The following is a 70,227-nucleotide window of genomic DNA, read 5'->3' as shown; positions in this document are numbered from 1 at the left end:
TGGGCTCCGATTACTCTTCCCATAGCCGTGCAGCCATGTCAGAACACAGATTTATGACGAGGGAATTGTATCTGTGCTCGGCATCCATTTTACATTTTCATGTCCTCTCTTATTTTACACCAGCCATAAAGCACAAAGCAGTAGAGTTTTACCAGCCCAATGCTCAATACTGTTTGTCCCTTCCACAACGAGGACAGATAGCAGCAGCGGTTAAATGAACGTACATCTGTTCATGGGTGGATTATGTGAAATAGAGAACAGGGAAATTAGCAGGGGCTCGTTGGCCAAATGCCATCCTTGCCGCGTAAAATAGATAAACTTGTGCAAAACCGTAGTCGAAATTGGCCAGACAGCAACTGCTGACCGTTCCTCCTATGCCCACCCATGACAGCTACACTATCTGATTATTGTGATCACAGAATATTTAGTAGTTTGTATGTAAAATACCCAGACTTGAACAAAATGAAGTGAAAACAGGCCCAGGTGATACTGTCAGCGCCTCTCACTCTCCCTCCATGATTGAAAAAGCTGTCAAAGACATCTTGGGTGGAAGATGGACTGGCAGTCCCCTGATAGAAGAAGATATTTCCCAACATGAGATAAAATGCCCTGGAAATTACCCCCAAATGCTCCTGAGACGTTGCTCCTGAGATGTTTCATATTTCTGTTCAATATCCTACCCAGCGACATCATCACAACTCTTCTGCTGTCACATGGCTTTTTTATAAATTGAAATTGTGACAGTAAAGATCAGAGGGCAATGCACATCTAGACCAAATTCCGTAAACATATAGTCAGTCGTGATGTAGATATCGTGTTCATGTGATCAAGAACCAGGTTTGCCTTGAGGCCTTCAGTGCAGCAGTCAGTGAGAGATGTATCTGCTCTGTGTGCTGTTTGCATGTCGTCTCTGGCCGATGAACCTCAACTGAGCATGTGTCTTGAGTCCTGTAGCAATAGTAGTAGTACTGAGCGTCTCTTCTTGTGTGTTGCTCTTTCTGCTGTCTCCCTGCTGCAGAAAAGGCCGGTGGGAGGAGTCAAACCCTGCCCAAGCCACCCCCCCAGAGTCAAGCTCCACACCCTCTGCCTCAACCCCCTTTTCCTCCTCAGCTGAGAATATCACCTCCTCTCTCATCACCACTCTTACCTCCCCCTCTGTCCCACATACTGACACACCCTTTACATCCACTGATGTTCCACCCCTCTCTACATCCTCCACTCCCCCCGCCCCTCCATCCTCCGCCACCCCCATCACCACCACAATTCCCACCAAAAACATCAAGAAAAAGTTTGGCGACTTCTTTGCCTTCAAGAGGGCCCGAGCTGGCCGAGCCACCAAGGCAGGAGGGGGAGAGGGAGGAGGAGGAGAGGGGGTGAAGGTCAAAAGGACCTCCATTGCAGACCTTATTCGACCCCTCCGTGAGGCCAAAGAAAGGGAGAGAGAGAGGGAGAGGGACAAGGAGAAAGAGAAGGAGAGAGGGGCAAGGTCAGTGGAGGATGCTAACCTTTCTAATGATGCCGCTACCACAGAAGGAACCATTGCCGCCAACCACCGTCTTGCAGGCGATGCTAGGGAAGTGATGGCTCCCGCCAATACATTAACCACGACAACACCTCCCAGTGAGATCGCCCCTTCATACCCCGCCACGGCCTCAAACCCTGACAGCGTCACCGCCGCGCTCCCCCACCCGGACGATGAGGTGGTTCCAGTGTTGCCAGGTCGCACCCCAAGTCCAGTGGTCACTTCCCCTCAGGCTGAGATGAAGCTAGGAGGGACTCCGTACGGAGAGAGGAGACTGAAGGCGACCAAGAGGTCACTGAGAGAAGGCAAGAGCCAGAGTCTCATTCTGCTGACCGGACTGGAGCCTGAGGACAAGGATAGCACTCACAGTAAGGTCAGTCTGTTGCCACACACACACACACACACACACACACACATAGAGAGAGATCACCTGATAGGGTTATCAGGTTTTTCTGAAGTGTGGTTTTATGAGGTACTGACACTTATACCTCATTCCCACTTATATGAGTGACAATGTGTTAACTTGGCAATCACTCCTGGTTCACATGACAGCTTTGGCTCCCGATTGGCATTAGTAAGAACACAAGATTACCAGGGCGATCGCGCCAAAACCTTCTTAATCCGCTTAATTTTCGACCGTGATGTGTCATTTCTTGCACAACCTGGTGTTGTTTTTGTTTCCAGTGTGTCCGTGAATTGATGTGAGTGGTTTACAAAGCGACACAAACTTCACCGTCCAGTCAGAAAAGGCTGTTTAACAGCAAGAAATAGCTGCAAACACAACCCCATTTCAAAAACCTGAACCATGACTTAGAAAATGAAGGCTCATGTAACGCACACATAACCAAATCTCTACTTCCCACAGCACTCTGTGACTTTGGGTTAATTTAAGGCCATTCGTTCGCTTGACTTCCATTAAAATCTATTGAATTTTTCAAATATATATAAATATTCATGTAGTAATAAAAACTGAAAAGATTGTCCTGTCTTTCAGAAACATGCGTCTGAGAGCACGTCGAGCTTTGAACAGAGGCTCCAGGTGATGCTGCACAGAATGGGCGTGGCCAAGACTCCTCCTACTGACACTAAGACGAGTGTGAGTGAACGTGTGTGAGAGCACACGCAAAAACCCACACATATCCCACTCACTTCACAGGATGAATCACAGGATTTTGGAGCACGTCAGATGACTCTTCTAAATATAGATCATACAAAAGGTTTTCGCAAAACGATATGTATTATTGCACTTGAGCAGGTTTAACGTTGTCCAATGTTTCTGCTGCAGAGTAAAGATGAAGAGCTGAGAAAAGCCAACTCTGAAGGTAAGTGTAGTTTTATGTCCTCACTTGAACATTTTTTTTTCTGTCTCATACAGTAATTAAGTGTTGGATTGGATTGGAAAATCTTTAATGTCCCTGAGGGGCAATTTTGTTTGCAACAGGAGTCTCACCACACACGTGCACAAATACAGAGTACACATTGCATAGAATATTAATACAATATGAATGTCATCATGATGATTATGTGCAATGAGCCGTGTGTTGTCGGGCACTGGTCAAATGACTTTAAATATCTATTTGATTAGGCCTTCCTGACATTGGCAAACCTCCTGCTTGCTGGCAGAAGTCTAAAAGTCAGGATGCTGAGAGTCTCCCAAGGACGACCTTAGCCTTCTGAGTGGCTCTCAGTTGGAAAATATGGCCCAAGGTCAATGCCAACAATCTTCCTACAAAGATTAACAATATGTCGCAGTCTGTTGGGAGATGTTCCAAACCAACATATCATTGCGGAAGTTAAAACCGACTCAATAAAAGATGAATCCAAACCTTATACAACATTAAATCCCCTCAGCTTCCTAAAAAAGAACAGCCTCTGGTTTGACGTTTTTTGCAATTGTTGTCAGTGTTTGCATCGAAGGTCAATTTGTCATCTAGAATGACACCTAAGTACTTGTAACGATTCACTGTCTCCGCCGCTGCAACTCTGATGATTGTTGACACATTAGTAGGTGGATTTCTTCAAAAATCAATAAGCATCTCCTGGGTTTTAGAGACGTTAAGATACAAGAAGGAGACCTCACAATCCTTGGTGGTAGTGAATGGGTTTGAAAAGTCATGTTAGCATCTTTGATTACAGGCCCGTACACTCGAGAACGACTTAAGCAAAAGAGTGAAAAAATATCAACACCACTCAAAAAAATTATGATGTCATAGCCCCTCCTCTCTAACCCATAAAGGAATATGTCACAGATTTGCATTTAGCTTTGTGTTACTAGAATAGGGGTAGTACTTTTGAAAAAAATGTGTTTCCCAATCTCAGTTTTCCCTGAGTCGAGAAATATCTTCTTCTAGAATACTACCCCTATGCTAGTAATACAAAGCTAAATACTAATTGGTGAAGTATTCCTTTAACCCCGTTAGCATCTTTTATTGTCCTCATCTTCCTCTTCTTCTTGTGTTTGGAGTTTGTTCACAGAGAGCCAGCTTCATGTTACATATCACAGCGCCACCTACAGGCCTGGCATATCTACTATAATGTTTAGAATTGTCTTGGGGGGTTTGTAACGCTGTCCTCATAACACTATAAAATCCATTAAAACAAATTCCATCATCATACTCAATACTCGAGTATGATGTCATGTTATGTCAAATCAGAACTGTTAACATAACATGTATCAAAACCATTTGCCATAGTGTAACAAACATTTTTATTCTGTTGGTGGAGTTGGCGTCACATGAGCGAAGGCCTCCTGTAGCTACCCGTGTTGAATTACACCTTGTGGTCATTTGCTGCATTGTCCTATCCAATAAAGGCAATAAACGTCCCCAAAACATATATAACAGGGCTCCCATGGGTCCTTGTTATCATTGGAAGTTTATGAATTGGAAAAAATGTTAATTTGAGGCAATTGGCCCTGGAAATGTCCTTCAATTTGATGTCAGCTGTGCTAGTTTAAAGTCAAAGTGTGAATGCTGATTTTTCTGCGCTGAATGAATGGTTGTAAATGCAGCTGTGTGACTTCATAAGCCCAGTGTCCACCTAACATTTTCAGCTTGGAGGAAAACTGCCCCACAGCTTTGCTCTTCTCTCTGTCCCTCAGGTGCTATCCTGGACAAACCTGTACCTCCGCCCACATTTATGAAGCCCAGGACCATGTCCACATCATCAGGTATCAGATTTATGTTGTGCTTCCCTTAATATGTACTGAATGTGTTTTGGTGTGAGGCTGCATGTGTGTGCAAAACCCATGAAGCTCAAGTGCAGTTTCCTGTTTGGGGTTAGAACACATAAGGCATCCCAAACCCAAATTGGGCCAGAGGAAGAACTTCTGTTGGCTGTTCTACTTCCTGTTTCTGTCCCTTCAGTGGAAAGACCACTGTTACAGCATTGGCTGACAATAACAATACAACAAACAAATAAAATATAGGTTCAAATGGATGGAGAGACTACCTTAGGTCATCTGTTGTGTTTGAAAATAGTGTTTTATCTGATGGAAGGAGTTCAGAACAGAGGGTTTTCTTGCTGCAAAGGCATCATTATGTTTTATGTTTGTATCATATATGTTTTATAACAGTTTCAATTACTATAATTCACACTAAATTGTGGTTCTAGAAGAATGACATCCTCAGCATTCCTGAAGTCATGGGCCTGTGACACCATGAGACCATGATTTCTTAGTCAGCCTCACAACCTCTCGTTCACTTTCTCTCTCTCCATCTTTCTCCAGCAGACCCTCGGCATCCTATCAGAGTGCTGGAATACATCCGACCGGACCCTCCTCTTCACCCGAAGCCCGCCGTTCCCGATCGCCCCGTTGGCCCCCTGCCGCCTAAACCTGCCATCGCTGCCAAACCTCCCCTCCCTACCCCGGCTGCTCCTGCGGGGGGAGGAGCTTGTCCGCCTTTTGCACATCCTCCCAGCAGCTCAGCAGAAAGAGTGCAGCTCAGAGCGCACACACATGACGGCAGACCGGGGGAGAGTACAACACAGGTGACAGAGCGCTCAGTCTGGACGTTCACTCAGTGATGCAGGGAAACATAATCCACATTTAAGTCCTTACAGCCAAGGCTATCTAGTTTCTTTTTCATATTTCAAAATGTCCTTGAGTTGTTGTCACCAGTGTCCTTCACTGTTATATAACCTAACATTTTCTATGTATTATTTACTGTACATGGGGATGACAAATGTCATGAATTGTTACATGTACAGTTTTGTCTCGACTTTTATTTGTTCTTTACTCTTGCATACTTGGCCTTGTTTGGACTGAAGCCCAAATCGGATATTTAATCAAGTCCAGATTGTATTTAGTGTCATTTTTTGGCAGTCTGGACAGCTAAAAAAAAACTACATAAGGAGGTGGTTTTCGACTGCAATTCAGATTTGATTTTTACAGTTCTGTCACGTGTCAATCTGAATGTCTCGGTCGCTCAGATAGGATTTCAAAGTGTCTTCTGCATCGCTGGTAGTAACATGGATCCAGAGACAGAAGTTAACTGAAAGTGCGATAAACGATTGACACAGATGCCAGATGCCAAAAGAAATCAGAACGAATCACCATTTGGACAGAAACAGAAACGATTTCTGTCGTCCATTTTGTTTATTTTGCTTAGACTACTTGTTTTTAACTATAGAAATCCACTAAGGTGGAAGACGAGACTAGACAATGTCAACATGGACACATGCAGATCGGATCTGACCACTTGCGGTATATAATGTGAACAGTTGGTAGTGAAGATCAGATTCTGATTGGATATGCTTACAAATCCAGTTTGGGCTGCTGTCGAAACAAGGCCTGTGTTGTGTTGTGTTTTACTTTTCCCTCCTTTGTGATTGTCCACCCTGCCCTGATGGGATTCACCTGTGTCTAATGAGTTTCACCTGTGCCCCCTCCAGTATTTAATCTCCCTGCTTCTTTGCTCATTGCACATGTGCCTCAGGCCTCGTCCACATGGAGGTCGGACTTTTTGGAAACTGAGGTTCTTCTTCCTCTGGTTTTTCAGAAGAATAATAGTAGTAGATAGTAGACTAACAACAAAGATTTAAAAAAATCTTTGTTGGCTACGTCTGATGCCATCACACAACTTGTAAACTAACATGACATCACATGACAATGATGCCAAACACAACAGACACCAGCACATAGTTACCAGCCAAAAATCTCAATTTTCCATGTCTACATACAGTGTAAACACTGTGAATGAAGATATAGAATATTTCACCATTTATCCAAATGTTGCTGCTTTTTTTTTTACACACACAAGCCAGTGCAAAAATTCAATACAAGGGTGCTCAAAAATGCTCATTAGGTTGACATGTTTAATGAGTGTGTTAAATATCAGCATTCAGTGAAGGAAGGGCTGTTGCCTTCTGCTTCTTCTTATTAGGCTGCATTTGTTTCAACTAATTGGAGCTAATTAATCCGTCCATGATTATCACCACCAAACACAGCCTGTTTTTCCACATCGGTGTTATTGTTCTCTGCCTCCGTATGTTCACGTCAGTCACGACAAAAGCGCCGCCGTTGTTTGTCACAGCCCACTGAGCAGCCTTCTTAACTTCTTCTCTCAGAATGGCAGCCAGGAGGGTCCTCAGGGTGCAGCCGCAGCTCCGTCCCCCAGGAAAGAGCTGCTTCCTCCGTTCTCATCTCCATGGAGGGGTCCCAGTGCACAGGATCGCTCTGAGAAAGCACAGTCAGTGACAGACGGTACGGCATGTTCTAAAATTGGGGTTTTGTCTTTTGAATCATTCAAAGGCGAGGAGTTTTCATGTGATCCAGTCAGGTTTGTGTGTTTATAGCGGGGAGGATGTGAGTTCAACCTCTTGAGGAAGCGACTGTGGACCCGTGGTAGTTTGTAGTTCCATCCATTTAACGGCTTTGGGCGTTTCCACGTGAAATCATCAAATTCACGCTATTATAGTCTTATGAGTCACACAAGTCAAGGTGGAAAACACAGTGAAACAACACAGGAAGATGCAATAAAGTCATAATAACATTATAAAGTGAGCAGAATGTACAATATCAGGGTTCTGTCTCTTTTACCCACGTCTTTACAGCCCTTAGTTGATACAATAGGTTGATTAGTGATTTATTACATTGATATGATCACACATTTAGCCTTAAAGTCGTTTTTAAGTGTGGATGAATGAAGTATTGAAGACTCACTTATTAAAATCTGTGCTTAAACCTATGATATCTTTAATATCTTTAACTTGTCTGTTCAAATCAGCATACTCTTTGTCATTGCACTGTTCTATTTTACTTTGTCCTGTTTGGTCTTTTCTCTATTATATTTTTTGTATTATTTTCTGTAATGTGTCCTTGGGTTACTATTATTATTATAATATGTTTGCCATTTCAGCTTGATGTAAGATTATCTTTTGTGACTGGAAACTGAAGTTAACCCACACCAAAGTCCATAAAGATAATAAGGATTAAAAAGTCAATCCTCTGTCAGCACGTTCAAATGTTTTATGTTGTCGCTAAAGCTGCTGTCGGTTAATCCAAACCAAGTGAAGTAGCTGGAGACCCACACGACACAGTGTTGCTTTAAAGTTCCCTGTGTGTGTGTGTGTGTGTGTACTTGCAGAGAGTCTTCCCAAACCGAGGCAGCACCTGAAACCCCTCCCACAACGCAGAGCAGTGTCCGTCCATGAGGACACTCTGGCCATAACACAAGGTGATCGGTCCATCGTTACAGGAGGCGTGTTCTTCTCGTTTATGTGTACGATCTGCTCATGTACACAGTCAGGGTAGTTAAGTATAAAAATGTGTGTATTTCATCCCTCTCAGAGCTGAAGGCAGTTTTACAGAGGTCGCCCATCCGTTTCCGGGGCAACAGAGGGGACCTGCCTACCTGCACTGAAGATTCATCTAGTGTGGAGGAAGTGCAACAAGCTCTGAAGGGTGAGAGAGGTGTTTCACTGTAGTGTAATAACTTCTTTTTTTTTAATGCCTTTATCTAAACATTCTCCTTGTTTTGTCTGTTTTTCTTTCATCCATCCAGCCAGTGACAAAAGGACAGCTGAAGAAAAGAAGGGCACTGTCCAGAAGGGAGAGATGAAGACAAAGAAAGGTGGAGGGATGCTAGCTGAAACCAAGCACCTGCCTCCGGGAGATGAAGACGCCCCGGGCTCAGGGTGTCCCTCCTCTACAGCTCACGCTGAACAAAGAGCATCAGCGCCCCGACTCTTCAGTCCGACAGCAGCCGCTGACAGAGCTCTGTCCACTCTGGAGAGTCCTCCGGCACAAGCCCAAACCCTGGAAAAGCCTCTCGTGACATCCCGGACGAAGAGCCCCAGCACCACCCCAGGATCGGCTCGAACTCTTGAAAAAAAATCGCCGGTGTCCCCGCCGCTGCCGGACAAGAGCACAATCCCAGCTGGATCTGAATTCCTGGAAAGCCCACAGGAGAGTTCTGTGTCCCACAAGAAGAAGAGCCCCGGCACAGCGATGGCGACAATGGCCTTCGGAAACAGCACACAGGAAAGAGGAGAGGCGGTTTCTAAACAGCACACGGCGAGGAAGGCAGAGCCAGCAGACCAAAGAACTGAGCCCGCTCTGTCTGAATAACACACACACACTGACTTACACACCTGGGAGAGAGGGAGAGGGAGGAGGATGTGGTCCATGACATCACTGAGATCAGAAACTGGGAGGCTTCACATGGTTTGAGAGTGGAAAACAGCAGCTGTGGTGATCTCTGAACAGGTCTGACACAGATATGATTTAGTGTGGGTGCTGTTTGTTTTACTGCAGGCCACCAGCCATAGACGGCATATAAAAGTGGATGAAGCCTTCCATTTTGAAAAAGGGAACACAAGTAGTTCATTAGCCACCAGGAGGCAGCTCTGCCGTTGCAAAAAGAACTCTGTTTTCAACAGTTTATAGGAATTTATAACATCAGTCAACATTTTCCTGAGGAGTTCATGGTTTCAGTTGCCAATTTCTGGTGTTCTTTAATAGAGCATGATGTCACTTTTGTAAATTGTGTTCCCATTTACAGGAAAGCAGACGATAAAGCACGGCACACTGACTGCTGGTATCGCCCTACGGGTGCCTGGTTGCAGGTGACGTCTGTGAATTTCCCGCTTTTAAAAACTGACGTGGTGCAAATCAAATCACTTGAGTCGAGGTTTGTTTGGCAACCGGAAGACTACGTCCACTTTTTTTTTATATACAGTCTATGCCTGTATACAGCCAACGTCTTTGTGTGAAGCTTCCAGGTTATGGTGCTTATTTGCCCCCAAACAACAGATGAGTACAGCTGCAGAAACACACACAGTAACTGTGCATCTCCAGAGTGTGTCTGCTCTGTTACTTTTCACGTGTCAGTACACTAATGAAATGACGTGATTTGAAGCTGTTGTGTGAGCAAAGATGACTGAACAAGGCCTCTTCTCACCCATAGAAAGAAAGTTTCCTGATATCCCACCAGGCAGAATGTTGCATATTGGACCCTTTTTAAAAGAAAATCCCCTGAGTGCAGTATGTCCCTTTTTAGAGCTGTTATTTCAGTCAAGGCAGCATTCAATCATCACAGTAAAACGTCTGAAAATGTCATGTTTTTTTTGTTTTTTTTAAGTGATACCTTTCAAAGAATATTTACAAGTCGAGGCATTTGCTCAGTTTTCTCTTTGTTTTGAACGTGTTACACTAAAAATATTTCAGATTCCATTCCCTCTATCACATCCCATCACAAAAGCCCTACATGTCAGTATATTATTTAGCCTATAACAAGAGGACCAATTGAAATCCTACATTTAAACACCTCCAGGCACATGTTGTGTGAGTTCAGAAGATTTTATTGAGTCTATCCAGCTCTCAGGGTGAGCGTGGAGATGACGGACATCAGTTCAGCTCCCGATGTTGTCGCTGACCTGAGGCTTTTTTTCTCTTCCTGGGCTAGAGTTTATTTTCTACTGTCTACATGTTTATCTTTGCCTTGCACGCACAGACAGGATATGTACAAAACTACATAAAGCAAAACAAAAAGTTATGAAACAGAGTGTAAATCCATACCTATACTTGTTAATAAGGATTAAAGAGCTAATCGAGTTGTGTCATAATCTCTCTCTCTCTCTGTCTTGTTTTTATTCGGATTGTTGCGGAGGAGGAGCTTTGAAATGCCTTATTATCATTATTATTATTATTGGAGGCCTTGAATTGGTGTGAGAATGATGTTATGTTTTATTTTACTTTAATAGCAGCAGCCAACCTATTTAGACGTCATAGATTTCATTAAGTGAGCTTTTTGTTACTATGGGAAGCCTATGATGCAGGCGTATGCATATACTGGGAGGCCAGGTGAAGATACCCCGCAGAGGAAAATAGCATGAAGACGACACCGTGCGACTTGTGATGAATTCTGCTCCATGTTTTGAGCTTGGTCAGCAGCCGCTGCAGAAGAGCAGCTCTGAGGAAGGAAATACGAGCTGCATTATCTGCTCAGACTGCAACAAAAGGGTTGAAAGTTCTTTTATGAAACTTTCTGTGTGTGGAGAGTATGCTGTACGTGCTCGCTCTGCACGTGTGTGGGTTTTCTGCGTGCTCTCGCGCTTCCTGTCACTTGTCAAAAACACATGCAAGGTGGAGACTTTACATTGACTGTAGTCCTTCAAAGGATGAGAGGGTAGAGGATGGACGGATGGGTTTCAATAAAACGGGGTGAAGCTGTGGAATCATTTTGACGATGACTTGAAAAGTACAATTCAGTCTATTTAAAAATAGAGAATTGACATAAGAAGTGATCAACGGTACTTTAATATATGAAACCTGGTGATACTGGAGATACTGAAATGATGTGGAATCACCATTTATTAGGATGATTATACGCCACATATTGCCTTATTTGCAAAAAAAACAAGAACATATAACCACTATTAGGGGGAAATTATTATCTGCCAGTGCAGCAAGAAAATGGCGCTTGTTAAGACAAATTATCTTAAGTATCTTCAGCCTTAATAAGTAAATAAGTCCAAAAAAATCATGTGATTACATAAATACACTGAGTTCAAGTCAATTACACTAGTACATATTTTCGTTATTTGCAGTTTACTTTACTTTCTTACTTAATTTAATTCATTGTTCTTTTGATGTGGGTGTACATGTACTTCTAATCTAATCTAATCTAATCTAATTTGGCATACCTACAGAACCGGCACAACGACACTCTAGTCCTGTTAAATGTTTTCATTTGGCTTTTTCATGCAGTTGCACAGTCAAGACAAGACCACGATGTCATTTAAACACATTTAATATATTATTTTACAGCCCATGATAGCTGGCAGCTATACAACAACAATATACATGAGAAGGAATCTGTTGTGTGGGGCATTTCAGGTTACAGACTCTTTCTCTGCGTCATAATATGTCATTTCCGGTCCCAAATTAAAAACGTAGCCTATCTGTCAGCGGTTTCACATTTCACGTCTGAAAAATAAAACATCTGAGAGGCCTTATGGAACAAAAGCAACTAAAAATCTTTCATTTTATTTTTGTCTGTCTATCAAAAATACAGCTGACTCCGTCATCACCAACTGAGCAGCATCTCTTTGGCTCACACGCTTACACACGTTCACTTCTGTTGTTTTTCCCGTTTTCTACTCTTAAGTCATTCCTGTGGTGAAGTGAGTGGATTATTACCCTGAGTAACAGTAACTGGGGGGGAGGTGTGTGGATATATTAAATGGACAGCATCTTTGGAAGGATCTTAATCAGCAATAAAACACCGGGGATTTGCAGTAGATAGAATTGCACACAGAAAGCCAAGCTGTACTCCATTATTATGGGTTTTGTTTTTTTTACCGTCTACACTTCACCGCCTAAAAGTAAAGAAAGGGCAAAAGGTCGGACTGCAAATGTTACAAACGATGAGACAGTTCTGCTGGGATTGTCACGAGGGTCACAAGAGTTTCTGCCTCGACGCCTCAGTCCTCCGTAACTAAGCCTCCTCATCACTGCTTGGCTCCTCTGGTGGGAACGTGGGGTTGTGGTTGAGTTTTTGCATATCCTCTGCAGTCAGCTCTCTCATCCTGCCGTCCATACTGAGCTGCATGGGCTTAATCACATTGATCCTGTCGAGAGAGATCATTTAATACAGCACACCGTCAGCACATCCTCACGAGTGTCGATACAGGGAACCGGAGTTGGGATTTCTAGTTGCCTGAGGATTTAAATGTGAAAATACAGTCTGCAGTACCTGAGACCTGGTGGTGGGGGGGGGGAACAAAATGCACTTATAATGCATATTAAAATACAGGCTCAATCTCCCTCCTTTTATAATTTATTTTTAATGTCACACAGTCCAAGAAAAACACATTAATTAGATGTACACACACACACATCAGGGGATTACAGGGGGGACAAAAAGAAAAAATCACATCTGGTTTGCAAAAGCCTTGAGGGTTGGGGAGATGGTTATGGTGCTGGGATTCCTAAAATGTGGGCTGTGGCCCACTGGTGGACCTTGAAAGTATTGCAGATGGGCCTCAGTGTGGGAAAAACGCTGTGCCAGGGGATACATCAAAAATTAAATATCCAGTTTTAATTTTGTTATTCACATTTAATGGCATACTAATGTTGTGTTTATTTGTAAGCAAAACATAAGACAATGTACTGTCATTTCAGTGTTATCTGTTGACTTTAATGTGTTGTGTGCTTGCTCATGTGCAAATCAACGTGGACGTGGATTTTAATGAGCCTCTGACTTAATCAGCAGTTAATCTGTTAATACTTTAGGTTTAGGTTTGGGTTTAAGACCGACTCTGTAGCGTGTGTTCTTTCACTGACCTTGACAGTTTGTCAAACATGTTGAGCAGCTTCATAGCTTCATACTCTTTCTGCTCCTCTGTCATTCCCTCCATGGGATTGGGCTGCTCTTCTTCTACTACTCCTGTTATCGGGTTTATCCTGACGAGACATTGTCATAGTTAATTCTCCAACGTGATCAAAACAGTCTCATCTCAATATCCAGTCTGTTTAGCTTTGAAAGACTTTTTTTTTTTGTTCCTGGAGAAGATCATGTGGTAGGCAGCTACTGACTGACTGGATGCTGAAGTGTTATGTGTTTGGGTCTTTCTGCATGGAGTTTCCTCCCACAGTCCAAAAACCTGTCCTGGTTGTGACCCCACCTTCCGCCCTATGTCAGCTGGGATCAGCTCCAGTGACCCTCATGTGGAGGATATAGTGGTAGACAATAGTAATGCCTCTCTGGCGCCTCTCGGTGGTGGTATTTCAAGCATATTTAACTAGGAAGAAGACATAATGGTGGCTGTGCTGTAAAGTCTATGTGGTCTAGAGTATGCTGACACAGAAAACTGGAATTAAAAAAAAAGAAAGAGCAGACCTTTTAATTAACTCCACCACTACATTTGAATAATTAGTGGTTAAACATAAAGGGCTTTAGTTCTACGATGTGACGAAGCTCATGTGAAGATCATATAGCAAGTGCGATTGTTGCTCCAGGCTCGTGGTTCAAAGGGTTTGTAGTGTACCCCATAATTATGAGTGCGTTTGGAACAGGTGTCACTGTTCTACATCAGGTGCCAGTGTGGTGGACTGAGGTGTTACTGACTGAGCCTTGGCCTCTTTGTACTCCTCCGTCTCCGAGTCTTCGTCTCCTGAGTAGATCCCAGCGTCTCTGCCGCCACTCAGCAGCCCTCTGGCAACCAGCAGACCGGCGGCATTACCATACCCGGTGTACTTAATGAACCTTGAGACTGAAGGGAAAAACACGGAACTGTAAGTAAGTATTTGTCTGTTCAAACCAGTTTTTGTTTTTTTACTTCCAAACCCTAGTGTAATTCAGTTCCTGTAAGCTGTGCTGAGTATGTTTTAATCTGTCCATCACCATGTCCATAAAAGGGAAATAAATTATATAAAGAAAATTGGGGATATCTACCCTTAGATATTTTTAAAAGAAGACTTAAAAGCTTTCCCTTAAAATCTTTTTACTCTAGCCTTCAACTAGCTCCTTTCTATTCCACCCTGTGTTGTGTTTTATTATTGTATTTGCATCTCTTTTCTTTTTTAAATTTTCTTTTCCTTTTATTGTGAAGCACTTTGAGCTGCAGTCCTTGTATGCAAGGTGCCGTACAAATAAAGTCTATTATTATTATTGTTGTTCTGTATGTCTCTGCCAAGACTGGACCAATTACAAATATAAAATCAGAGCCAAAACCACATCCACTTCAGATATGTACATCACACCCATGGCTGATTTACAGATCCCATTTACAAGCCAATAGCTGATTAACAGTCAGGAGTATATGTAGTATATATGCCAGGCCTGTATGTGGCGCTATAACACTGCCACAAACATACAACATAAATAGAGAAGAAGACGGGCAGCATGCTCTTAAAGCTTACATTCTGTGTAGGAAGTCCAAATACATGAAGAACAAGATGGTGGCAGCAAATACAAGCGTGAGAGGTAGGTCTATAATTAGTTTTCACTATAATTTCATACATGAAATGCAAAGGTGCAATTTTGAGGTTTTTGACTGTGGGTTCCCAAACGTTTGTCCCTGTGTGGATAAAAAGCTGATAAGATTCAAAACCTTTGTGAGTTCTAAACTCATTCTTGTGAGTATGGGCCCTCACAGTGTGTCACATAAAATCATGTGAAAAGCAACTTCACTTATCAAAATAAAGCAAGTGTGGCTCACCGCTTTCTTTGCAGAGGACAAAGAGGAATTCAGCAGCGCAGTTCTTCACGTCGGTGTCAATATGTGTCATGAGACGCACTAGTTTGTTCCTCATAGCACTGCCCACCTCAGGTCTGTTCTTCACGTCACGCAGCGGGGGCAGCACCTGCACACACATTACAGGGGCCATCAAATCACCAACTGTCCTCATTCGTCTCGTCTTCATGATAGGCTTTCCTCTGACCTTTGACCTCAGGAACTTCCGGGTCTCTCTGTGGATGCGGCTGCTCTCCGTCAGCAGGTTCAGTGACGGAAGAAGGGTCTCCTTCAGTTTATGGCCCTAGTCAAAAATGACAAAGACACAACCAATCAGTTGGATGATTGACTATTTACACCATTTACTGTATCTTTTAAAGGTCCAGTGTGTAAGAATTTGTGATATTTAATGATAAAATTGCAGATTGTAACAAATAAAAGGTATTTAAAAGCCGTTTAGGAAACTAAAACGGCCTTTAAATACCAGAAAGAAACACAGCTGCACAAGATGCACAAAACCTCCTTAATATCATGTCATACCATATCATATCTATAATGTTACTGCTTATATAAATAGTTTTTTTTATTACTCATATTACAATCCAGTTTGCATGTTCTCCCCGTGTGTGCGTGGGTTTTCTTCGGTTTCCTCCCACAGTCCGAAAACACTCTAAATTGACCATAGGTGTGAGTGTGAGAGTGGATGGTTGTTTGTCTCTGTGTTCCTGTGATAGACTGGCGATGGTGTACTCCACCTTTCGCCCTATGTCAGCTGGCATTGGTACCAACAACCCTCATGTGGAGGATAAAGCGGTAGAAAACAGATGGATGGATGGACAAAGAATCTAGTCTTACCCGGTCGAGTTTTTTCTCCATGAACCCCAGCAGCGTGTTGACGGCGTCCATGTTGACCCCCATGTACTCGATGGAGCCTTGTTGCACTTTGGGCAGCAACAGCACATCCAGACAGGGCAGGGGCAGGTTACCAAGCAAGTTAACAGTATGGCTGCGGGGGAAATAAAGAGGGGCGAGGTGTCAGGAGAAGAGTGATGACCGCATGATGCTGCTGATGAATGTGTGCTGTCCTAACCCGTGGAACTCCTCCGTCCGCTCCTCTCCATCTGCTCGGCTCATTAAACAGTGTCTCAGTATGGCTCCCAAATGGCGGCACTCTGCTGCCTCCTCCTAAACACACACACACACATATCAACCTGTTAGTTAACACTAACCTTAACCAAACAACAGTTCAAATCTTAGCACTCAACTTAACAAGTAATGAGGTTCTGGCTGATTAGGACCAGGTTTTGGTCTCCATGAGGACTACTGGTGCTATTAGCGTATATGTGTATTTCTAGTTTTTTTGTTTTACTTGATTTCCTCACTATGATTGACTTGCGACATATTAATTATCACAGAATTGTTGTATCGCGATATTATTGGTATCGTGGAGCACGTATCGCGCATCATATCATGATTCCCACCCATGCTAAATGAATACATTATCATTATTATTAACTCCTGGTTAAAGACAAGACAATGACGTTCTCTGATTAGTTGAAGATGTTCTAAAAATGATAATTCTGTTTTAAGTTACATTAAATCACCTATTACACTTGACTGTATAATTTATAAATATTACTATGGAGAAGTGACAAAAAACATTTTCATTTTCCTCTGTACCTCATCGACCTTACGCCTAGTTGTGTCAAAGGTGATATTGAACAGTATTTTCAGTATTTCCATGGCCAGTTCTGTCTGGTCCCGGCTGAATGGGGGAAGCTCCTCAGGCGGGACACCCTCGAATCCTGGCCTGGCCGTCTCCAATGTGTTTGGCCAACACAGACCCAGTGTGGCGTCCATCTGGTTGCCTGGATTAGAACACACAGGACAGGAGGTTGGTATTGGTGTATCGTCTACGCTCAGATTAGCAATTAAGTATATGCAGGGTTTTTTAACATGAATAAAGCAGAAATGTTATGGTTCAGTATATCGCGATGAGTAAAGTCAGCTACAGACTTTTCACAGGAGGCAGATTTATTTATTCCCAATCAATCATTTGCTCTCTCATCATCCTCCTCTTCCCACACTGGTATAGTGAAAGTAGATTAAGATGGAGCGAGAGATGAGGTGACTCTAATTATTATTATTTCATTCATTCATTCATTTGTTGACATTTGATTTTTAATTTTCTCATAATTCCTCAGCTCTACTCCGATTACATACCCTGGTATATACAGAAGAACAGTATTTCTGATTTTGCTCCACCAGAGGAAGCTTGCGTACCACTGATGGTACACGTACCACCCTTTGAGAACCCTACATGTATACCAGCCTAATTCAAACTACAAGCCCAATAATCCATTTGCCGATGAGTTAACCTCCCATGTCTGGGACAGTATGCTCGGACCTAACGGTGGGACAAGAGAGTGGATGTGGGATCGTGTAGACATGAGTCACATGAAGCCAAACCATTGCCGATCCTCATTTTGATATAAATGTGTGGCTGGAACATGGACGCAACTATCTGCAGCCGTGAAACGTGAAAAATATAGAGAGGACTTAACCTAGATGTGATAATGTAAGTGAGCAAGTGTAGTTACAGATAGAAAAGGGGTCATTGTTACAGTAATTTACCGAGCAGACTGATGCCGTGAAGTTCCTGAGCGAGCTGAGCCCTGACGTCCACTCTGAGGGCAGTCAGCAGGAAGGTGAGGCGTAAGTCAAAGAAACGCACCTGGACAGAGGAAGCAGACATAAGGACACTTGTTCTCAGTTGGTCAGAGTCTGAAAATGCATTCAGGATCCTGTAATACATGTAGCTGACATCCATACCTCCTGGTTCCAGGGGGAATCATGACACTGCTTCAGCCTTTCGGAAACACCCTTTATCAGCTGCAGATCTGCTGCGACCACCTGCCAATCGCACACCCCACCCGTTCATGATAAATCATGTTGATCAGCACCGACGCACTCAAGAGGATTCGTGGGAATGTCAATCAACAACTGCAACAACTGACCTGTGCAGTCTCGTTGTGGAGCAGGATGTTACATAAGGACTTGAGAGCCTCGACAATCGCCTCCTGGTCGGAGTTTTCTGACGGACGCGAGGCTTCCTTCGCCGACTCACCGGATTCTCCTTCTGTCGCTCCCCCCTCACCCTCCGCTGCGGAGAAACAAAGTCAGACATTCCCCTGTATTTAGACTGCTTTTAGGTTTAAAGGGATAATTTGGGTTGTGTTGAGACGTGGTGATGTGATGTGATGTGAGGCACATGGAGACTTGCTCTCACGAAAAGCAGAATTGATCTTTTTAACAATTTAAAATGTAGTCACAGAGTTAAATCTATGCGTCTACATTATTATGAGAACATGATATGTTGTCATTCATGAGTAGATAGTTGGTTCTCCTCTTGCAGCAGTTATTTCTGCCACTGCACATAAATTGGTTTCAATGTTGGCGTTAGTTCACGTTTCATCTCCAAGGTTTTCCTCGTGTATCTTAAGTTCCTGTTTTATTTTGCAGCTTCTTACATCATCTTTTTATTCCCCGCATCTGACCTTTTTCCTTCCCGTGTAATTAACTGTCTGCCCAGATGTGATTCACCTGTTTTTTTTACTGTCACCTGTGTCTTGTTAGATTCCTCCCCTGTGTGCTCCCCCAGTGTCGGTTGGACTGTCTTGCGCTCTTACTTTGTGTTTTGTTTCTACCTAAGGTTTCAGTTCCCTGTAGTAATCCGAGTGGCTCCTGTTTTGTTTTTCATCTTTGGATGACCTTGTTTCAACTTCCTGCCACGATGCTCTAAGTTTGGACCTGATTACACTATAATTTACTGCATTTGCAAAGCTCGTCTGATAAATCTTAAGGCTAAGGATGATGTTTTATCTCGCCGTGACACATCCTTTTCTGACTGGAGAGTGAAGTTTGTAATCTGCCCATGTTACTGCACTGAAATCCACAGAGAATAGAAGCTTTTTTAGTGGATGGGGACACGGGAGCAGCTGGTGTTGCCATGTTTGGTAAGTTTTTGTTTCTTAAGTCAATCTGAATGAATGAACTTCACTTTCCAGTTAGAACAGGCCGTCTAAGGGTGACATAGAGTGGCAAACATACTCTCAATGTATCATATACTTAAACGGGCATAGATTTTTATCAGGTGAGCCTTTTCTGAATTGGATAAAATCCTTTTTATCCCATTTTTTTAATCCAAGTTTTTCCTTGTATCCCACCTAGAAGCAGCAATGTCTAATCCACACTTTGAAAACCCTGATGAGAAATAATGATTTAAAATTTTGTCCAGTTTCGGGAAATAATTGCGATGGTTGACAGGGATTATTACCTTCACCTTGCATGGGTTTGCTGTGGTCCGGAGCAGCAGCAGCGCTGGCCACGGAGATGCCAGCGTAGCGGGCAAGAGTGGACATGGCTGAGCGGCTGATGAACGGTTTCAGGCAGAGTTTGTCTCTCGTCAGCGTGCGAACTGTTTCTAGACATGCCAGCTGACATGAGGGCTGCAACTCCCCGTTGAGGAAACCGAGCACCAACTCCCCGAGATGCTGTGTCACAGAACAAATCGAAATATCAAGTCAGATTTATGGAAGCAAACTGATGAGGGGACCAGATACAGGCAGCTAAAAGTGGCTCCATTGGTAGTCTATCCAGCTATCGATTGATCTATTTCTTCTTTTAATCCCATTCTCAATTCTGCTTTTTCATATTCTAATAGTATTTTTTAAGTCCTGCCCCCTGGTGTGATGTGCACCTTCCTCAGCCAATGGGATTCTAGCATCCAAAACGCAAGTAGATGTGTGTGTTTACCTCTCTGTCCTGCTTTTCTTCACTGCTGAATGTGAAGCACTGGTTCATCTGAAGAACAGAGAAGCAGAAGAGACACAAAGGAAAGTTTCAAACCTGTTTAAATGTATATTATTTGCAGATGATATCACTTCAGGGACAAATCCAAGCCAAGTATTAGTTGTTAAGTATTAATTCAAGGCTGAAAAGGAACTGAAAAAACGGGTTTGATATTTAAACAAATTCATGATATTTAGTTACCAAAAGAAAAGCGTAGATATAGAAAAAACCAGATCCAGATATTAAAAGAGTATAGTAGATCCAAGTTCTCAGGTGTCATAATAGACGAAACCTTGAAGTGGAAATCACACAAAAACAGCACAAAAATGAAAATATCCACATAAAGTAAAACATTTATTAAACGACAAAGCATTATATATGTTATACAATACAGTGATCCGCCCATATATGGAATACTGTATTGAAATCGGGGGAAATACTTGTAAAACATTCACAAATTCAGTCTTCATTTTTCAAAAAAACAGAGCAATAACAATCATGAGAAGACGCAGATGCATCAAGGCCAGTTAGAAAATAGTATTTGTGTTTTATAGTGTTTATGCTCAATGATTTTATTTTTCTATGAATAAAATAAACAAAAAAAAACTAAAGGTGTCAGGTAAAGAGGATAATCTAAAGAAGAGGTGGTTAAACAGAAGAGGAAGAGAGGAAAAAGAAAAGCTAAACCTTCCTAAACCTAGGAAAAACATGTCTTTAACTAAAAAAATAAACATAGCAAATCAATCAGTTGTTTCTGACAATCTGAGCCGAGCAGTAAAGAGTGAAATAATTTCATTACAGAAGTTCAACAAACACAAGAATTATTGCAAGTATATCTATGACTACTACAGGTGAACTGTAATCAATACATATTATATAAAAAGTAAACTAGTTCTACATTCTAGAAAGGTTTCCAAAAACAGTTAATTGACGAAATATTCAGGTTATTATTATTACGCAAACCAGTGGTGACTAACGGAAGAAAACAACAGAGCAAAGTGAGCAAAAGTATAACAGATCGTGCATCTCTCTGGCAACACTAAGCTCCTCATCTCTGAGAGTGCTTTACAAGAGCGGGATTTGACTGGGCTGGAGAGGTCTCTATTTGTGCATCACAGAAGCTAATCCTATTGCCTTTAAGATAAACTCCCACGCAGCTAAAAGCACCGTGCCTCACAGGACTGTGCAGCACTCGTAACCTGAGGTTAACCAACAGCATGTCCTGCTGCTCAAGTGTGTTGAACTCCTGAGATGAAGCTGCTTATATATTGAGAGAGAGAGAGAGAGAGAGACATATTTGTCCCTTTGTCAGCAACTATATTCTTTAAATATGGTAGATTTGTTTTAGGTGAGAGAATAAACCTGAGAATAAGCCTTTCAAATGCACTTGGGAAAGTGGGGGACAATAGTGAAAGAGTGTTTTAACATCCTTTCACCATTAGATGTCTCTAATTCTTAGACACGGGACATTTAAGTGGCTAAGATGTGTTTTTCCTAGTGTAGCTGACTATGCTTGTCCTGTTTACACCACTGTATTTTCACTATAGTACTAACTATAGCCCCGGGGGGAAAAAACGTTCCCTCAACCGCAAACTTTGACTGAAAGAAGTACCTATACTCTAGAGGGGCGGGGCTGTGTGCTGAACAATGCTGATTGGTGGAACACATTTTGCAGCTGTTTTAGCCAGAGCGGCTGCAACCTAATGTTAAGAGAAGACGAAGAAAGAATTAGAATTTATTCATTTCGCTGTCGGTCATGTCAAAGAATATGGAGCAAACAAAAAGTGGATGGATGACGAAGTCCCGGCTCCTTTGAGCATATTATACAATCGTTGTTTTCCGGAATTTTGACAAAAGTTTCTGGTACCTCATACAACCCTTTAAAAAGACCGGAACTATTCCTTTAGAGCCAAAAACGTTGTCTATGTCGGCTTTAATATGTAATATATTGATATTAAGAATGTAACTGTATCCTGGTGTTTCTTGGGTTTAATTACCAGGGCCATTAGTTAAATATACATTAGAAGAGTTTAAAAAAGAAAGTAAAAAAGATGCTTAATTTACTATGTACAGTATATATATATGTCTATATATATATATGTAAACGTTGATTAAATATGACTCAATTAAGTCCTTCAGCTTTGCAACAATGGCAATAAAACGATTATCGTCATCATCATCATCTACATCTCTGTTATTGTAAAATGAAGCTTGGACTGAAGCTGTTCGTCCGGAAACAATGATGTAGCAGCCCCACTTGCATACAACAGAGCATAAATAAATGAACATGATGAAGGTTATTTTGTCTCTCAGGCTGCAGAGATGTCGCTCACTTCGCTTTTTTTTATTATTACCTCCTTGTTGTAGCTCTGTAGAGCCGCCAAAGCTGCGTCCTGCTCTCCAGTCTCCATTTGCTCTATGATGGCATGTAAATCCATTTTCATCGCCATAGACCTCGAGCTGCGCTTCCTCCTGAATTCACCTCCTGAATGTGTGTATATGTGTGTGTGCGTGTGTGTTATTTGTCGCTCAATGTGTGTGTGTGTGTGTGTGTGTGTGTGTGTGTGTTTGACACCACCCACAGATGACTGCATGATGTCTGGATCCCTACCAGCCGGCCATGGGCGATTAACGCACGGGATTTATTTGTGCAAGCCAAATGCTGCGTTTAGGTGTCCCTGGGAGATACGGACGAAACAACATTCCCTATTAAATGAGGGTTATCGCTATATAAATGCACACAAACTGCAGTTAAATGCATATCAAACACGAGGTACAGTATGTTATAGAGCAGTGGTTCTCAAAACTGAGCTCTTGTCGTAACACCATTATCACCAACGTTAAAATACAGTGGTGTACTTTTCACAGGAGGCAGATTTATTCCCAATAAGATAATTTGTTCTCTTATCGTCCTCCTCTTCCTCGCATAAAATATATAAAGATATAATAAAGACATAAAGATACACAGTTTTTTTTAGGTATGAAACCAAAACAACGTTCAAAAATAACTCAAAACTACAAAAAACAACAACAATATAAAAACATTATTTTCACAGGTTTAGTGGATTCAGCGGGTTGTATAACTTGGTGTAAAAAAAATTGTCCGTTTGTTTAATTTCAGACTTATATATTTATACATTTATATAATTTAGCATCATATAGAGGAACATGGAATTGAATTAGGGGGGGGGGTAAGAGTTTAAAATAAGTGTTGACTTCACAGTAGAACAGTATTTCTGATTTTACTCCAAGTACCACCAGAGGAAGCTTGCGTACCACTGGTGGTTCATGTACCACAGTTTGAGAACCATAATAAAAGGGACTAAAAAGTTTTTTTTTTTTTTTTTTAAAAAACCTTCTGAGGCAAGCAAATTGAATTGTGTTCAAAAAGGAATATAATATACTGGATATTGTCTCAACTACAGTGAACCCTGATTAGTAAAAAAAAAATCGATTAGAAGAATCAAATAGCATATAATATTATCCCAGAGGACCAATTTGTTGTGCAGCCAGACTCTCACATCCTATAGACAGACAACACATAATGCATAAAATGAAAGCACACTACCGTACTTTGGATTGATGTATTTTTATTGATCCTAGAGTTACAGCAACACCGTATCAGGCATACACAAATCCAAAACTAAATATAATATATATAATAAATAAATATAGAATGAAATACATGTGGACGACAGAAAGAAATAGGAAAATACTTCACAAATATACACAAAATAAAGGATAAAATATAAGGACATACTCCACAGAAATACTCAAATCAGCAACAATGAAGAAGAGTATTCCCTCTGGCATTAAAATGCTGCTATTGTCTACAATCTATAATATTATACCTAACATTACTATACAAGATCTATACATAGGGAACTCTGAGCCTTTTTGAGCACAAAAACTAATAATAATAATGAATGTATAAAGGAAATCATCTCATGGGAGTCAAAATAATCTGGTGAAATTTTGTCACAGTGTAAATGAAACAATAACTCATCTCTTTTGGGATTATACCTTCTGTCAGATGTCCTGGGATGGCCTCAGTCTTCTTTTGAACCAAAAGCTAGACATCTAACTAAAATTCATAATTAAGTTTATATTGTTTGGTTTTATAATGAAGGGAAATCCTGATTTAAAACAACTATATATATACAACTATAACTATTAACATTAATTTAATCTACATACTAGCAAAATGTAATATCCAAAACACCTCTTTTTCTGTTATTTATTTTGTTAATGTTTACATTTGGTATTCTGCTCCAAAATGCAGTGTAAGAATGATGTGCTCTTAAATGAGATCATCTGTATTTCATAAGTGACTTTGAAGATCTTTCATCTTACCTCAACCCTGTTTCAAATAACACGACCACTTTATTTACGTGCTGACAGGGACGAAACATAATCGTAAAAGCCAGGTGAGTGTTTATTTTGTATAATTTCAAAGTGGCGTTAGCTCTTGTTTTCGACACTACGCCAAAGATAAAACACAGTTTACTGCACATGTGCGTTGCCTTGGTTCCATCACCATCCTCCTCAGCAAACTGGGCGTTTCTCAACGAGCCAACTGTCTGCTCGTGCTGTGCGAGTACGTTCGATTCATAATCCAAAGCAAACGCGCGGGTGGGGTTAACATCCTGTCTAAGCGTAAACCCTAACCCCGAGCGTTGCCAAATTCAAGAATGCAATACACAACAAAATGGAACACATGTAAAGTTTTTTTCTTAGAGTGTTTTTTCCCGACATACACAGTCAGTTACAGCTATACAGTATAAACTCCGCTCTTCCGGACCACACGACGTATGTAGCACATTAAATGACGCATAGAAGTAACACGCCTGGTAGCCAATGAAAATTCAAGGCGGGGTTTGTGCGATGGGATTACAACCAATAGTCTCGCTGTGACCATTTGAGTGACATACGCCGCAGCTGTAGTGGGGGAAGGGGTCGCTGAAGTTGACGGAACCGCCATCTTGAAAAGTGCCCTCTGATGATCTACCCTTTTCGCGCCTGTCAGAATCACTTTTAAACGCTTTGTTTTCCTCACCACAGTCCCGTGTGATCTCCGCGTTCGCTGTGTTTAAACCCGGGACTCATGGCGAGATAAGCCGCATGCTGGAGAGTCGCCGTTTACCGTTGTCTGTTGGTAAGTACACTTGCTAGTCCATACACTTGGGTTGGTGCTGAAGAGACGGTAAGCCAGCAGTCTTCTGGTGGCCGGCTAACGTTAGCTGGCTATACTTGGCCATCTTAACACTGCGCTGTCAGACACTGGTGGTGGTGGTGGTGAACCTCCAGTTAGGACGTAACGCTAACATTTAGCTTTAGCACATACCGTAAGGCCGTGTTGTTTTTTTTGGCCGGTCAAGTTTGCTGCCTGTTAACGCCAGCTTCAAGTGCCACCGATCATGTTTAACTCAACGACGCCTCTACTTTTTTCTTTAGTTTGTTCCGGATTTTAGGTGACCAGGTTAGCTTACAGTGGCTAATGATAGCTACTGACGCTAGCTTGTTGGCCTCAGCCGGTGTGTTGGTATTGCATTAGCGGTAAATGTCTTGGGCCCTGGTATGTAAAGGGGACTGACGTTTTGTTAATATGAGTTACTTGTTCTTTATTGCAGCTCGGTAGTTGATGTGATTATGGATTGTTTGCCCATGATCTGCCGAAGTGAAAGCATGCTTATATTACATTCTAACCAAACGCAAGCTGTGACTGTGATACGGCCGCTATGTGTTTTCACTGGTGTTGACTTTGCCGGCGATGGCTGGACATCTGGAAAATATTCAATAGGGCTGGACAGTGTGTCCATAAAGATTGACACAGATAATCAGATCAGTCGATGGTGATAATCATCAAATTAAATGTCGGATAACGAAATCCTGATTGTTGGTGCCAAGAAAACAATATAAATGTAGTTCTTAATTAAACACTTTTTTTTAAAATAAGAAGTATTTCACACATCTGAGGTAGAATAGTTAATGATGGATATGCATTTTACCATTAAGTGTGTTTGTATAAAGCTTAAACATAATAATGTATAGGTCTTGTCACGGTGTTTATAGTTATTGAATCATTGCCCAGCCCTAAGTGTAGCTAATGGTTAACTTGCAGTCACCACAGTTTTCTGGGTTAAGGTTGGGTCTTGAGCTGTGTAGCAACTGAAAAATAAGGAAAACTAGCGAAAACACTCAAGAGAGTAAACCTCCACCAATGTAGCGCAGTTTCCCGGAGTGTCAATACACTCTAACGGTGAACTTTATGCGGATCATTACACACAGCTCTTTCTTCACCTGGTCTTGCATACATGCATCCCCAGAGAATTCAATCAAAATGCATCTTCTCACAGCCTATAACCTCCTTGTAGTAGATGGTTGTGACTGATTAATTGATGTATGCAATAAAAAATGTAGCTTTCACTTCTCTTGTACATGTACATCTCTGTGTAGGCTCAGAGCTCAAACCAGTCAATTTTACATAGACTGACAGTTGCTGTCGAGATTATTTTGCATCTTGTGACTGTGGTCGGTGCTCACAGCCATCCAAACAGTAAACTTTGAGGCTAAGAATTTTTTTCCTCTTGGTTGTTGAAGTATTTTATGGCCTTTGACCTTTGATATGTCTGCCTTGTTTTAGTATGGCTGCTGTAATGGTTTCATCGTGATAACAGGATAAATATTATGACTTGAATTTAATTATCCAGAATCAATTGTTTTGTTAGTTAAAATAAACATTAAAATAGTCAGTTTCAAGCCACTGTGTACACAGTTCACTCAAGAGTAGCCAAACTTCAGTTTTTAAAGAAGCTTTTAGCCAGAAATCAGAATCATTTTTCACATCTGTCAAAAGGATAATACTTAACTCAGTTGTGATACAGTTTTATTGAGCATCAGATGTGAACAGACATTCCTATCATAGTCCTATCAACATCTCAGGAAGACTGCCCAGGTAGCGATTCAGTCATGTTGATCTTAACAGTGCCATAATGGAACTGGGTTTGGTAGCCAACCCTATTCCTATTCAAAATCTGACCAAAATGTTGACTGAAACAACCGTATTGTGATTTCAGCTCAGTTGAATAGCAAGTGATTAGTCAGAAAGAAAGTAAAACGCGTACATTTATATTGCTTGTGGGGTATTAAGTTGAATGACGTGCACAAAGGTGTGTCTGCTGAGGGAACGATCAACTTCACACTTATGTTATAACACTGGGAATTCACCACTTAAGAAAGTAACAAAGCCTTTTCTACAGTTGTGCCAGATTTAGTGGTAGGTGCTTTTTTTATTCCGCCCACCACTCTGTGATTTACAGGTATTTTATTGTGTTGACTTTTGTGCTCCGGTTGTTAAGATTCTGTATCCTATTAAACTACATTTAAGAATTATACAGTTGTTGGGGTCAGTGTTTTTTGTGCAACTGTGGTTCTAGTTGCTGACAAAGAGTCCAACATTTAACTGCACAGGGGACTGTACTCTACTGTAGAGAGAGGGAGACAATAAAATAAATGGTTCAGGGCATCAAATTTGATTTGCAGATTTTGTGTTTAAAGGCTTAACAAGCACATTAATGCCAGAAAAAGCTTGCAGGTGGAACTGTACAACAACTGTTGAAAGTTATCGTAGTAGTTAATATTTTATCTTTAGTTGCTATTATTGCCTTGCAATGATTAATAACATAAATTACACATAATTTCACTAGCACTTTGCCCATGTATGCATGAGCCTCATTAAACCTATTTGATGTTCTGCATTGTTAAGCATGTAACACTCCTTGTATTACCACGCCAGCAGGCTGGTCCCAAACAAGTGAGTGGGCCTTTTTTTGGGTTGAAATTGATCTGAATACAGCCTTTAGAAGCGATTTAATACTTCTCTGGGCCATACATTAAAGTTGTTATACATAATGTGCATGAGATTTAAGGCTTTAATAAAACAGCCTAGAATTTATTGAATGTTGAGAATAAAGACACTCTCGTACATGCTGAGAACTGAGATGTTAAGTTCTTTATCAAGTCCGGTACAGACTAGACTTTAGACAACAAATTGCTGATCTTAACATGTCTCTGTTTCTTGCTTCCAGGTGTGTGCTGTTAAACTGCTGTATGTGTGCCATTTGTCAGTCTGTCCCTCACAATTGTCTGCCTGCCTGTTCATCCGGCTAGCCTGGAATGGGCCACAACTCCCAAAGATTACAACACACCTCTTTTTAACCTGAGCTCCTCCGTCTGGACTCCCACATACTCCGGTAGGTTCTGCTCACCTCTAAAGGAGATCCCTTTGTTTATGTTAATTGCCGTGACAACTTCTGTCTTTACCTTTTCAGAGCCAAGATGTTTTGGAAGTTTGACCTCCACACCACATCCCATATTGACACGCTGCTAGAGAAGGAGGATGTAACACTGACTGAGGTAATGGATGAGGATGATGTCCTGCAGGAGTGCAAGGCCCAGAACCACAAACTGGTTGACTTCCTGCTGAGACCGCAGTGTATGGAGGACCTGGTTACCTACATCACACAGGAACCAAATACTGATGTCGAAGAAAAAGTTAAATACAAGTAAGAGAAGATGGTTTAAAGAGGAATATGGATCTAATTTGTTTACACATTTGCAGATGATATTTTTCAGTCTCATTTTTCTCCTTTTTATTTCTAAAAAAAAAAAAAAAGCCCATTATTTACACAGAAACGTAAGATTTAATAGTCATCATATATCTCCCAAAAGACAAACTCGATGCATGAGTGATTGTGTTACTCTGAGTGAATTAAGAATGAAATTAAGAGTGATTTTTTTTTTTTTTTTTTTTTTTTTTTGTAGTTGTAATGAATTGATGCACAACTGGCATACTAAGTGACTTACTAACTCTTGGTTTGTAAAGCTTTGTTTTAAGCATCATTCAAAAAACAGGCCCTGTCCAGTCCAGGCCTTTATATTGATACTAGTGGCAGTCACCCTCAGGGTTGCAGACTCCACTGTGATCGTTCTTACTTTTGAGAAAATATTAAATCTGCTGCAAGGTCTTTTTATGTGGATTAGGGGCGGTTGTGGTCTAAATACATTAATCTGGTTCCTCTTTCCAAAATGCAAGTAAAATTCATGTTTCCTGCATTGATTTGGTTCCTATCCTTTCACTGCTTTGGCATGGTTATACCCGTGTGACAGCTCGATTGCACACAGTAAACGCCTGTTGTATTTGTAATAATGGTTAGATATGAAATGCCTATATCTCAGGCATCGATATTAGGCATATCAATATACATTATAGGCGTCGATATCTGCTGTCATTAACCATTAGTTAAATATTTTTTGATAAACTTGTGAGCCTGAAATTTAAAAAGAATATGCCGCTCTTCCCCTCTAACTCTGTGTTTGAAAAGTCAGTTTTAAAGAGGAGTTCTGGTATTTTGTTTTCTGTGATCCATGTTTACAAATACAGGTTTGTAAGTGAATGGTAGTTTTTGGATTGAGGAAGCAAAGGCATGTTTTCAGTGGCTTGGTGCAATTGGGACCAGCCACAAAAAGTCCTGTGTTTTTGTGAGTACTATTCTTCTATACACCCACAATTACAAATGTATCACAGATTGAAAAGTACCAGATTTCCCCTTTTTAAGTAATTTCCATATAAATAAAAGAAGATTAAGAGGAGCCATGGCTGCTCTGTCTAATAGACCTGGTGTATAAATCTTATTTGACATGTTTACCCACTGTCTTTATGATCAACCAAATCATCTACATATATTTGACTTGCTTGACTTTTTCCACAGTTCAGTACAATAACCAGCATATTGAGAAAACATCTAAGTTACAGCTTTTGTTTTCCAGGTATCCCAACATATCATGTGAGCTGCTTACATCAGATGTGGGCCAAATAAATGACAGACTGGGAGAAGATGAGAAACTGCTGATGAAACTTTATGGCTTCCTCCAGAATGAGCCACCCCTCAACCCTCTCCTGGCCAGTTTCTTTTCCAAGGTGTTGTCCATTCTTATAGGACGCAAGCCTGAACAGGTAAGTCTGAAAGAATGGGGTAATTAGTACACTGCAGTGTGATGCAAGTTGTCGTCATAAATTATTTTTCTGCAATCACTGATTTGTTTTAGTCTTTTCCATTTGGACTTAATAATTGAGACTTCAGTTGAAAAGGCTTTTTGTGATGTAATAGATTCAAGGTTTGCATGTTTGCTTTGTGTTTGTAGATAGTGGATTTTTTACGAAAGCAGGAGGACTTTGTAGACTTGATGATCAAACACATTGGGACATCTGCCATCATGGACCTGCTGCTCCGAATGCTCACCTGCATTGAACCACAACAGCTCAGACAGGATGTTCTTTCTGTGAGTAGTAGTGGGACTGCAGTTTTATACTAGTGCTAAATTACCTCTCCGATCTGTTAACTTGAAATGTATAAGTTGGACATCACACTCCAAAAACCTGGCCAACAACCATTTTGCTCATTGTGATTTGGCTCAGTATAGTCTTATTTACGCAGTACAAACGACGTAAGCTGTCTTACACCGACACGTCAATGCAAAGTCTTTCTACTAGAACAAGCTTTACAGGTCTTGAGCCTCTATCAGTCATTGCATCTGACTTCAATATATCCACCCTAGTATGTTTGTTTCTAAATGCATCTATACAGAATTTTCAGTCACACCATAACAGATTTAAAGTTTACCTACAATGCCTTAGCTGCAGCGGATCGTCAGGTAGATAATTAGAATGACAAACCAGTTATTCGTTGCTACATTGAAAGTGATCATGAATACATGTGAAGTTTGAAAGGTTTGTTTTCTGCCATTGTATCTGAATATTCTGTGCCATCCTGACTGTTTACTTTCTTCTGTTAGTGGCTGAATGAGGAGAAGGTGATTCAGAGACTGGTGGACATGGTACAGCCCTCTCAAGATGAAGATGTAAGATTCATGTTCTGGATATTGTGGAGTCAGGAAGATAGTATTTATCTGAAAACATGAATACATATGAAAAATAGTTATTGGAGAAGCTACATGCCCACTGCTTCCCAAGGTTTGGTTCTCTTAAATTACAAGAAAAATCAGCATCAAGATGAACAGTTATTTTAGCATTCTTGTGGAATTTGTTTAGAGCATTAAATATACTAGACTTAAAATAAGTTGAACGCAAGACCATGAATTTATCATGCCTCTGTCCTTGTTTTGTTTCTCATTGTACAGAGACACTCCAACGCCTCCCAGTCGCTGTGTGAGATCATCAGACTGAGCAGGGATCAGATGTTTCAGGTCCAGGGCTGTTCAGAGCCTGATCCCCTTCTGGCCACACTTGAAAAGTATGTAGTTTATACCACAAAACATTGAAAGTTGCAGTTAATTTATCTGATGTTTTTGAATGTGACCTACCCTTTAAACCCTTACTATGTTATTGGTAATATGATATTGTCTAGATTTTGAATGCTGCACCTGAGTGTTAAGGCTACTGGTCTGACTTTGAGTCTGTTTTCTCGTCTCTTTGTTGTCCTCAGGCAGGAGACGGTGGAGCAGCTGCTGTCGAATATCTTTGACAAGGAAAAGAACGAGTCTGCAATTGTCAGTGTAATCCAGATCCTGCTGACACTGTTTGAGACGAGGAGACCAGCGTACGTCATATTCTCTTTTGCCAATCTTGATATTTTATTTTGACAAAAGCTTTACTGTAGGTAATGAGATTGTTAAAGAAGATGAAATGCCTTCAGTTGAGTTTGTTTTTTGCTTTTGTTACATTTTTATTAACACCAAGTATATATTTTGTTTAGCTTTGTAATTGTTCTTATTTACTATGGCAATTGTGTTTTCATTTTAAAATGGCATTTTTATAGTCTTAACACCAGACTGCATCTCAATCTCATCTGGCAACGACACCAAAACGCCCTCCTTGCCAGATGTGTCTGCAGAGTGAAATCAAATTGCTGGCAGACTTGGCTGGGTTCACCCAGGCTCACATTTCTGAGAAAAAATTAAATGCGTCCAGACAAGTGTTTCGGCTTCATATAAGAAGTTATCTTCATTCTTATAAACATAACAGGAATTTTAGATTACCTGACCGTTCAGATGTACTAGGCATACGTGGGCAGATAAAATAGAGGTATGTTCAAACATAAACCGGGCTTGAAAAACCCTGGGTAATATGGACAGCAGATTTAAACGCAGCAGAGATTATGCTTTTTTTTAAAACCAAAGATTACTGAAAGTGATGGAAAAGAACGAGTCTGGTTTGTACCTAAAAACAGACATTTCTGAGTCATATTTCTCATAATTCCACCAGAACAAGGAGTTATGGATGAGTTGACACATCAAGAATTATTGCATACAAACATACTGTGTTCACATCAGTAAATTATAGTGAAATCAGCCTCATCACTGCAAATGTTTACATCACTTGAGGTACAACATCAGAGGTTTGCGTTCCATGTTTTAGGTTTGAAGGCCATATGGATTGCCCCCCTGGGATGTCCCACCCGTCATTTTCAGTCAACCATAGCATCCTAGAGGCTGTGAGACCCCGACTGAAAGATTTTCACCAGCTGCTACTGGAACCCCCAAAGGTAAGAACTACATTGATTGCATTAAGCAGTCTAATTATTATGTCACCATCAATTGTCGGCTGTTTCTAGTTTTCCTTGAATGAGTATGTTAAAAGCAGGAGTGTTCTCCCTGAAAATGAAAGTGATAAATATTTTAAGAAACATCAGCTGAGGATGGTCACAGATACTATGAGTGCGTGTTTTCTACGTGGCTCTATAAATACTCAATGTAGTCATTATTATGCATTATTACACTGAACCATGCGTATTCTCCACCAACAGAAGAATATGATGAAAACAACGTGGGGGGTGCTGGACCCTCCAGTTGGCAACACCAGACTCAATGTGGTCAGACTGGTGGCCAGTCTGTTGCAGAGCAACACACACAGCATCAACACAGAACTCATTAACCTCAACACACTGGGAGTCATTTTAGTGAGTACCATCTGGATGTTTTGATGCTTTCGTTCCACTCTTGTGAGTGTTAACTCTGTCGGACTGTCTGAAGTCTTTTAAACGTCTGAACAGCAAAATCGTTTAGACAATATAAATAATGCATCTCCTTTTTGTTCAACAGGACATGTATTTCAAATACATCTGGAACAACTTCCTCCACATTCAGGTGGAGATCTGCACAGCCATGATTCTGGCTATGCCCCCTGCCCCGACTGAAATTCAAACGGACACAGAGCAAGAACATGCAAGGGAGAGCATCCTCATCAAACATGTAAGACGACACGAGAAAGAGAACTACAGTCTTCTTATGGTTTTATTTTGTGGGATTTTTACCAAATAGTGTTAAACAAACAATGCCAAGTAGACTTTACATGGTCAAATACTCAAATGATGCCCTTACTGTACATGAAAGTTCTCACTTTTGTAGGTAATCTGGTACATGTTTGCACTATTTGTTTATTGTGTTGTATGTTAAGTGATTATCATATTAATTTTCCTTTACTTTTTCTCCACCAGCTTTTTCAAAAGTGCCAGTTTATACAAAGAATCATTGATGCGTGGAGTTCCAATGAGAAAGAACAGTGAGTATTTTGAATAAATGATTAGTTTAGATTGCAGAATACATTTTATATCCTCTGGCATTAATAGTCCAAAAGTGAAAATTAGTCTTGACGCAAACTAACGCATTTGTTTGTGTTTTTAGGGCAGAAGGTGGTCGACGACGAGGCTACATGGGGCACCTCACCAGAATAGCCAACTCTATAGTTCATAACTGTGACAAAGGCCCAAATGGGCCACAGATACAACAGCTCAGTTCAGGTAAGATGAATTAATATTCATGTGCACAATTCTTGTTTCAGTAGGAGCTGAGAAGTCCAATGTATGAAGTGTAAAACAAAATAAGCTTTTGGCACCTGTACAGTTTATGTCCTGCAAACTGTGTGTTGTGTGTCTGACGCAGAGCTCCCAGCAGAGGACAGGGACAAATGGGAGTCTTTTATTTCTGTGCAACTGGCTGACACAAACAAGAGAAACACTGTTGACCTGGTGAGAAACCCCATTCATTTCCACACTGATGTCAAGCTTTAGTTTCACTGCACATGCTGTGAATGCAGCAGAGTTGTTTAGATAGTAAGTGGTCCTAAATTCATTCTTGACTCTTTAGCAGTACATCAGCAGAACAGAGGCATTGAGGTGCAGTATTAAACCAATTCGAGTGGCTCTAATACTGTGAGCTCTTAATCATTCAAACCTTTAATTTACTCAGAAGTCACATTTAGATCAAAGTGACACTAAGACGAGCTGTCTCAGCATCAAGTATAAGGCAGCAATCATTGTCTATCAGTTAATTGAGACCGCTACAGCTATTGGCAACTACTTCCTCTATTCTACATTTAAAGTCATTCAGAAGGACAAGGGCCACACGTTTGAGTTTATTCTGAAGATCATTCCAGTACCATGGGCCATGAAAGCACAGGCCTAATTTGCCTATTTGTGTTCTGAAAGGAGACACTTAAAATTGAAGCTGATTGTGATCACATGGGTCACTTAATTTCTGGACTTCTGGAGTAAATTAATCCAATCAGGTGACAGATCACAAAAAAAGAGGTGGTCCTCTCTGCTTGTTGGGTTGGGCTGTTTCTGTGATTTAATGCCACTACTCACCAAATTTGTGCATCCACAGTCACTGTAGTTACACAGATGAAATTTAAGAAAATTGGCTTTCAGTATTAAATTTTACTTGCAGAAAAACATGCCCCCCTCCTCAAACTGAAATATTGTCCTTCCTCCAGAAGTGCCGAGTTACGGATAACAACATCCATTTTATTTTATTACACCTTTTATGGACGACCAGTTCAGTAGAGTACTTTGGAATTGACTTTAAAGCAGTGTATAGACTTTGCTCATTATGTCCCTTTTTAATGCTCAACCCTCTTCCTTAGGTAAACACACACCACATCCATTCTTCCAGTGATGATGAGGTGGACTTTAAAGATGGTGGCTTTCACCAGGACTCCTCCCTGCAACAAGTAAGAGCCCCCCCCCCCCACACACACATGTGTTTTTGGTTTTTTTACACCACGCAGACCCATAGCCACACAGACTGAACTGATATTAAAAAAGGTCTTCATTTGGCATTCCTAAAGAGCAGTTTCTTTGTTTTTGCCATGTGCGCTATTCTGTACATGCAATTATACAATTATCAGAAGTGAATTCTCTAAACAGTGTAAATTGACAGCATTTGTTTAGCAGTGGTTTTGATTGACTTTAGTTGGACTTGAATACTTAGAGATAATGGCTTTGGTTTTATGGTCTTGCAAGTTCTTAGATTTCTTCCTTGCCTGTTTGAGTATTCATCAAATTTGTGGTGCTGCCAATCCTGGTAATTTTGTCTTTTCTGTTTTTAGTGTAATAAGCACATTGTCCTCTGTGATTTGTTTGTGTAACGTTATGTTTTACAGATACTTAGATTTGACGCAATTTAGATTTTCTTACTAGTTGGCCAAATACAATGCCAAATGATGAGACATTATTGAAGACTCTGAAGTATCTGTGCACTTGGGTTGGTGCTATAAAAGTGTCAAAGTTCAGTCAGTACCTTGTTCTACTAGACCACAACTTCCTTAACCTAAATCACAAAGTGTCAGTGTTTTCGCTGTGGCTGCAACAGTCAAGTCAAGTGACATTAAGGTAATGACGCATCCTGTAAAGATGGGAAGTCATTCAGGGGCTCTTACAAATCTATGATCTATCTTATTTAGTCACTGAACTCCTTGGTAACACTGATGCTTTTTTATATAGTCTTTGTTATTGTTTAATTGCATGTATGCAACGTATATCCCCAAAGGCTGAAAGTTAAATTAGTTTTCAATTCTTGTCATGTTGTACTTTGTGGCTATGGATCCTGCACAGTATCACCTCTAAACATCTCTACACCCTATTAAATTAACTACTAATGTTATTTAGAAGTGACTGTGACTTTAATAAGTTGACTTTTTACTCCAAGTATTATTAATGTGTAGTGGAATTTGACTGTAAATGCATGTTTGTGCCTTTTTTTTTTTTTCATGTTCTACATACTGTGTATTTACAACTCAGCGTTTATATTTGTATCTGTACTGCAAGTAATGACCAGCTTTGTGTAGAGCCAAGACTATATCATTATCGTTGGTCTTGGGTTTTGCCAGGCCTTTTCTGATTATCAGATGCAACAAATGACGTCCAATTTTATTGAGCAGTTCGGCTTCAATGATGAAGAGTTTGCTGATCAGGACGATGTTGTGGAGTGAGTACTCATCCTGCATGATTACGCTTTCCAAGTATGACTGAAAGGGGCAGGGCACTTGCAACATAAAAAAGCTAGATAGGCAGGTTTAGTGATTCACAATTTAAAAAAAAAAATAAAACAAATCTAGGTCTCCTTTCTCTTCCCCATTATTAAAGCATGTCACAACATGAGTGTTGTTGGGGATTCCATTCTGGTTAAAATCACAATCTGAATGGCCACTAGATGTCATGCAGCTGTTATGATATGAGCTATGAACTATCTAGCTTTTATGGTTTTGTGTGCTGCCCCTTTTATTTTACCTTAAGACAAGCAGGTTTTGGGGTTTAATCATTTTTCAATTGATTTCAATTTTGTGCCTTTTTCTGATCAAATGGCTAGTGCGGGGGTGAAGCTTTTTTTCCTTTGGTATAAATTTGGGGATTGGCACTATCAGATGATGGAGTTCTCTAATTTTGTTGCCTATTGGGTAGATGGTAATATAACTGTTGTGTTCATATACACACAGGTTTTGATCATTTGCTTATTCTTCATCCTTTCACTTGTTTCTCATTGGAAAGACTACAGCTGTTGTAGTTACTTTTTACCTTTTAATGAGAATTATATATGGATTTAATGGAAGGCTTAATGAAGTCTCAGCTTTTTGGTCCATCTCCGCAACCAAATTTGTAAGGAAGGGGATAAGTACTAGCCCGGGTAAGTTGATTATGAATCATATACCCTCCAATCTTGTTCATCATAAAGTCGGCAAGTAATTGACCTTTTATTCATATTGTCAAGTCTCGGATGTAAGACTTTGGTTAACCCTTTTTAAAAACAAAATGGCCATGCTGTCACAAAGTATGGTGATTGTTCAGCCCTACAATTCTAGCTCACTGGCTGCGGACAATTCTGTCAAAGCAGGAATACTTCCCAGTCTTAATGCTGAGCTAAAAGCATACTATTAATCGTTGATTAATGCTGTGTGGCTTTAGACTAGGGCTGTCACTTTTCTTCAAAATGGAAGTTCGAAACAGATTTATAATGACCCATAATTTGTTTGAATTAATTCGACGCTCCCATCCACCCCCGCTTGCCACCACCATCACCGCTCCCGCAATACTCCCCCAATGTCACAGTTTTCTTTATTTTATGAACAATTTTAATAATTGTTACATTAATAGTGCTGCTAGTGTTGGAGTATTAACGAGACACAACAGTCAGCCAGAGTAGGATGAAATTAACACTCTGCTCTGAGCACTCTGACTTTCCGTTAAAAGGCTTGACTTCTGTTTGTTTGATGGAAACACAAGTCAGTCAGCTTGATTAGGATCAAGTTTGGCTCTTTGAGCCCCCACCGTTGTTTGAATACAAGTATTTATAAGTCAATTTACTGCAGTTACCGAAGCGGTGGGCACTATACAGTATATCTGCAGAGAGAGAGCCGTGTCTCCTCCATGTAGTAGTAGTAGTAGTAGGAGTAGGCTTGCAAGTTGTCCTCACTGCTGCACTCTGCAGCTGACACCGTCATTTGATCCAGTAGTAAACCAATACATGCACCCTGCATATAACTTTAAATCCCACGTACGCAATAAATTAAAATGCTCAACAAAAAGTGACAGCCCTACTGTAGATTGAGTGCCAGTGAGTAGTATCCCATAAGCAAGGAAGATTGAAATGTGGTTTTGCCTTTCTTGTACATACAGTATATCCTATATCTTATTTGCTTTTCTTTGTTTGACCCATTTACAACTCAAAACAAAGCATGTAACAAACAAACATGTACTCCAGCACTCTCCATGTTACCATGAACCTGGCATGGGCAGGAACGTGTTCAATGTCACTGCAGTATTGAACATGATGTATTGAAGCTGTGTGCTTGAGTCTGTCTGCTTGTGTGTAGCCATGTACTGAATGTGGATGCCTAATGACCCTAACTAAACTAAACTTTGTTCTCTTTAACATTGCAGTATTCCCTTTGATAGAATATCAGACATCAATTTTTCTCTGAATACAAATGAAAGTGTAAGTACTTTGATTATTAATCTTGAATTAGCAGAGCAGAAAGTGATATTGTCATGAAACAAATTAGAATGTGTTGTTTGAAGTAGCATGTCTTGTACTTCCTTATACCATTGTTAACATTAGTTTAGAAACAGAAGTGAGATGATAAATTCAATATCCATTTGAAGCAAGGCGCAATACAAGTTTATTTCCATTGAAATGGCTCTGTGCAGCTGTTGTGCTGTGTTTAGAGAGGCACACATGTTTGTCTGCTTCACAGCTAGGTGATCCTAACTTAGTTTGTATGTGCAAGGAAAAGTAGTTTAGACCTTTAATGAAGAACATCGCTCTTTTGTTTGTGTTTCCACAGGCAAACATAGCCTTGTTTGAGGCACGCTGTAAAGAGAAAATCCAGCAGTTTGAAGATGCTGGATCCGATGAGGAAGATATCTGGGATGAAAAAGATGTCACTTTCGCACCAGAGGCACAGAGACGCCCCAGGTCAGCTGAACAAACTCGTAGATAATGATTGTTTGTTTTTATATCGTGGTGTACAGGTATGGAATTTTATGCTGTTTGTGTTCGCAAAATAAGATAAACTAAAATTCTCTTGTGACTTCTCTATGGTCACCATTCCTCTCCTTTTAAAAATGTGTCTGTACAAACAAACTCATGTCAAAAAGACCTTAATCTTTTCTTTCTCTCTCAGGAGTTCAGGCAGCACAGACAGTGAAGAGAGCACAGATTCAGAGGAGGAGGATGGGAAGAGAGATCCATTTGAGGCTGCCAACCCCAGCACCGATGACAGAATGGAAGTTGACACAGGTTGGTGTACATCTTAATGCAAGGATGAAACAAAAATAATTGGATGCAAGTGGTAATTGTTTAGCCAGTTTGAATCTTTGTGTGGACCTGAATTTGGATTCAGAATAAACCAATGTCCAGAGAGATCACAAGAGTTTATCTGTTGTGATGGCTTGTGATTGTGAAGATCTCACTTCCTCTATGTCATTTCGAATAGGTGATTCTTTGTTAATCAGTGTTAATACTGTGGTGATGGCTACAGAAAAACCAATATACTATGGGTCCTAACTGTCAAACTACAGTAAGTCAGAGTAGGTGATTTCTTCCTGTCCAATGAACAGATTGCATTCCAAAGAATGTGGCCGCATGTGCCCAGTCCTCCAGTGAATGTGGCCACAGTGATTAATTCTGAGAAAACATTTAGGAAACATTTAAGTTTGTTTATGCCAGAACACTTGTGGGCCTAAAAGTAGGCCATTTATTTTTAATCAAATTTCATATTAAACTTGAACTATATATTCACTGTTCATGCTTTATTTTCAGGACCAGTGTGGACAGCCAACTTTGATGACGTCCCCATGGACACAGGTACATCCACAGCTCCAGCCTCTAGCCCCAGCGACCCTGCTGCGTCCTCGCCTTTGTCCTCCCCCCCCTCCTCCTCCACAACAGAGGCCCTTCCTGATGCATCATGGAGCACCTCGCCTTCAGCCAACTCTGAAACAGGATGGGCAGATTTCTCCAACTTCACACCTGTTAGGTGGGGCTTCTGGAAGTTGTAGCAGAACACTGTAGGAGTTTACCTGTCAATCTGAAAGAGTTTGATAAATCAGAATTGCTATTTTTCAGCCCAAAAGACCCACTGAGGTGCAACTCTCCTGTTGCTATGGAAACCAGCATAGAAACAATGGACCCACTGGGGGTCAATGCACCCATGCAGCCTGAAGGTGAGTTGTGTACATCAATTTGTGTGTCACTTGTGAGCACCCATGTGATCTTAACTTTCATGTGAATTTGACTTTTCAACATTTCTGTGATTCTACTTCATCATTTAGCTGCTGAATGTAAATAACCCCTAATCACATTAGTTTGTGATTATGCCTCTGTTGTGGTAGCTGTGAGTTCACCGCTGAAATAACTTTAAACGACTTGACCGGAGCCTGATTTGACCCCCTTTGTCGCCTTTCTTAGCAGAGTGTGATGGCTGGTTGGGAAACAATGTGGCCTCTTCTTGTACCACCTCACCTAAAGACTGTGGGAAATCCAAAGTGGAGGAAGAAACTGTGTGCTGTGAGCAGCGCAGCATCACAGAGACGGTCATCAATGGCTCCATGAAAGAAACAGTCAGCCTCACTGTTGATGCCAAGACCGAGACTGCCGTCTTCAAGAGGTTTGCCAAACACACCCACACAAAAAAACGTACACAGTAGTGCTTAGTGATTGAATGTCAATCAAGCAGGTTTAAAGAACCCAGTCCAGGTATTCTGATCCAGGATGGAAACTTGTCAGGATGTGTCTCATTTGTGTTGTCACATGTTTATTACGAGTGCCCTAATGCTATGACTTGGTCACAGTTCATGTAGTTAAAAAGCCAAGATGGGAGATGAGTCCTAGACTCATCGAACACATTTAGGCTTAATCCATATTCTCCATAATCTATTTTGTTAAAGTAAAAAAAACAGATCAATTCTGCTCCAGATGCTCAAATGTTTTCAGAGCCTCAAACACATAGTTTAAAAATGCTGCTGGCTCTGTTTTTTTTTCAAATCTCCAGGGCTGTGTTTTTGTATGGACTGTAAAAAACTGAGGCTGTAGCCTCTTGTTCAGGCAGCTGGGTTGTTTGTCTGATATGCTTTTGTCCAACCAAATTCTCATTGTTCAGACGATGGTGTTGTCACAATGAGAAAGATGTTTCCAGGGTTAAGCTGTTTTCTCTGTAGTGACCGACTCCCTGTGAGAACATGGGGAAAAATCTGTCTAGACAAGAGTTTTAGTTGTATACTGGAAATAATATTTGTTCATACTTGAAGCCGAAAACACTAATCACAACCTTATAAGTCCTGGTGTAATAGGGTTGCAGATTGTTTATGCTACAATCAAAAATACTACAGCCACCTTTCAGTCCTACAAGGCGGGACTGTTTCCTGCTTGAGTGTCTTCATAATGAAATGCTTGCCTAACCTAAATCAACTTTTAAATTTGGTCGTCCTTGTCTTTCTGTCACCATGTTGATGCTGCAATATTATTGTCTGTCTGTGTGTAAATAACTGTCTGAACTGAGCGACACTTACAACCTGAGCTTCCCCTCTCTCTCTTGCTGTGCGTTGTGGGTGTGGTCTTCTTCAGAGTGTTGAAATCTTATCGGTATGTACAGCCAATTAGAGATCAGCCTGCAGCCGTGATGTAGTCTTGTTGTCACGTCAACCACCAACTTTTCTTTCCCAGTTTCAATCTTCTTTGGTTTCAGCTCCTTGTTTGTTTACTTCATTATCTCCATTCTGCATGTGTTTCTACAAAAGGTGTTGTCCAAGTGCAGTTTTTCAGTTTATTCAGTTTCCAGATGACTTTTATCACAGTACGCAAAACCCAGTGTAAAATAAATAATTGTTTAAAATGTCACAACTTGTCTGCCTTTAGCCCTCAGCCATGGTCTTCATCTTAAAATCATGGATTAGATTGAGTTGCTGTGCTGAAGATGCATATTGAAAGGTATAACTGGTGGAGAATTTCTGTCATGCAGGACTGGATATTGGTTTTGGCGCAGCTTATTTAATTCATGTATGTGTCAGCTCTTTCGACAGAGGGCATGTCTTCGAATTTAAAACGGAGTTCTAAAAGAATTCCGTTTGTTTTTTGGAAACATCGATTGTTCTGTGGTCTTTTTGTCCACGCACGAACTGCCTGTTAGCTCACTAAAAATCTTTCGTTAGCCTCTTTAAATCTCTGATCGACATGGCTTTACATTAAAAGTAAGTGCTCTTATACTGTATATTATAACATCAAATGTTTATTTTGCTTATGGGAATGTCAATTTTATTTAAATATTAAATTATTAGGCTTTGGCTACATGAACAAATGCCTAGACCTTCTCTTAATAACTTTAAATATGTTATCTTTAAACCAGTGCAGTTTTGTGTTACTTGGCTAACATGTGCCAAAACTAATGCTATGGATTTGTGTAAAACTTGTGTCCACCAGTGTTTTAGGTGTCTGATCTTTATCTACGGTGGCTGAAATTAGGTATTATTCATTTAAGATCTCTGTGTTAACTTTGATAGTAAAAGGATTAGCAGCGAACTATTTAATATCTGTGAATTTCAAGTTGGATTTAGACTCTTTTTGTAAGCATTAAGGGGGTAGATTCATTTTTTTTGGTCTCTTTGCAATAAGACTACTTTTTAATCTAAAATGATATTGCTTTTTTTAATTATTAAAAAAAAATTATGGTTGACAAATTTAACCATAAGAGAGGTTTGTAATTGGTCACATTTTTCAGGAGAGCTTTCACTGAGTAATTGGCATTGTTGGATTGTATTTGGGTGTTTCTGGGTGTTTTGCTTTGATTGAGGCCTCATCAAGATCATTGGTGGTTCTCTGAGACAAAGCAAGACTGACGGCTGGCACAATCTATTTTGGTCTAATCAGTTGATTTTGTAGGCCTGCCTGCAGTTTGCTGGCTCTGTAGCTACAAGTCAAAAGAGTTATTTATAGCTCAATGACCAAAACAGTTGACTTTCTCCATTTGCTGTACATTTTGATGCTTCTCCTACATACTGTTCAGTTAGCCCATTTCAACACCTCCATCCTCTGTTTTACTGTGTGCTCTATCAGTCAGTTCAGCATGCATCACTCTTCACATCTCACGGTGTTCTGTGTGTTTCTGTGGGGCAAAGATTTTGGTATAAAATGCCTGTCATATTAATGTATATGTGTGTGTTTTTGTGTGTGTGCGTGTGTGTGTGTGTGTGTACGTCTGTATGTGTTCCAGTGATGAAGAGAAGAATGCTTCTTCAGAGAAATACTCCGTAGCGGAGTGTGTGGAGCAGGAGCGAACAGGCATCAACAGCTCGGCCGCAGCCTGCTGTCCCAAATCGGGGTCAGAGACGACACATTGCACCATCACACTTAGCAGATGAAAAAAAAAGCATGCACACCTGTGCACTGATGAATGTTCTGTGGTTACTTTTTGTAAGTGCTGTAGATTTTGAAGTCGGAAGAATCAACAAGAGTTGGATAAATTTGAATTGAATTGAAAATTAAAACATCTCTGAATTTTGTGAGTTGAGATGAAGTGAAACAGGAGATAAATGTTAATATGTTTCCAGGCTGAGATTGGAGTGAACACTGTTGTTTCCCTCTTGTAAGCAGTGAGAAGTGTCGGTCCGCTGTGGAGCTTCCCAATGGTCCTCTAGAAGAAATGTCAGCCATAGAAGAGGCCAAGTAAGTCAAACTGCCTCAGTGAAACTATGTGAGCTTGTTTTTTGTTGTTTTCGAGAGCTTGGTTGGTTCATATTTGGTACGTTTACACGCACAATTTTAATCGAGCTAAGGCTGAAGTCCAACTAAGAGTCGGAGTATACATGTGGAGGAGAAAATCAATTCATTGGCTGTGTATCTCTCTATAAAGTAGTACTTTACTACTTACTTACTTACTACTTGACTGCTGTGGTTCTGTATGTTTTGTACCTGCTGTTCATGTTAATTGTGATACAAATTAGATCGAGCATAGCTCTTGTGGTTGCCATGTTGCCAGAATAAAGATGCCGCCGCAGTTTACGTTATGGCTTAGTCTGACTAAGCGTATACATGCTGTAGTAATAGGACTATTGTGTTTACGTGACATTAAGAAAACTATTTTTTGTCTAAAATAGGACTTTTAAAATGCATATTAACATGCTGACTGATACTGCTGCAATAATATTGTGCAAAAAAATACTGTAAACATTTGTACATGATACTGGTTACAGGTAGATGAATGGATGCCAATCAACACTTAAATAATGTGCTTTTGGTTTTGTTATTCTCCAAGATAACTTGCAACATAATAACCCTAAACTAAAATAGTACAACGTTATTATACCTTTTATTTCTTTCTGATAGCCAAAAATGTCAATCTATGTGCATTTTCTTGCAGACTGGACCAGAGTGCCGTGTCCTCAGAGCCAGTGGTGAATGGGCCGGCATGAGGGTCGTCTAATGCCAGACAAAGGCCAGCCTGTTCTGCCATGCAGAGCCCTGCTCCTGGTTAGCCAGCAGAGGTCACTGCTCAGAGCTGTACCAATCACATGCCCCCCCCCCCCACCCCACCCCCCACCAGGACCAGCAATACTCCCATTGGCTCATCACTGACAGTCAGACAGACAGGTGTACAGACACGGGATGAACTGAAAAGCAAAATGAGATGTACTCAAATGGATACTAGTTTTTTTTTCCTGCATCTGTTTATATACTATTGTTCTTATGAGGTGATGTGCGACTGATATCTTGCCACTCAAAATTAAATAGTAATGTTGCTATAGTTAAAGAAATGATTGTATGAATAAAATATTTTATAAAAAGAAAAATGTATACAGACACATAAGATGAATTACCACAGAAGTGGGAATAGCTGATTGGTGACCCAGCCAACCACTAAGCTGTTGTTTACTAGCTGGATCTGATATCCTCACTCTTAAACAGCAGCTCTGTCAAGAATTCTCACCCTTCATTGGTCTGTCTCTGAGCAAAGCTGCTCCTTCAAATTGAAACACGTTTTAACGGAGAAGAGAAAAAAAAGAAAAGGTTTTATTTTGTTGCAGGTATTCTTTGTAAATTTTCTCACCTGTATTCTTCTGCATTGACGAGCTTTTTTGGTATATATATTTTTTATTTATTAAGGAAGAAAAATGATGGTTATGTTTTGTCACTTCAGAGCCATACCAACATACACTCTCCTCTTCTAGCGAGATGTATTGATGCTAACTGGGTTCCTACCTCGCAGCTAGAAGGCTCAGCAGGAGAGATGCAGTTTGTTAATGTCAGCACAGCTTGACACTCAGAGTTGTAAAAGCATTATGAGCTTGTTGTTTCAGAACCACACTCGTCTCTCTGGCCCTGCACAACTTATTTTTTTTAATCCTGTGATTTTTTTTTTTTTTTTTTTTTAAACCAATGGCTTTACTTCGAGGAGCTTTCTTTTGTATTAAGTTCACATTTAGCTCGTTTTGTTTCAGGCTAAATGTGTATCTAGACACTGCAGAACTGTCATTTTTAACCGGTGATGGCATTTTGGGGAAATTTGTGGACATAACAAAATTCAGACGAGAACTTGAAATAATTAAGGCCAATTCATAGTTTTGATATCCGCTTAGGTCCGTGTGACGTAAATGGTGTCGTCCACCTGTGTGTTTGCATCACTACACCCAGGCGTCCATGTGCAGTCCAGAAATTTTGTAATAATTGAATATGGAAGACGAGGACCGTATTTTTAGGCGTAAACATGTAACCAGAATATGTGTGCAACTCTCTGCAGACACGCAATGCAGAAAGTATGTAGAGACCTGTGTTTAGGTTTATGGGGGAGAATTAATTTCTGAAGGCAACTGTTAGAAATTGTAGATCTGAAAAATATTGTTTACTCTTCATTCATGTTCCGACTGTTCTGTTGGCAAATCAGACTTGTCAATGCGGAGCAAAGAATTTGAGCCTGGCTCATTGTTTACGTCACACAAACACTGTTTACTCATTGGTTAAAATGGAGAGTTTACACTCCGTAAATACGCTGTGCAGTGTTTTGGTGTTAATTCTATTTTCCAACAACCAGTGATACGCCCACCCTCGTGTCCTGCAGTGATGGTTAGTTCTCAAAGTCAAAGAAAATAATCTTTGAGAGTGTTTGTCAGTCTGAATGCACCATTGTTCCACCGCGATCTCCTAACAACACCTTCTTCAGGCATTGGATTTACTTTGAAATTTAAAAAAAAAGAAAGTTTTGAACTTAAAATACTTTGTCGTGTTTGGACATGTTCTAGTTGCCTCTGTACATTACAGCCTTTGGGGTTCCGTTTAGTCTCCTGTCCTCTCCTGAGAGAAGTGTCTGGCGTTTGAGATGCTAGATGCTCAACCTTTTTTTTCCCCCCCTCTTCAAATTATAAATAAATGACCAACTTTTGCACTGGGCCGTTTTTTAACCCTACTTGGTAAAAGGAACCAGAGCTGACTTTGAAATCTGTTGCAGCATCACTGCTGAACATCTGTCCACACAAGCCTATTAAAGGCCAGTCGCCAACACATCTGCCTGCATCCTCCTTTGTTTTCATAGCAACCTTTCTGTCTCCATGCGACACCATAACACGAGTCAGTGTTTGGTTCCAAAATGGTTTTTGTAATTATTTTTTCTGTACCAATGTTGGCAGGGGAGTAAAAGCTATTTGTCTGATTATTAATTGATTAAATTTCATCTTACTTTCTGAAGCCAAGTGGTCCTTGCAGATGGGTTATTGAGCGTGTCTTTCAAGGCTGAGGTTCTGTTAAACCTGTTGCAGTTGCGCAATTCTGTTTGACCAGCTTGAGGAACATTTAAACGCTCTTAATTATTTCATGATATTGCGGTGCATTTGAAGAGCACTGATGTCACCATTCCTGCACACTCTCGTTACACAGGAAACCTGGAAGAGGTCAGTATTTTTTATGTTAACTTTTATTTTCTATGTTGTAATAATAGAGTTAAATTTGGAAGTGGAGGAAACAAGAGGAAGAAACAGTTTTGTCTATACAGCCATTACACTCTCCTGAATCTAAATTAAAATTTACTTTTCCTTACTCGATTAGAATTTATCTCTAGGAAAACATCTCCTTTTGGTGTCACTGAAGTGATCAAGTTGTACATGACCGGTTTCAAATTGTACCTGGATTCAGTTTAGTAGAAAAATGCTTCCCTGGGCGGGGACTCGGAGCCCATCTGCACAAATCCATACGTTTTTTAACCGCTAAAGTGACCTTACTCAGGCAAGTAAGGTAAAACAATTTTGAAGGCCTGTATTGATGCAGATATCTGATGGTTAAGCCTGTCTAATTAATGATTTGTGTTAAGGTTCTAGATGATATATTCGTAGCATGTGACTACGTGTTCATGTAATGACATATGGCTGGTAATGTGAACTTGGTTTAAATCCGTCACGTAACCCTGACCGCTTCGCTTCTGCCTAACAGACACAATTCTGGTCATAAAACCCGCCCTACTGGTGACGTCAAAGTAAGTTGTGTTGACAGCTAAGCTAATGCAGCTAGTCCGATGTGAGGCAGGCTAAGATGGAGTGCTACTGACCTACCCGTCAGCGTCTCCGGTGTTTTTTTTTTTGCTCGTCTGTTTTCTTTCACTCCGGCGGTGTCCAGTGTTAGAAATGCAGGACAGGTACAGCGAGATCGGCTTCGTGCAGCAAATCCTCGGTTTGAATTTGGTGCCGAGAAAAAATGGCACACTACGAGGCAACGACACTTCTCTGAGCGACTTCTCAGGTGAGCTAATGTGCTCGTTAATGGAGGAACGCCACACTCAAGCTGCTTTTTTTAAAAAAAAAAATCATATTTATCAGTCCTCATTGCTTAAACGAAGGCAGTTCTCTCGCCTAAATAATATGAAACGTTTCAGTTAGTTGTTAGATGAAACCAGCAGTGATTAAGTTAAGCTTAGTGGAGCTAGCTAACATCCTGGTTCTAAGTATCAGGCACGTATTAAACAGTTCATGGATAAATTGGAAAATACTAACATTTACAGTGTAAAATATAAATGTAGACGAATATGTATGTATATATTTGTTATTTTGCTGTGGTTCATGTTCCCCTCTCTCTTGTTTGCTTTAGTTAACATGTTTTTTGATTATTTGTCGTCTCCGTCACTTCCTGTTTTCTTCCTGTCCCCCACTTCTCCACCATCCCATATTTTCCTTCACCCCAGCCAGTGAGTCAGATACTGCACATGTTTGAGTCTCGTTCTGTCAGAGATTTCTTCCTGTTGCCAAGTGGTTTGCTCATCGTGTTAACTGTTCTTTCTTTCCTTGTCATTTTTGATTGGGCTTGATTGGTCTGCTAAACATTCTGTAACATTTGTTAACAAAGTGATTTACAAATAAAGTGAATTAGTATTAAATGGAACGAAAAGAGTAACTCGGTTTTATATTATACATTTCCAGTTTTCAAATACACAGTACAGTAAAACACAAGAGTGAAAAACACATTTAATGATACTAGTGAGTTGTATTTGTTATGTGACAGAGTTGGCCTGTTTGTCTGACATCTTGTATGATTGTGTTTGTACAGAAATGTGGTATGGAGTGTTTCTGTGGGCCACTGTCTCTTCTCTGGTCTTCCACCTGCCTGCAGCTCTGCTCTCCATCGCCACATTGCGTCAGCACAAGATGGCTCGCTTCATGCCCATCGCCATCCTGCTCATGGGCATCTTAGGACCAGTGTGTGGGGGTGTCCTCACCAGTAAGTAACTGGGAGTTGATTAAATGGTTGCATATTGTCCCTCTCTTTTTAGTTCACAAAAGAAGTACTTGTTTTGTACTTGTGCTTAAGGCTTACTTCCTGTCTGCAGCCACCTTAATTTGGCCCTGGTTCTAGATGAGAATATTTTAGTTTTTTTTTTTAACTATAAATGTTTAGAAAAGAATGTCTTTTTAAATAAATATTTATGTACTCCGTTTACTTTTAGTTGTTGTGGTTTTACCTTGAAAATGTGCTTTAAAAAAACTTTATTGTTCTCTTAAGGTGCAGCCATAGCAGGTGTGTACAAGGCGGCGGGGAAGACGATGATCTCACTGGAGGCTCTTGTCTTTGGGGTTGGACAGTCCTTTTGTGTCCTCATCATATCCTTCCTCAGAGTACTTGCCACTCTTTAGCAGTACGGAGGCCCACCTGGCTGGACACCAGTGACACCATCTCTTGACAGGATGTCATTTTAACACTGCACAGAAATGAGATCCTGTCAGATCCTGGGTCACGTAAATCAGCCAAATGTGGGTCATGATGTCACCTCCTACTGATGGACTAGGACCACAATGGATTTTTATCCCACGAGCCACAAAAAAAACGAGCAGTGTGTTCAATCAAAGTGTGTGTTGTGCAGGACTAAGCCCTCCAGCGAGATGTGATGTTACTGTTGGACATCAAAATACAGCATCACCCTACACTAGAGCAGTGGTTTCCACACTGTTTGGGTTGCAGTCACCAGGAATAATCATGCTGTAAGTCTCAGAGTCTCACACAGCCAATATTCACATGGCAAAGGTGACCGAGCACTGACTCACATGCACAGGTTCTCACAAACTAGATAACAACAATATTTATAACGCTGATTTTTGTGGTACAAATCATGTTAACTCTACAGGTGACTCCCAAAAATTGTCTTGTGACCCACAGTTTGTAAATCATTGTTCATTTGAATATGCACTTTTTTCCCCCTTTTTTTTCTTCCCTGTATGATGTGAAGGCAGCACGATGCTGTTCTTCACTCACATCAGGACGACACTGACCTCTCTCAGGAGCTGTGTGTGTGTCTGTGTGTGTACTAGGACAGGTTGGGAATGTAAGGACATGAGTGTCCTGTCCTCACAGATAAACAAATAGTACTTGTGTCTTTCTTAGCGTGCTTATTTTAGGACTTACATTTTAACACTGACATGTTTGTTCAGGATTCAGGACATAGTTTGATCAGTGCTGACTGACAGATGGGTGTTCATAAAGATGCCTGAACACGTTTTTCTTCAGTGGCAGCAACTCTACTTATTCTACATCTAATGCAAACTATATTTCTGTCTGAAATGATGTCTCACTGCTAATTACCTCCACTAAGACGCTATGAATTTCCTGCATTTGATCAGCATAACTAATTTACATATACAAATAATGAGATTTTTGTTATGAAATAGAAACTGAGTGGCACTGAGGTTTCGCAGTCCCAGAGTCCTTGCTTTCTTTCCTTGTGTCCCCGCTGGCAGCCATGTTTTTCATTAAGGGTGTGTCTTTGTGTCTCAGGCTGGTTCTCAGAGAAATGGCTGACGATGTGTTGGTCATTACCTCATATAATCGCACTTCAAAAAACCTTAACTATTCAGTTGAGGTTGGGGATAAGGGTTGGGTTGGTTTTGGTTTGATTTTCCAAATGAATGCTATGCTATGCAAGTTTCTGGCTTTCCCCTCCGAGGCCTTACTCTCTGTTTTCTGACTTCAGGGCTTTCCTCTCGACTGCTGCTCTTTGCTTCTTCCTCATCGCTTTTGTTCTAAATCTATTCCTGTTCACCTGCCAGCAACGTGTTACTGCTAATTAAAATGCTCACCTTCTCAGTTAAATTGTTGTAAATGGGAGGCAGCTGCAGCCTGGAGAACGTCTCCACAGTTTCTCCACTCATCAGTTTTTATTAGTTTACTTGTGAATGAATCATGGGTTTGAACTTTACATCCCCAGACAGATGGGATTTTATCTTTTCTTCTATCTTTGATCTATGTTAGATTTTCCAGGTGTATAACTATGTGACATTGATGTGATGCATTTAAAGAAAATGTGTATGTATATATATTTCTGACCAAATATAGATGGCTTTTTGATTATTATTTTTTTGATTTTTTTTTTGCACAATGTGAGAATATGATGTTTTAATAGTTTTGTTTTTGCTTTCTTTGTACAACCACCACCATTCAAACCATTTAGCAGTTTTCCCTTTGTCTCATGTGTGTTGTATGATCAGGTTTTTGTGTTGTGGCTGAGTTGTGTTTTTAAATTAGCATCATGCATTTGCACCCGACACACAGACATGGCTGAGCTCTGAATGTCATACTTTTCTTTGTTAAAACATGGAGTTCGTTAAGTGATACTGTGTGATCTGTGTGTACCTTCTGACACCACAAGCAGAAATGTGTCTAGATTTGTGAACAGTGACGCAAATTTCAGTCTGAAACGGCTGTCCAACTGTGAGATAGAGGCAAACACATTCAAATACGATGTTGTAGACTTAAGCACGTGTAGATCTTATTAGGTTAGCCTTTTGCTAAGTGGCTATAATCTGTTATTCGTTGTTTTGCCTCCTGGCAGTCATGCTTTCAGTAAGAGTGAGCCTCCATGTCTGGTTCTCGGTGCAGGGGACACACACAGCACACTTCACATCACGTCAACGCTTGGCACACAAGTTGGCAGCGGGGAGAACAACCTTGACCGAGAGCTCTGGCTAAGCCCTGTAGTTTTTGAGCCTTACGTGATTGGCTCACCCATGTTGGCATATCCGCACAACATGCACTGATTGGCTGACACATAAAAAGTTGAACATTTGCCACACAAAACATGAGAAGAGAGAAGCAACTTGTGACCCACTTTGCACTTGAGGAGAGTCCAAACACAGCTCCAGCCTCTCAGAAAGTCACACCTGCTGGGAAAACAAACCCACTAAATATTTAAAATCTTTTTTGTGACCAAGTTGATACTTGACGCTGTTCCATTTAAAGTGAATAATAGGCGTTTCAGTTGGTGCCTCCACTGTATACATGTAGTCCTTCTGTCATAGTCGTCTACCTCATAATAAACTGAATTATTCCTTTAACTACCATTAGGTACACAATAGACTTACTATGAGCTGAGCAGAAAGTAATCATCATAATCCCTCTTAAAGAAGCTTTCAACCCTCAAAACCAAAGATGGTTTGAATTCCTTGTAGTTATTACAGCTTGTTAAAGTGTTCCCCGACGCGTGTCTAAATGCAACATATTGAAGGTAGTATGAGGAGCTTTTTGGCTTTTTGGCTTAAGACCATGATTATAAAAGTGAGATTGTGAAGTTCTGCATCATAGACGTTCAGTACAGTTGGGACCAACATTGGGATGTGAATTGTTAACGGAAGGTGACATGACTGTTTTTCCTTCTGCTTCACCAAACTACTAATTTCTTACATTACTGTCATGATGATGTATATATGCAGTGTGTTGCATACAGGAGACCATGTTCAGCTACAAGTTTGGAGAGAACTGGGACAGGATTCTCACATTGTTTTGGTTTGAACAGGGAGAGCACAGACAATGTAATGTAAAAGATAAACATTATCAACCATAAGGCTTTTTAAAAAAAAAAATCATTTTAGAGGATCATCATGTCGTCGTACAGCCCGTCTCTTTAGCACAATATTCCCACACATTGTTGTGTGTAGCATTTAGCGCTGCAACTAACGATTACTTTCATAATCGATTCATCTGTTGATTATTTTCTCGATTAATTTGGAAATTATGTGGTCCATAAAATGTTAAATCTGTGTTTCTCTTTAATGTCTTGTAATGTCCACAAACCAAATGATTCGGTTTTAATGATTTCTTTGTGATATGGAGCAAAGAAACAAGAACATTTTCACATTTAAGAAGATGAAAAGTCAGAGAGTCGATAAGTAATCGAATAATTGCGTAATTGTTTCAGCCCTAGTAGTTTTCCAAATATAGTGAAGAGACAGAATGTTAGTCAAGTTTTTTTTTTAACCACAGTCTGACCTACAACAGGTTTTCTCACTTTCTCCATGTCATTACCAGATTGTACCGGAAATCTGATTTGTTCTATGTCTGTCGAAAAATGCAGCTACTTCCTGTCGTCACAATCTATGGCAGATTTGGGGATTTTAAATTGAATAATGTTATAAGTGTTCACCCACTCGTCTTCTAAATAGATAAATACACATTAGTGGTTGGGGTAGGCTTTCTTCTTTCGTTTTGTGGCAGGTCGTAAAAAACAACAGCGGCAACAGGAAGTAGACACACTTTCACGTGTGTGGAACGAATTGCATTTCTGGTACAGGCATAAATCATGTTCAATTCTCCCACCTTGAACAGTGGCTACTGTGTGTAACACACTTTTACTGCATAAGTGTCTCATAACACCCCAATTTCAAACATCTCCTTGGTTGCAGTTTCTCAGTGAACCTTAAGTTGATTTATTCACAGACACTTTTACAATATGAACACTGACGACCACAAGATATTTGTTTTTGCTGATGGTGAATATTTAAGTGTGAGGTCGTGCAGCGACTTCCCCTCCCTGCGTTTTCCTTCCTCTACTCGTCACTCACACTGATATACAGACACATCTGTGCACTCACCTCACTATCCAGATTGGATGTTAACACCGGGTCTAAACTTGGCCTCTGGTTCTGTTTCAGCAGCAGACTCTGGACTGGGTTTATCTGTATGTGGACTTATCAGTGTAGGGTTTAAGTTCATATTGTTGGAGCTGCTTAAAAGCAGACGTCAGCTGCACTAAACCTGCAGCTCAGTTGATGTATACACTATATGGACAAAAGTTTGTGATCACACCTGTTAAGTATTAAGAGTTTGGTCCAAAAATCTGGAAGTCTTAAAGGAATACTTCACTGATTTGTATTTAGCTTTGTATTACTAAAATAGGGATAATATTTTTGAAAAACTGTGCTTCCCAACAGAGATTGAGAGCCAGGTCTTCTCGTCCATCATCAGTGTATGACCTCATAGATGCTTCTACAAAATGAATGGACACAAATCCCTATAGAAACACTTCAAAATCTTGAGGAAGTGTGTACTTAGAATACGTCGTTACAGTCTCTTGGTGTAATGGTCAGACGTCCGGATACTTTTGTACATATAGTGTTTCTACACTGATGCAAAGTCAAATTGATAAGATCATTCAGAATTTTAACTACTTCACATAGAGCAGCTGTCTTCCATTTGTGATACAACAACCAACACAAATTTAGCATCTTTGGGCATTTTTCCTTTTTTTTATCACCTGATGATGAGAAACTTACATGTTCACATTGACTTTGTGTAGAATCTCTTTTTGCAGAACAATTCCTATTTGGTGTGAATTTTGTTGAGGGAGAAATTGTTCAACTGCACCGTTGAGTTTCAGTCATCCTTATATTTGCTTTGTACAAAACTTAAATTTACTGTCGGATTTATTTGACATTCCTCAAGTTTCTCTTTTATTTTAGTGGGTTGTTCCTGTCCAGAAAATCCCAGATTAACAGGAGGCGATCAGGACTGAATGGAATGACGTTAATTCTCAGACTCTGCTGTAACAGAACCATTAGTTAACCACTTGTTTCCTGGACCTATTTTTTTTTTTTTTTGTTTATTTTCTTTTAAGAAATTGAGAATAGTTTTGTCACAAAGTTGATTTTACTAAATAAAATGAATTAAGTGCCGTTGCTAAATATTTTGATTAAATAATGTTTCAAATATAATGCAATGTGGCCTTGTGTCCTTTATTACGTTTCTTTACATCCAATTCAAGATACATGCAATATCTATTTATTTTGCTGAACTGAACCAATTAAGTTATTTTTCCAAAAACAAAACATTTACAGCTGATTCAGATTATTTTTCGGAATAGTTTTTGTCAGAAATTGTCAGGAAATGTTAAATTGTTGCCGCTCTCAAACGTCTTGTTTCCTCCACAAACCAAAATGATTCAGTTTGAACGATTTCTTTGTCATAGGGAGCAAAGAAACAAGGAAATATTCACATTTTAAAAACTTGTTTTAATTTTTTCAAATGCAATCAAACCCATTAATTGTTGAACAAATTAATTGTTCATTGAGTCCTCAATTAGCACTAATTAATTAGGGCAGGTAATATTTTTGTGTTAAATACTGTTATGCTCTGTGTGCTTTGCTCAAGAAAGCATCTTTGATTTGATATATTTAAAAGGTTAAATGTATGCTGTATATTTTTTTTTAATTTGAAGTCTGAATCTAAGAATCACTGAGGCCAGTTTTCTACACACTGAACATATTTATTGGTAAAAGGCTGAGAGAGAGGCACATGTGATACACATATGATCCCACCTCATCAGAGGTACAGAAACACGTTGATCCCAATCAGTACGGGTGAGACGCTGCAGAGTAGACACCCAGGAGAGAGAGAGAGACAGAGGGAATCAGCTGCACTTCATCTTCACTTCGGACACTTGGCTCTTCCTCTCTACTGCCTCGTCTTGTAGTCCTCCAGGTGACACAGTATCCAGCCAGAGGGACCCAGGATAGTCGCAAACAAGGTTGTCAAAGCTATTCCCTGCTCCTGTGACACACACACACACACACACACACACACACACACACACACACACACACACAGAGGGGTTACATTTGTGCTCTTTTTATATTTAGACTGATGATGCTCCTGGTATCTGATTAACCATGTGACAAACATGTGACCACAATCTCTCTCTCTCTGATGCTTTTTTTTCATTCAGTACAGCGAGTGTTTGGAAGTTTTGAGACTAGAGATCGGACTTTAAATGAAAATATCACCCAGTAACTTGGTCACGGTGAATTGTGTACAATTGCGTGGGAGAGTAAGGTAACCAAGGTTACCTGAGTTCAGACCAGGAAGTATCTAATAAAACATTACATTAAGCAAACAAGTCTAAAGTGCACTGTGGGGAGCTGCAGCGTTCAGACTCGACTGTGCACTTTTACCAGCGCACAACACTAAAGCAACATGCCACAGCAAATTATTGTTATTATTGTTTTCTACATTTATTTATTTATTTTGCTCAATGAAGAAAATGTATATCCACATCAGCAGCAACATGAGTCGGCAAAATATTATGTTGATATCACGACAGTGACCTCAGCATATCGGCATCAGTTCAAGCACTCCCGATATATCAGTATGTCGGATATCGGCAAAAAGTTGTGTATAAAACGTGCACATCATCATCATCATCATCGTCGTGGTCAGGTGGGAGGAGCTTTGAGCCAATAACATTACACAAATATGAGAATATAAAACAGTCATTACGCACGTGTTATAACTGTACAGTACCTTTGCACAAATTTGTTAACTCTTAAATATTGATATTAAAGATAATAGCTAACAGATAATAACACCTAATATGTGAAAATCTCTTCACTGATGATGAAATTTTACCAAAACAATGAATTACCCCATCATAACATGAACCTATAGTATATGCACTCATGCTTCTTTCTATTGAATAAGCAGCTTCATGTTTATGTCTAATATGTGTTTATATACAGTTACAGTCCAATAACACTGCCCTTCATCTATCATGACACCACATTTTAAGTGAATGAAATGAAACTGAATGAGTCTGAGTCAGACTGTTTTATTGCCAAACCGGTTTTAGCAGTATTAAAAAACACAGTTACAACAAAAGTACAGACTGTTTTGTTTCCCTTGGGCCATAAACTACATCCCAAGAAAATGTAATGAGTCTGTTCTTTTATTTTTGAATCATGCTGCTCCCAGACAGTCAACTGCAGCCAGAAACAAACAAATGGCAGAGGTAATAAATTAAAGAAGACTCTGGATAGAACATTAACTTGATCGGATTAAGAAAAGGAACTACAGTACTTCCTTTTCTTAATCCAAGATGGAGCAGAAGAGAGACAAAACAAAGACAAAGGTTCCACCAAGGTCACTCAGTTTTCCCACATTTTAATACTCCACTAACTTTGTATCATTAAGAAAATATAAATTCCTTCCTTGGGCCATCACTTGCATTGCAAAGTCCTTTATATTCCAATCATGCTGCTCCCAGACGGTAACACACACAAATGTGCCCAAAGAAATAAAAAATAAACCTCCTTGGCAGAGATAGTTAAAATGAATAATTACAGTCAAAAGTTTTTCCACACCGTGTTTTGGATCTGTACAGAAATAAAAGCAGAATAATGTGCAGGATGTCGGCTGTCGAGGTCTATTTATGTCTGAGCTGACGGAGTAGAGAGGTGTACGTGTCGGAATTGAGCGGAATAATGGCGAGATAGTGGCGCGCGTGCTCGCCTCTAAAAAGAAATGATTCATATTTCAAAAATGATATCAGTACAACAGTGTGGAATAACATGTTAAACCTGTAACACGGATAAAAACCCATAATAATAATAATAACAACAACAAACAGGTACTGACTGAGAGAGAAAGAGTGTGAGGCTGTGCACTTTGGCGCAGACAGCGCTGCGCTCTGCGCTCTGCGCGTCGGGACAGAGATGGAGCAGGAGAGTGGACACATGTGGACATGTCTGAGTGAGTGAGTGTGTGTGTCATTGACTCACCAGTGGAGTGATGGGGTGTTTGGGAGGTTTGGTGGCCACCTGTTTCGCCGCAGAGACCAGCGGAGTCCTCAGGACACCGCGGAACAAACGGGACGCGTTGGCGGCCAGAGACATAGCGACGCTTCTTCGGGTGCTGCTGGACGGTTAGAGGACAATGCGAGTCTTCACCTTCACTTCCCTGGTTTCACTTTGCCTTTATACGCGCAGCGTGCACAACGCGTGCGTGCGTGTGTGCGTGCGTCGACAGCCCGTCACATCGTCAACTTTTTTAATTGGTTGTCTCACTATCCAGGACATGATGACGCCGTGACTTTGACTGTGAACACACTGTTGCACTGTTTCCTATTGCACAGTGCAAGAAAAGAATAAATCAATATCATCATAATAAAATAAAATAGTCAGAGATATGTCCATTAGGACAGTTTTGTCCATTTGGACAAACATTTTGTCTTCATCTGACCTTCATTTTGGCTGTATGGAAGAGGATTAGGGCCACATGTAAAAAGAACAATTGGAAAAAGCCTGAATTATTTCTATTATGAAAAACTTTTTCTCAAAATTATGAGATTAGAGTCAGAATAAAAAAAAAATGACATGTGGCCCTAATCCTCTGTGTTAGTGCATATGGCACATTTTCTTATAAGAAAGTCTCTCTGTTGACAAATTTTGGATTTCAAATTAAGAAAAAATTCTAATTGATCAATAGAACACTGTGAAAACATTTAGCATACTCTTCAGTCTTTAGAGGACATTCACAACTCAATACATCATTACTCATTTTTCTTTTTTTGTCTGTTTTTCCATTAAAAAATATGAGCATCATGTAATCGTACTTTAAAGGGTTACAACAGGGTCAACATTTGATGGTGCTGATCAAGATTGAAGTTTATCAAAATATTTAATGTAAAAAAAGATAATCTGTATTATTTTATTTTGGAAGCTGACATTTTTGTCCCTTATGATTTAAGAGGGTAGTACATTTTAAATCTGATGCTGCACAAAAACTTATTATGCATCAAAGTTAATATTTTGGCTAATCCTGAGTAAAAAAAATTTTTTTTTAACGTTTGTTATATGGAAAATAACACATTGTATGTGCGTGTGTGTTTTTTAAAAAAAATAAATAACAACAATGACATCAAGTAATTAAACTGGCATTTAAAAAGTTCAAATTATTGAATGTGTGGTGGTTTTAAGCAGGGCTGATGTTGTTTTTAGACAATCCTGTGCCACTGCACTTTTTCATTCACTTTCTTTAGTTAATTGCGTACACCGTCTATATTTTTTTCTTATTCTAGTTCTATTTAATCTGTTAATCTGTTTTGTACTTGTCACTTGTCTAAATCAGATTTCTTTTTTCCTGTGGTAATGCGTCAATTTCCACAATGTGCCTAATCTAATCTCATCTAATCACATGTTATCTCATTTCAACTACTCATGTAATCTCATCTAATCTGATCCGAGATTGAAACGCTCAGTCTATGGCAGTGGTTGTCAAACTTTTTATGCCAAGAACCACCCAAGAAAACATTGAGCTCCCAAAGTAACACTATTATTACCAACGTTAAATTCAGTGGTGTAAATAGACAGAGCAAAGTCAGCTATACAGCTTGTTCAAAGGAGGCAGATTTATTCCCAATAAGATCATTTGCTCTCTCTCATCATCCTCCTCTTCCTCACATATACTTCTCAAGATGGAGCGAGAGATAATTTTTTTATTATAGATCAGTATTCCTGATTTTCCCACCAGAGGAAGCTCATGTACCACAATTTGAGAACCATGGGGTCTATATGGCGTGATTCCTCCAAGTGTAGCAAAATAATCATTTATATTATTATTATTATTATTATTATTTCAGCTCCTTTAATTCTCTTGTTAGACTTTTCATTTCAACGTGGCAGCTGCATTTTTAATGTAGTAGTTTAGGTTGAACTGTAGGGGGCAGAAATACACCCATGTCAGGTGGAGTGTGCCTGAAATACATCTGAGGAAGAAGAAGTAGAGCCAGCAGCAGCGTTAATGAGGATAGTTTGGTTTGTAGCCGCAGGCTGTGAAGAGTGAACGGCATAGAAGAACAGCACGGAACAGCACCGCCGGGTCTGTCTTCGCTCGTTGTGTTTCGTGAATGAATGTCCTCGTGAAGCCTGGTGAGTTTCCCCACGTCCCGTTAGCTGTTGTTAGCATCAGATCGGCTACACACTAACAGCCCTGTAGTGAAACGAGGCTGATAGCATGTTAGCGAGGCTAAAACCGTGTGGATGTTCACGTTCTCAATCATTCTCGTCCCGTGTCACAGACTCACTGTTTACTGACACGTTGACTCGCTTGTTAACTGCTCACTTGCATATTCAGGGTTTATTACTAGCATGTTAACGGTTTACTGGCACGTTGACTGATTATTATTAGCATGCTAACAGAAGCTGCAGTGTTAAATGTGAAAAAAAGGACTAATTAATCTCGGTATCTCTCTTAATGTCACTTTATTAAGCGGTATTTATGTCACGTTGACATGAAAATACTTTATTCATTTTGTCAGTTTGAAATTGAATGAAAAATAACCTGTAGTCCTCTTTATTTTTTACTTTTAAGTTAAACTTAACTAATACTATTTAACTAATACATTTAAATGTAAAAAAAATATGTCCACACGGGTCGTTGAACGGCTGCTTTTTTAACAGAAAGTGTGTGGGCTATGACACTCGTAGGTAACTTTTCGCGCTGTTTTAAAAATCTCTGTGTTCTTGAGTCAATTTTCTGTCAACTGTCAGGTTAAAAAAGAGAAGTCCGAGTAAAAAAGCATTATGTGCTGGTGGATGTTTACTGGTGTTCCGTGAATTGCTGTACTAAACGTTAAAGTGTCACGTTGTGAGTAACTCGCGTTCTCCATCGCTGACTCTCCGTAGGATGCGTAATTTGCGTATCTCCACTACTTTCCTCCACGTCGGCATCTGTAGTGACCTTTGAACATTTCCTGTTTACTTAGAGGGCAGCTCACGCAGAGCACACTGAAAACACCTATCGTCAGTCACTTATCCACCTGCAAAACTTTTACACTGAAGAAACATTAGAAGAATTAGAGTTTAGAATTGTTTTTTTTTGCACACGCACCCCAACAAGTGATAGTAAATTTGACCTCTGCATTTAACCCTTCGTTTTTACACACCAGTAGTGAACACACACAAGCTAGGAACAGGAACAGGATGTCTTGCTCAGGGGCAAGACGCCCTGTCCCAGCCCTTGACCTGTTCCAGCCCTTGACCTGTCCCTGCCCTTGACCTGTCCCTGCCCTTGACCTGTTCCAGGATTTCCTCTGGCCATGGGCTGCCCAGAGGAAAGAGCTTCCTGTCGGGGAATTAAATCTCGGTTTTCCTTGTGACAGGCGGACATACTGTCCACTATAAGAACTAGAAGGACTTGTTCTGTCTGTGCAGACAACAACACAGAAACCTGACATATTCTGATATACTGTGTATTGCGACTGCAATTTGATTTGGCTTAGTTTTTGATTAAGTTGAGCTTGATTACAGTATTTACTGTGTCATAAAATTCACAAAATGGAACATTGCCACATGGCCAGCAGAATCTGAAGGATGAGAACTTTAAAATGTGAACTGTTTCCAACATGTGTATATCATGTATCATTTGGCATAGAACAATCAAAAATGCGTGGGGGGGGGGGATTATTTAATTACATCCGTTGCAATTTGTTGGTGGTCTTGGTTCAAATTGTGTTAAGCAAGAACTAACCTGTACATTATAATGACTGTTTTTACTGACATTTTCTAACAACTGCAACAATGTGTTTATTAATGTGAAGTAAAATAAAATAATCAACAGAGTTATCGATAATGAAAAATATCATCTTTGCAGGCCTGTTTGAACTATATTGACATTTATTGCACCCGCAATAGGAAAAATGTCTTCAGCCATAATAGGGATTTCTTTTAAATAAGATTTTCACTAAAAAAAGATATAGGAGAATAAAGTGCATTCAGGAAATAGTCAGACCCCTTTCACGTTTTTACAGTGAAAAGAGAATTCTCGATTTATTACCATTAATTATTATTACAAATAATGACATACTGTGATTATTCAGACACTTAGTTTTAGCAGAGTCCATTTGTCTTCATCAGATGTGAAATCAGCCGTCCTAACATAACAGCATGTATTCCATAGGTCTGATGGCTGCTGTTGACATGTGCCTGTGCTGGTGTTACCGTCTGTTGTAGGTCCAGAGAGTGGACGCTGCCATCACATTTCTGCTGGTCTCCGTCCTGTCATCTCAGTGGACGGTCACCTCCTCCTGTGCGACTGTGTCTGTTGAGTGTTGTGCATGTATGTGTGTTAAATCCCTCTTGGCCAGTGTCTGAGTGTGTGTAGCTCTTAATTAGTGTATGTGAGTGTGTATGCATGTGTGTCTGCCATTCCCTCCCTGTCCACCATGTCCCTGCATCCCCCAAAGTTACACCTGAATCCTGTGGTGTGTCTTCACCTCCTCTTCCTGCTGCTGCTTCTCAGTGATTCCTCGTCCTCCTCCTCCTCCAGAGGACCTAAAGATGTGAACCGTTCAGGCGACTCCCTAACCCAGCTCAACACAACACAGGCCAACTGCTCCATTCCATGTGAGTAATATGAGCCAAGAAAAAGAAGCTGTGACTAAATTATTTAAAGCTGAAAAAGTCTGAAATACCTTCATGTAAATATGTCAAACATACATTGATCTGAAGTTACTCACCAGTTCTGTGATTGTGTGTTTAACTTAAAGCTTAGCGTAGAGAATGCATTTTTTCACTGTCACTTTTGCATAGTAAGCCTTCTTTGTCATCACCACTAGATGGCACTAAAGTCGAGCACTATTAGTCAAATCTAATGCACTCCTCAGTCCTTCTCTGCTTGGAGGCATTGAAGCTTGCTAACTTCACTATTTTTCCCCTCATGCCATCCAAGAACTCCACATCTGACTTCTGTTACCAAGACCAGGCTACTCATACCCCTGTATAAATAATACGGGGTTTTTTTTGCCATTATCTTAGCCACTGAGATCTGATTTGAACAAAGAATGTTGATAACCCAGGATTAGGTGTAGCTATGTCACAGGTTTCCAAGCTGGCTTTATCGTAAGAATATGTTCAGGTTTTTTTATACAGCCTTTTCCAACTTGCAATTTTACTCCATGGCATGTAGGAGCTAGTGATCCACCTCTGCCTCCAACATTAAGTTCAAGTGTTGTATTCTGTAATTTCATTGTTTGAAGTCAGATTCAGGTTTACCAAAGTGGCCCAACGTTATGAAACGAATCAGTGGTAGACCAGCAGCTTCTGTGTCCCCATATGACAAAATGCTTGTTTTTTATGGAGTTTGGTATGTGAGAATGAGCTCTTAAGAAACTTCTGTGTCTAACGACAAGACAGGATACACACACTTTGTAGTGCTGTTGATTGTGAGACATAAAATTAGTCTGTAAAATGATATAATTTTATTTTTCCCTAAATTTTTGGCAAAACATCAAACAATGATGGTTTGCCAGAATATGTCATATTGGCAGAAACCTGTGTTTTTAAATCTTTAAATCTGTCTCATCGTATGACTGAACTGTGGATTACTCTGAAAGAGTAGTTTGAAAAGTTTGGGCTTTTGTTCTGCAGGATAAAAATGTATTATTTGCTTATTTATAATTTGGGTTGATGCATGTTTGCTTACCAAAAACAAGCAACACTGAATTCTGGTATTGTTGTTGATGTTAGTAGAGATTGGCAATAGACATTTTCTGTTTCTTTCTGAGCTTGGTCATTGATGGAATTTGTTGTTTCCCAGGTAATACTGGTGTCAGTGAAAATGTAACAAAGACCAGTGATGTGAAGCCTGTGACACAACAGAAGAGTTTGTCTTCAGAACCTAGCGGTGTGAACATAAACCAGTCCTCCTCTTTACCCAGCACCCACACCACTGTCAGCCACAAATTAAATGACTCTTCATCGTTCTCTATACCGCTGAACAAATCTGCAGGAGGAAACCATTCTACTACTGCTTCACCTACGGGTTTGACTGAACAGGAGGGCCATACCACGGAATCCATTACAGACACCTATACTACTACTACTACTACTACTACAACAACAAAAACAACAACACCCGTGCCTACAACAAAAACACTAACAAAGCCATCAACACCAGTGCCCACAGCGACAACAGCAGCATCAACAACGACGACGACGACGACGACAACAACGACACTGTCTACAACAACACCAGTGCCTACAACAACCCCAGCGCCTACCACAACACCAACACTGACTACAACCACAACAACACCAATACCAACAACACCAATGCCTACAACAACTACAACAACTACACCAACGCCTACAACAACTACACCAACGCCTACAACGCCTACAACAACTACACCAACGCCTACAACAACTACACCAACGCCTACAACAACCACCATAACTAAAACCCCAATGCCAACAACAACAGCACCACACCCTCCAACAACAGTAAAAGCACCAACCACATCATCAAGTGCCAACACACCTAGTACCACAACCACAAGTATGACCCCTCTGTCATCATCAGCTCCAAATAGTGGATGGGATCACAAAGAGGTCGTTGCCTCGGGAACCAAGGTGTCTGTGGTGGACACAGCAGGGGGTGCTCTAACCAGACAGCTGGTGGATACATCGTCTTTACTTGCGGTTCTTCTTTTTGGCCTGCTCTTCTTCTTGGTCACGGTGGGCGTGTTTGTCGCACAGGCGTACGAGAGCTACAAGAGGAAGGACTACACCCAGGTGGATTACCTTATCAATGGCATGTACACAGACTCGGGTGTGTGATGGTGGGGGAAAGGGCAGAGAAACATGTTATGCAGATTTGTTTTTGCAGGTGGAATAAGGACAGAAATGGTAACATGTTGGTGCTGTGAACTTGCAGGGTTCAACAACTGACCAGCGGCTCATTTGATGTGACACTTGTCACTGTTTGGTTTCATCACTTAAGACTTTGTTCTCTCTCTCTTTTGCTGCTTTATCTTTAATGGATTGAATTAGGGTTTTCCCACATTTGCCAGATGTTATGCAACATACATATTTGTTGTCTGGATGTGACTCTGGATCTATGAGTACACACACAAAGCCCTGAAATGATGGTCGTCAGCCCGTGGAAAGAGGTCCATAGTGCTGGTCAGCCCAGCTGTAGTTGAGTCCAGGATGTCTTATTTCAAGAAAAAATAATTTAAAAGGAAAAAGAAAAAAGGTTTCTTAATGGAAAACAATTTGAAATCAGTCGGTTGTTGTCACTGCAGTGATTGTAGTCACACAGAAGTCTAGTGGTACTCGTTAAGGATAAGCGCTGACGTTTTCTGTCAGGTTCGAACAAAATTGTGTGAAATAAGTGTTAATACATTTTGTTTTCTCTAAATGTGAAAGTGATGGCACTGTTCAGGACCAAAGCAGACAAGTATGACGATGATATATAACTTTCTTTTCAGTTGACTGAGTCCCCAAACATTTAAACTTTTTTTATTATTATTATTTCTTAAACGGTAAACATTGTTTACTGGGAAATGTTGGGACTTTTCGATCAGAGTCATTCACTTAACAGCTGTTAGAGGTACACTATAACGTTTTGGCCATGTGGTATGTGTCCAGGACATCAACTTGGGGTTTACAGAGGGCTTTGATTTGCATTATATTATTTCTTAAAAATCATACACTCCTGAAATGGTATTTAAGGTTTTTTTTTTTTTCTCCTCACACATAATTTCATTTTACCAAACCCGTTGATGACGATGTCCGTTTCCGCCGATAACCGAACAAGAAAAGGCTGCCGTGACTGTGTGCATCTGTGTTTTATTTTGAATTTAACAACCTTGAGGTGCGGAAGGTTTTTGGATGAATAGAGAGGTTACATAGACGTTGGGATGTTTGTGGAGTATGGATTCACTTTTGTTCCTGCAAATATAAAATTGCTCATATAATGTAGTCACCTCATCGACACTGTTCTCCACAACCCCTCTAAATGACAGTTACTTTGGTGTTAACGCGTGCAAAGTGGCCAAAACTACTCAAAGAACGATGCAAGTTGTTACATGTTAAAATGAACGGCTAAATAATCCATACAGCTCTCCAGGGATGCACCAGTCCAGCAGTGTTTTTGCCGTGAGGGAAATTCAGACCTGAGAGAGAGGGAGAGAGCTCATACATACTTTAATCAAAAGTAAATAACCGTGTGGAAAAACCTCACAATGCCCCAGAAGTACGAAGGTTTTCTCTGAAAGACATTAGAATTTGACACAGGTACTCGTGCCAGCTGAATACAGTGGAAGATGTGTGTTTCCATTGCTTTGCAATAAGTCTCCCCAGATGTGGCCTGGTGTGTTGATGTAGATGATATCTGTTTCTGTCGGAGAGAGAGAAAGAGAGAGGGAGCGAGACCACCATGTTGTCACCTTAGTCAAGTCAACGAGTTGATGATTTTGTATTTTTTTTCTTTTGCCATGTGCACTTTATGAGCAGCAGGGTGTTTTTTTGCCCACTCTTGTTTATTTGGGCGGCAGCTGCTTTGCTCGGTGATGACGTTATTAAAAAAAAACCCTGCGTCCTTCAGTTTAGACTGGGAAATAATAAAATCCATCCCTTTACTTAAATGAAAGTTTCCTTTCAGACATTTCATCTGTAATTGCCAAATGGATCACATGAGGCCGAGGGGCCATTACAAAAGCAGCTGTGCACTGTGTTGTACTGGCATCACAACAAATGAGGGGAAAGGAGGAAAGAACAGGATGTTGATGATTTTCATGATTAATTTTTTTTATGCTCGTTTACATGTCTTTCATTTCGTTAGTTTAAAGATACAGTCGGACACTTTATTTTCTTTTTGAATTATATCATACTTTCTGCATACCCTGTGGTTAGGAGGATGTCTGTCCATATTTGCAAAGGTCTATTAATCATTTCAAAATCAAAAAACACAATTTCACACAACGCAATTGGTAAGTTGCTATGGCTACATCTGAATTTATACATTTCATGGTTGTTCTTTAACAATTAAAATGATATAGACATAATGTCCTGTAATTAAAAAAAAAAATGATAATCCATATTTTCTCCAAACCTTTCAACCAAAGCTCAGACTCTATGAGGAAGGTCGCATGCTCCAGGTTGTGCAATATATTAGAATAGAATAAAAGTACAGAGCAGAATTGTGTACACAGTTGTGTAATAGCACGGTGATGTAGACGCCCATGTTTGTATGAATGTAACTGAACTGCACCAACTCTCAAATGTTGAGAGGTGTGTATCTGGATAATGTCTTAACAAATGTGACCGTAACGCTCCAGTTTCACCTAATCTTATCAGCAACGAGCACAGCGTTCAAAACCAGTTCTTTGGAGTTGCAATTTAAACGTACCAAGCTGCTGTTGGGGGAGAAATAAGAGCGCTAACTCGTGTAACCACAGGGGCAGCTGCTGTATCAATTAGCAGTTCAGAGAAAGTGGAAGCTTCAGATTTAAGTGAACGTCAGATTCAGTGTGATCTCTTGTGGCTTTTAGGTGATTCATATCTCGTCTTACGGTTCTGGTACGACGGCGTAGTCAAGGCAAGGGAGAAGTTTCCGTTAACAAGTCCAGTTTAAACTGCAGGACTTTAAGAGACCACATGCGTTTTTACACACAATAAGTTTCAAGATGGTGAGAGGCCAAAAGCCTCACAATAATGTCTTTTTACACTTTTTTTGTCTGTGTAATAGAGGCAAAAAAAAGAAGAAAAACATCCTCCAATCCTACGCTGTAGGATTGGGATTGGGTCCAGTGCAAAGAAGTAGCCTTATGTGGAGTATTTTTCTATTGAGACCCTTGTCAAATATCAAATGAAGCTCATCTAACAGTCTGCAACAGAGAAAACTATTGCAAACGGTGCACTTTTATTTAAAAACCTTTTATCATTTCAGTCAGTGATGTTTCTTGCAAACCTAATATTTTTCCTCACTAAGATCTACTTTTAATACTCACTATTTTGAATATATTGGATTTTATGTTCTTTGTGTTATTCCATTGTTTGTCTACTTCAATGAACAATTTTTTAGATTCCTAACATGGACCTCTGTTCCTGTTTTTGTTTACATTTTGTTTGGTTTTAATAATGAACATGAATTTAAAGCTATTCGTCCACTTTTAAGTCACCTCACCACCAGAATACTGACTTCCAAGTGTTTTCCAGCTCATTTTCCCTCATAATTCTCGTCTGTGATGTCTTAATTGGGTGAAATGCTGAATCTCATGAGATGGATTGCTGTTGAAACTAATTTAACTTCACAATTCAGAGTCTTAAAGTGATCGTTTTTTTGTTTGTTTGTTTGTTTTACATTACATGTCAGCTTTTTACATTACTTGTCAGTTTTAACGTTTGGTTGTAAAATGTACTGACTGTTCTGTGTGCAACCCCAGGCCAAGAAGCAGCCTTAGACATGGAACATGGTCACCAGTGAGGACACGAGAAAAAACTTAAGTTTACAATGTCTTGAGAATGTATTTCTGACTTTGTTTCGCTGCGAGACAACACTTTTTTAACTAGATACTGAAGTTTGTGTAGCTTTGTAAACGGCACCAAAATCCATGGGAAAAATCAGCAATTTCACATCATGGCACACAGGAGCTGCCTCCTTCAGTACGTCTATATTTGTTATATAAGTGTTTTAAATCATTCATTCAAATTTACCTTGGTGACCCAAACTTACCAAAACAAGGCAGCCGTAGTCTGGCGGCTCCTTATGTTCATGTGAGTTAAAAAGACTGATATTCTCTTTGGACTTAGTTTGGACGAGCATACTCTTAACAAACTTCAGTTTTCACTCAGAAAAGACTTCGGGCGTCGGACATATTTCTGCGATATAATGGGGTCAAACAGGTGTAGATTGTATATTGGTGAAGTCTGTTTTATCCTTGTGTCCCTGCTGGCAGCCAGGTTTTCTTTTCTTTTTTTATTTTATTGAGAGCAATAAGCCTTCATGTCTCCAGCTGGTTCTCAGGGCAGGGTGCACGCACAATACCTCATACAAAAACCTGAACTATTTCTTTAATCCAGGACCATTAAAGTTATAAATGTGAGTGTAATGGTGTGGCCGTAACCTTTTAGAAGGTAGCTGCAGCAACACTGGAGATGAGCCACATTCCGAAACTGCATTAATAAGGAGGTTTCTTTAATGGTTAATGCCCAAGTGTTTGTTTGAACTTCATCTCAATGCATCTGCTCATCGGTTCATATCTTCACGGTCAATCGGGGGGGGGGAGGGCGCTTTGCCAAATAATCGCTGAAGCACACAAAGCCAAGGGGAAACGTAAAGCCATTGTCAGTATGTGACTGATTTCAAAGAATGTATAAAAGAAAGATTTACGGCTGCATCTGCAGCAGATGTGATGTAGCAATGTCTTTTTACTGCCATAACTGATTTGTTGTTTCTTCCTTTCATCTTTTAATGTGCGCTTTTTACGACGACATACAAGGCCGCGGCTTTTGAAGCAGAGATGTTGTGTTTGGAATTAGTTTTATTTTGCATTCTCTCGACAAAACGGCCTTTTGGTTTCTTTCTTCTTTTTTTTTCTCCATATTTCAATATGTTGTTTGGTAAATAAGAGATTATGCATAATTCTACTTTGGGTTGTCACAATGTACTTGATTTGACGATGATTGTTTTATATCGCTTTTGAGACACCAAGTATGGATTTTTAATATTTATTTTTAACTGATGTTTCAAATAGACATTCAACTTTTTTGTGTATTACAATAAAAACATCGTTGCCGTTTCAGTCCACTAGATGGTGCCAAGTGCTCTGAGAGCTGTTGTGTGACTCTCGCAAAATTTTCGTATTTGACGTAGATAAACAGACTCAATCTTTTATTTTACTGGTTGACAAATTCGGGGAAAAAACATCCCAATGTATTACACTATATGATATCGCAATAGTCTGTGTATTGCACTATCGTGATAATATTGTATCGTGGTGTCTCTGGTGTTTCCCACCCCTCATGATCGTAATATTTGAAAAATGCATTATGAATATTCCTTAAATGATTGATTTGCACAGTAGACTTGCATTTGCCAACAAATCAGACACAAACAGTTATCGATGTCCTTAAATTGTCATTTAAGTTTTTTTTAATAGATTTAATAATCGTTAAATGACAATGTAATATTGTGACAGCCCTAACACTGTATTTATTTTCCTTAAAAAACTGATAAATGTAAAATCGTCGCTGGCCTTGGCTTCCACACGGGTGTATTTTTGTTTTTTTTATGTTTTAATACTTTTAAAGTCAGATGAACACTTCTCACCATTAAAAAGTGGTAACATTTTACTGCTACTCGTATTGTAATATGTTGTAATAAGGAGATAATATTACAGTAAAACTCTTGATTTTTCTTAAGTATTATTTAGATAATAGCTTGGCAAGAGAATTAGCAGACTATCTCCATACCATAAAAGTCTTTGTTGGCGTCAGGATAACCCAATCTTTCAGAAATTAGATTAAAAATATTCAGAATAATATTTGAATCACTGCCTCATGACTAGTGGGGATGACGGCTTTACCACAGTGAATGATTATTCATCAGGATAGGACGATACCACTTTTTTGTCTATACCGATTTCACAAAATTGAGTATCTACCGATACCGATATTGGTCCGATAGTCATTTTAGACTATTTATGAACTAAGAAGCTGTTAATGACACATTTGTGCTGATTAGAGACATAATTGTCCAACTGTGTAACAAATACTGCTCTCCAAACTCCAGTGATTTTGACCCCGATAGTGACCAATACCAATTCCCATCTGTAGTGATCAGTGTGAGCCTTACAACACTTGGGTTATGTTGAAATCACCAGGAAAACTGAGTAATGATTGTAATAAAAAATCCCAGGCTTCTGTAAGATTGGAGTTTACAATGATGTCGAAGTCACTTCTTTGACAATAATGTCTACAAATGTGGTGTAACGATGTTCACTTCATCAGCAAATGTTTTTTTTGTTTGTTGGACTT

The 70,227-nt window shown here is 40.1% G+C and overlaps 6 protein-coding genes across 16 annotated transcripts in view; 4 read left to right on the top strand and 2 right to left on the bottom strand.

Moving 5' to 3' along the window:
• carmil2 (capping protein regulator and myosin 1 linker 2) overlaps positions 1–10,588 on the top strand; it is a 33,997-nt gene extending 23,409 nt beyond the window's left edge. Inside the window, exons 33-41 of the mRNA XM_058645501.1 lie at positions 1,019–1,895; positions 2,517–2,618; positions 2,808–2,844; positions 4,623–4,691; positions 5,250–5,512; positions 7,091–7,226; positions 8,110–8,199; positions 8,313–8,426; positions 8,527–10,588. Coding sequence (XP_058501484.1) covers positions 1,019–1,895; positions 2,517–2,618; positions 2,808–2,844; positions 4,623–4,691; positions 5,250–5,512; positions 7,091–7,226; positions 8,110–8,199; positions 8,313–8,426; positions 8,527–9,092 — 2,254 coding nt within the window. The 3' untranslated portion in view covers positions 9,093–10,588. The remainder of the gene's footprint in view (positions 1–1,018; positions 1,896–2,516; positions 2,619–2,807; positions 2,845–4,622; positions 4,692–5,249; positions 5,513–7,090; positions 7,227–8,109; positions 8,200–8,312; positions 8,427–8,526) is intronic.
• Positions 10,589–11,759: 1,171 nt separating this feature from the next.
• Positions 11,760–22,604, bottom strand: ric8a (RIC8 guanine nucleotide exchange factor A). Of its 3 annotated transcripts, XM_058646616.1 has the most exons (14): positions 22,408–22,604; positions 20,018–20,065; positions 19,539–19,755; positions 18,220–18,365; positions 18,035–18,115; positions 17,837–17,936; positions 16,883–17,070; positions 16,293–16,387; positions 16,058–16,208; positions 15,411–15,506; positions 15,188–15,332; positions 14,095–14,239; positions 13,311–13,430; positions 11,760–12,595 (listed from the first exon to the last, which is right to left on the bottom strand). In XM_058646616.1, the coding sequence occupies exons 1-14, from the start codon at positions 22,501–22,503 to the stop codon at positions 12,463–12,465; spliced, it is 1,761 nt and encodes a 586-aa protein (XP_058502599.1). In that variant the 5' UTR covers positions 22,504–22,604; the 3' UTR covers positions 11,760–12,462. The 3 variants fall into 3 exon arrangements, with proteins under 3 accessions (XP_058502599.1, XP_058502597.1, XP_058502598.1); XM_058646614.1 differs by having other exon boundaries at positions 15,188–15,506; XM_058646615.1 differs by having other exon boundaries at positions 15,188–15,506; positions 19,545–19,755.
• Positions 22,605–24,988: 2,384 nt separating this feature from the next.
• ppp6r3 (protein phosphatase 6, regulatory subunit 3) lies at positions 24,989–46,393 on the top strand. Of its 9 annotated transcripts, none has more exons than XM_058644327.1 (26): positions 24,989–25,208; positions 28,141–28,305; positions 28,384–28,617; positions 29,882–30,068; positions 30,257–30,394; positions 30,908–30,973; positions 31,253–31,365; positions 31,558–31,671; positions 32,490–32,616; positions 32,878–33,030; positions 33,173–33,322; positions 33,568–33,632; positions 33,755–33,870; positions 34,013–34,098; positions 34,995–35,081; positions 36,291–36,337; positions 38,287–38,341; positions 38,691–38,821; positions 39,030–39,145; positions 39,668–39,884; positions 39,974–40,071; positions 40,316–40,514; positions 41,471–41,488; positions 43,113–43,220; positions 43,490–43,564; positions 44,259–46,393. In XM_058644327.1, the coding sequence occupies exons 3-26, from the start codon at positions 28,391–28,393 to the stop codon at positions 44,308–44,310; spliced, it is 2,745 nt and encodes a 914-aa protein (XP_058500310.1). In that variant the 5' UTR covers positions 24,989–25,208; positions 28,141–28,305; positions 28,384–28,390; the 3' UTR covers positions 44,311–46,393. The 9 variants fall into 9 exon arrangements, with proteins under 9 accessions (XP_058500310.1, XP_058500305.1, XP_058500303.1 ...); XM_058644322.1 differs by having other exon boundaries at positions 36,240–36,337; positions 40,319–40,514; positions 43,493–43,564; XM_058644320.1 differs by having other exon boundaries at positions 36,240–36,337; positions 40,319–40,514.
• Positions 46,394–46,669: 276 nt separating this feature from the next.
• On the top strand, positions 46,670–50,716 carry tmem170a (transmembrane protein 170A). The gene is made up of 3 exons (XM_058644329.1): positions 46,670–47,620; positions 48,422–48,592; positions 48,875–50,716. Exons 1-3 carry the CDS (start codon positions 47,506–47,508, stop codon positions 49,003–49,005), a joined length of 417 nt encoding a protein of 138 aa, XP_058500312.1. The 5' UTR covers positions 46,670–47,505; the 3' UTR covers positions 49,006–50,716.
• Positions 50,717–54,878: 4,162 nt separating this feature from the next.
• Positions 54,879–57,436, bottom strand: LOC131470015 (cytochrome c oxidase subunit 8B, mitochondrial). Its single transcript, XM_058645500.1, has 2 exons — positions 57,187–57,436; positions 54,879–55,183 (listed from the first exon to the last, which is right to left on the bottom strand). Exons 1-2 carry the CDS (start codon positions 57,298–57,300, stop codon positions 55,088–55,090), a joined length of 210 nt encoding a protein of 69 aa, XP_058501483.1. The 5' UTR covers positions 57,301–57,436; the 3' UTR covers positions 54,879–55,087.
• A 1,739-nt stretch (positions 57,437–59,175) lies between these two features.
• Positions 59,176–67,505, top strand: wu:fa25f02 (salivary glue protein Sgs-3). Its single transcript, XM_058646300.1, has 3 exons — positions 59,176–59,334; positions 61,417–61,809; positions 63,002–67,505. Exons 2-3 carry the CDS (start codon positions 61,629–61,631, stop codon positions 64,021–64,023), a joined length of 1,203 nt encoding a protein of 400 aa, XP_058502283.1. The 5' UTR covers positions 59,176–59,334; positions 61,417–61,628; the 3' UTR covers positions 64,024–67,505.
• Positions 67,506–70,227: the final 2,722 nt, after the last annotated feature.

The sequence above is a fragment of the Solea solea genome, chromosome 12 (assembly GCF_958295425.1).
Source record: "Solea solea chromosome 12, fSolSol10.1, whole genome shotgun sequence".
NCBI classification, from domain to species: Eukaryota; Metazoa; Chordata; class Actinopteri; order Pleuronectiformes; family Soleidae; genus Solea; species Solea solea.
This window is presented reverse-complemented; position numbering and strand designations above follow the sequence as displayed.

Coding starts and splice junctions, on each gene's coding strand:
- ric8a (XM_058646614.1), bottom strand. CDS start 22,503: ATGGCGATGAAAATGGATTTACATGCCATCATAGAGCAAATGGAGACT. Junction 19,756..20,017: donor AAGAAAAGCAGGACAGAGAG/GTAAACACACAC, acceptor TCTGTGACACAG/CATCTCGGGGAGTTGGTGCT. Junction 18,366..19,538: donor CAAACCCATGCAAGGTGAAG/GTAATAATCCCT, acceptor GTTTCTCCGCAG/CGGAGGGTGAGGGGGGAGCG.
- ppp6r3 (XM_058644319.1), top strand. CDS start 28,391: ATGTTTTGGAAGTTTGACCTCCACACCACATCCCATATTGACACGCTG. Junction 32,617..32,877: donor TGCTACTGGAACCCCCAAAG/GTAAGAACTACA, acceptor CTCCACCAACAG/AAGAATATGATGAAAACAAC. Junction 38,342..38,690: donor CTCTGAATACAAATGAAAGT/GTAAGTACTTTG, acceptor GTGTTTCCACAG/GCAAACATAGCCTTGTTTGA.
- tmem170a (XM_058644329.1), top strand. CDS start 47,506: ATGCAGGACAGGTACAGCGAGATCGGCTTCGTGCAGCAAATCCTCGGT. Junction 47,621..48,421: donor TTCTCTGAGCGACTTCTCAG/GTGAGCTAATGT, acceptor GTGTTTGTACAG/AAATGTGGTATGGAGTGTTT. Junction 48,593..48,874: donor GTGTGGGGGTGTCCTCACCA/GTAAGTAACTGG, acceptor TGTTCTCTTAAG/GTGCAGCCATAGCAGGTGTG.
- LOC131470015 (XM_058645500.1), bottom strand. CDS start 57,300: ATGTCTCTGGCCGCCAACGCGTCCCGTTTGTTCCGCGGTGTCCTGAGG. Junction 55,184..57,186: donor AACACCCCATCACTCCACTG/GTGAGTCAATGA, acceptor TGTGTGTCACAG/GAGCAGGGAATAGCTTTGAC.
- wu:fa25f02 (XM_058646300.1), top strand. CDS start 61,629: ATGTCCCTGCATCCCCCAAAGTTACACCTGAATCCTGTGGTGTGTCTT. Junction 61,810..63,001: donor GGCCAACTGCTCCATTCCAT/GTGAGTAATATG, acceptor GTTGTTTCCCAG/GTAATACTGGTGTCAGTGAA.